At 34.9% G+C, this 72,089-nt stretch overlaps 2 protein-coding genes across 4 annotated transcripts; both read right to left on the reverse strand.

Moving 5' to 3' along the window:
- Positions 1-2,272: 2,272 nt before the first annotated feature.
- On the reverse strand, positions 2,273-7,003 carry LOC132632197 (uncharacterized calcium-binding protein At1g02270). 2 transcript variants are annotated; one of them, XM_060348030.1, is made up of 10 exons: positions 6,486-7,003; positions 6,276-6,380; positions 5,933-6,038; positions 4,924-5,144; positions 4,729-4,805; positions 4,522-4,630; positions 4,275-4,400; positions 3,661-3,771; positions 3,429-3,536; positions 2,273-3,101 (listed from the first exon to the last, which is right to left on the reverse strand). In XM_060348030.1, exons 1-10 carry the CDS (start codon positions 6,630-6,632, stop codon positions 2,871-2,873), a joined length of 1,341 nt encoding a protein of 446 aa, XP_060204013.1. In that variant the 5' UTR covers positions 6,633-7,003; the 3' UTR covers positions 2,273-2,870. The 2 variants fall into 2 exon arrangements, with proteins under 2 accessions (XP_060204013.1, XP_060204014.1); XM_060348031.1 differs by having other exon boundaries at positions 2,273-3,098; positions 6,486-6,998.
- Positions 7,004-42,797: 35,794 nt separating this feature from the next.
- LOC132632198 (WAT1-related protein At5g64700-like) lies at positions 42,798-51,099 on the reverse strand. 2 transcript variants are annotated; one of them, XM_060348034.1, is made up of 9 exons: positions 50,980-51,099; positions 49,399-49,461; positions 48,032-48,285; positions 47,860-47,922; positions 44,758-44,874; positions 44,411-44,636; positions 44,159-44,317; positions 43,582-43,733; positions 42,798-43,343 (listed from the first exon to the last, which is right to left on the reverse strand). In XM_060348034.1, the coding sequence occupies exons 3-9, from the start codon at positions 48,232-48,234 to the stop codon at positions 43,085-43,087; spliced, it is 1,179 nt and encodes a 392-aa protein (XP_060204017.1). In that variant the 5' UTR covers positions 48,235-48,285; positions 49,399-49,461; positions 50,980-51,099; the 3' UTR covers positions 42,798-43,084. The 2 variants fall into 2 exon arrangements, with proteins under 2 accessions (XP_060204017.1, XP_060204016.1); XM_060348033.1 differs by lacking the exons at positions 49,399-49,461; positions 50,980-51,099 and having other exon boundaries at positions 48,032-48,467.
- Positions 51,100-72,089: the final 20,990 nt, after the last annotated feature.

A 72,089-nucleotide genomic window follows, 5' to 3' on the forward strand; every position in this document is an offset into this window, starting at 1 on the left:
CCACAACCATATTTGAAAGGGTCAATAAAAAAGTGTTTTATTAGTCGTCGTTTCAAAAAGCTGTATTTAGAATAAAATTACACGCACTTAAATATATTACCTAAAAGAGGGCGTGAAATCTAGAGACATCCCTCTTAAAGCCCATAGACGCTTGACATAATGCTCGTTACTGGTAAGCCAGAACAGCAGCGCCCTAACTATAACATCCTAACTCGACCAGACCCTCTAGAAATAGCAAATACTTTAAGCTCACATAGGAACCCGATGTGTTCGGGAACAGGATGTCCCGAATATGATGAGTAAGTATAGACGGGAACGACGATCGACATCCACCAGAGGTGTGCCGTCTGTAATAGAATGCTCGATGTCTAAGAGGCGCAAGTGAGTATAAAGGGCAACCATCGACATTCGAGTCTGTCCATGGACCTCACCCTCCTAAGGCACGTAATCAGTGAGCCCAGTCAACTCCTCCCTATACAACGACGGCGGCTGAGGCTCCTCAATGTATAACGGGCGCCTATCTACCTGTAGTTTATACATGACCTCCACATCCTAAAGCGTGATAGTGGCCTCACCAGTGCGGAGATGAAATATGTGGGTCTCTGGTCGCCATCGCTCAACTTTGGCCGTCACAAGAGCCCTATCATGCTGTACCCGACCAGCAGCGACACAATGATAGATACCACCCTGATAAAGTATATCTAAGACGCGAGGATGTGCGGGCCGAGCCTCTAAAGGATTCCACGCATGTTCCATCCTAGAGGGACGGAACAACGTATTAGAATCTATCACCTCATCCCATAATAGTTGCGACCTATGATTAGCCTGTAGATGAAGTACTGATGGATCAAAGGGCCTCGGATGAAGGTTGGGATCCATGGAGGTGTCGTATCTGTATTAATAATTTTTAATTAATCATTAACATGTAATATTAATTATGTAATCCCTTATCAAAAAATTATACTAACTAATCCTTTAACGAAAAATTATATTAATTATTTAAATTTGCGAATTAATAATTAATAATTAAATATTATACTAACTACAATTAACTAACTAATATTATATTAATGATATTTTTAATCCTAAACTAAGGATATTCAATCCTAAACTAAGGATATTCAATCCTAAACTAAGAATTAACTATTTCTAATTAATTATTATACTAACTACAATTAGATAATTAACAAATAAAGATATTATGAGGAGATTAGTATATTTTCTTATAATCAAACAATTAACAAATAATTAACAATTAACTAATCAGATAATTAACAATAAAAAATTTAAAAAAAATTAAAAAAGGGGCTGGGCAGTGCATGGACAACCCCTATTGCGCATAAAAAAATTGCGTAATTGTTTTTTCGAAGTCCGCGACTATTAAATATTAATCATGCTTAGGATAATAATATATTTAACAATGTAATTAGAAATTCATAGTAAACCTAGATTAAAGGTTGTTTTTGAGTTTTTGAAATCGAGTTCTACGGCGCTTTATTATGAAATCCAAGCTTCGAAACTTGTTCCTTGACTTGAATATACCGAGAATATTGACTTTCGAGTTAAAAAATAACACGAAAATGACACTTTTGGAACGTGGGACCTGTGTTAATCGCGTAAATATTAAAAAAAAAAAAGGTGGGGGGACCGATTGGGTGGGGAAGAGACGATCTGCTACTTTATTAAACCCCTATTGCGCACAAAATTAGTGCGCAATAGGATTTAACGGTGACCGTCACTGTTAACTCCAATTGCGCACTAATTTTGTGCGCAAAAGGCACCTTTGTAATTTTTTTTTTAATTATTTGTGGGTTATTTTGGATCAAAATCCCACTTTTGAAATCATTTAAGTTGCGGACTCCTTACAATTGCAGGAATGCAGGTAAAGTTGCGTATATTAGATTCAATGTGATGTGATTCTTCACGTTATTTTCAGTTACAAGGCTTATGCGCTTGAGAAGCACAAGTCATTTGTTTGTGATCTAGAAATAGAAGATCCATAGACTATTTAGTATGTTCGTTTGCTTAAACTCCTGTTCTTTTTATTGACTTCATTTATGCCTAGTGGCATACTAATTGAGATTTAACAGCGTTATTTTCATATCCTTCATGATGGCTATTCTTCTCCAAGAGTTAGAACTTATGTCTACTCAAAACGACTAATGAAACGATGAATTCTCCAGTCCCTAGTTCTTCATTTATTTGTCATGACCAAAATTACATTTCAAAAATGTTATGTGCAGAAAGTAACTTCTTATAGTAAGGAAATGCATCAACAAAAGCAACCGAGGTTACACAACATTTTATTTTGATATTGTTTAACCAACTTCAGTAGTTGTTGCAACTAAATATAATACACAAAACTATTATCAGACTGAATACTGCAGCAGTCAAAACGCTCAGTTGACAACAAAGAGGATCGTCACTGAGCCAGATCTTTCGTAAAACTAACTATTTACATATCCTGCTTCCTCTATATACTTCCAACTCTACCCTAATGTACCAGCATGGAACCGTATAGGTAACAAGAGGAAATGACGATATGAACCCCATTATGGCATTATACTCATAAGCCAGAGTAGGCCTTGATCAACACGGATGGCCACTTTGAAGGAACTGGAATATACAGGCATCAGCCTCCACTTTGCCATATAATCTGAAGGAGAGGGCACATCTGGTACTATAATACTTAGCAAACCTATGTGTGCCTCAAGAAGGTATTACAGTCTTCACCAGAGCTCAGTTGGAACCAAGCGTAAGTTTTTCCAGTTCGAGAACTCAGGCAGCAGTTTGAGAATCCTGTAGTCTGGCTACAACCCTCAAGTCTTTCTTACTTAAAATTCAGTTCAAGGCAATCAACGTTCAAGAATCTATCGGGACAATTGACAGCAAAACATTCTTACAGGTGAAAATACCACGGTAAGCTTCGCGTGATCAGAAAGTGAATAATCTTCAGGCCACGTTCCCTTCTCAGCTTCTGTGGGGAAGAGAACTGCATTCTTGACACTAAAGCCAATTGTTTCCTCGGTAATGTCGTCCCATGACTCATCATTTATTGCATCTCTTTGCTCTGATCGTAAGGGATTCCATACCCGATTCTGCTATTTGATTACAGAAATATGATTCAATTGTAAGTTTTTGAAAGTCATTTGGATCTAGATACATTTTATTCCTACGTGAAGCCAAATTGCTTCTAAATCTAATATGATAGAAAGTTAAGTCAAATGTAGACTGCTTGATGCTAAAACATATACTATAGCTTATAAATAAACAATGATATCAGCCAAAGCACCTTTAAGCTTAAAACAATCTCATTGCAGTTTTACAATAAACCAACTTGTGAATTATGTGAATAGATAGACAGATGAGAAATAACTCAAGCATATAAGAAAGCAGTAGAAAGTCTCTAAAGCACTGAGCATCAATACCTTAAATTCATTGTAATCAAGAACTCCATTTCCATCAATATCTGCTTGCAACCACAAGTCGTTGATCTCCTCAGCACTCAGCCCATAACAATGCCCAATCAAATTAAGCTGTGGGGTCAGGGTACAAATGTTTAGCATCGGTTCACAAGATTGAATAGGAGATAGAAAGAACAGAAATTCATCGTAAGTTCGATCAAAGGTAGAGACGTCTGAGTTGATGACTTGAAAGTACCTGCCGGAGTGCTTCACAAAACCCAGCATATGTAATGTAATCACCATCACTGTCAGCTTTCAGAAAAGCAAATGCATCTTTCTCAGTCAAAGAGGCTCGGCGAAGTTGATACTGAAATTGAAGCAATAGTTAGATACAGTACCCCCTAAACAACAAATGATTTGCAGATCAAACAGAAAATTTCGTTCCTTGACTATATTGAACAAACTCAAACATCTCATACACAAGTTCATGTAGACAATAAGGTGGACCAAGGTCCAGGAACTAATCTATTTATCTTACTTATTGCACTCTTGGCTAAATACAGAATTCAGAGAAAACCACCAGATTCAAAGGCATAATAATATTTCACATAAAATTGGAATTACTAGGGAATAGCAGTTATGCCATCATAGTAAGAGTAAGCAACAACCAACCAAAAAAAATATATATTCTCAAAATTGCCAACTGCCTTGGCAATATCATAGAGAAACAAGTTTTAGAAAAAGGAATCCGTATCAAGTTTCAGCTTCCTATCGTGACTGAAGTGGATCGCTTTGCAAACATGATTTCAACATATAACCAAAGAATGCACAATGGCCAGCTACTAAAGGAAAAGGGAATATTATCTTTACCTTGAACATCCCAAAAATTGCATTTCTCCAACTTGTTTTCAGCAATTTCCTGTAGCTATTTGGATTTAAAAGCCAAATAAAATCCACACCGCAGATGTTTCCGCGGTGATTACGGTGGCTCACCCACTGCATAATAGAAAAGGCATCAGCATCAAAAGAAGTTTAAAGTGACAGCAGGGGGTTTTTTTGGTTTTGGGGGGGGGGGGGGGGGGGTCAAGAGTAGCAAAAACAGTGTAAGGTAAGGGACCTTGTGAGCATCAGCATCAGTGTACTGGTGAGCAGTATCATATGATGATACAAATCCTTGAGATCTGAGGAATTTGTAAATATGGCCCCGTTTGCTCCCATTCCAGTCACTTCAAAATTACAAAGGATACAACTAAAATTAGCAAAATCCACCAGTGACATAGATATCCAAAAGAGTGAACAAAAGAAAAGGTTGTTGAAGAATTACCCGCACAGTATGATTGGCAGGGGGTTAAGCTTATTTTCTTTCTGATACGAGTCCACATATTGCAATATCTTGTATACCTGTGGAAGTGCACCATGATACAGGTGAAAGTTTCAATCAAGTCAAAGGTATCAGAATTATCTGCAGTAGATTTTCGCTCTGCTGCAGAGCAAGATGACCATATAAATATTGATGTACCTGTCGCAGTCGTTCCATAGAGAAACTTGAATCATGAGGAAACAAAAGGTGGGTGTTCACGATCAACATTTCTTGCCGAACATTAGTGGTTCGACATTGTGCGAAAGGTGCAATTAGTTCAACATGCAATAGCTGAGCAACACGGTCTCCAAAATCATTGAAAAGCAACTCTCTGTGGGCTATAACCCTGAAGTAGTCTTTATGAACAGCGGTCAGCAGACCTAAATCAGGTGAAGAAACGAAGCAATTCAACAATGAATCATTATGAATTAAGGAAAAAAACCACCCAACATAGCTAAGACCTATGGCGATAATCTGCCCTTTCCATAGAGGTTAACAGAAATTTATATCAACAAATTAGCAAACTGCATCCCTACCGGAAAGTATTGATTTAGTGAAAAATCAGAGATAGCTGCTATTGCTTTCTCTTAGGTAAACTGACTTGAACTGACACCTTGTTTCCTTTTAGAACACAGCAGACTTTAAGACCTCTTTCAATATTTGAAAATGCATCAACTACATTTTTTCAGGCAGTTCAACAAATTCTGACTTGTTCAATACATTATTGACAAGGACTTAAAACTACAATTTACATCTTTAGGAAAAGCTCTTTCATTTGCTTGCATGATCCGGAAAGGCAACTAAAATGTAGGAGAACGGAGATATTAAAAAAGTTCCAAAAGTTCTTCCGTTTCTTTTAGCTTCTGAAAAACAATTTTTGCTACAACTCAAAAGCGCTTATTTTTTCACTAAAAGCTTGGTCAAACACCTCAATTTTCTAAAATAAGCACTTTTGGCTTTCCAGAAGCTTGGCCAAACAGGCTTGTAATCGTTACAACTTCATTCATTATATGTTATTCCAATAATTCATCATAACCTTTCCTACTCTACCTAATTTGCTTTCTTTTCTATTTCCTTGAATTGGTTAGAGCTTGTATATAAAAGATATCATATATGGACTAACAAAATACGATATAACATAAGGTTAGGAACAAAGAAGAAGGTATACCATCACCGCGATTATTGGTTCGTGCAAGCTTGAAATTAATATATCCAGCATCTCCTAGCCTCTTGTCATACATACCAACAAGCTCTTCATTCCCAACCCAGAATTCCTATAAACCAATTTAACAATCTTTAATATCATAATGAAAGAATGCCTAAAATGCCAATTTGCTAATAAAGAGAGATAACGGTCAAAAACACACCTCAACTGTGTTTTTTCGTGAGTTTCAGGTACGAAAAGAGAATAACTAATAATAGTTGGGTTGTGAAACTCGCAAAAAAGTGATAGTTCTGGTGTGGTGTGTTTTTACCATTAACTCTAAGAAAAAACGATTAAAACTTCTAACCTGAAGACAAATAATTGAAGACCTTTCAACCAATAACCAATCCAATATCCTATTATTCCTGCTCAACCAATTAGACTTATAATCGCTTTCTCTGCAAGTCTGGTCCTAAATTCCCCATAAAACAAACAGGAAAAAAAAAATCAGAAAAATACACATTTACCAAAATAATAATAAAAAAAATACAATATATATAGAGAGAGCAAGAACTACCTCATGATTAAGTCTTTTATAAATGGGTGCTAGAATATTAAAAGTGGTACAAGAAATTGAATTGGGTTCATCAATTGTTGAGGCAATTGCATAACTTCCAATTCTTGATACCCTTCCTTTTGTTGTTCCTCTATTTTTCCTTCCCATAATTCAATAATATGTATTAGAATGTATAAACCAAACAACCCCTTGATTAAACAGCCTGATAAATTCCGGTTAAAAAAACATCCTTTATGAAATTTCCAGGCAAATTACTTTGACAAATAAAGAGAAGATTTTTTATGGAAAACTTTTATGAATGTAGGCACAATGGCTCTAAATGAATGACCCAAGAACGAAATTTGTTAGAGCTAAGAGAGATTTTTTAGAGAGATGAAATATCAATGTAGGCACAATGGGGTATATTATGAATTAATGGAGAGAAGTGGGAAGTTGACAGATATAATTGGTGGTTTTTTATGGGTGCCAGTGAATGTTTCTCCTCCTCTGCTATTTCTCTTTCAGAATATTTTGTTTTTTTATTTTTCTCTGGTTTACTTTCTGAAATAAAATATAATATGCTCCGACCTTTTAATTTGTAGGGTAGTAAATTAAAGGAGATGTCTGATTTGAGTAGAATACTGTTCTTGGGTCCCACTTTGCAAAATACCAAAATCTGCCCGATTGAACCGTTTGCCCTTCCGAATTTTTCGCTTTATTTCAAAATTCGCTTTTGATCATGAACAGTGTTTTAAAAGGCGGGGGCGTAAGGCGGGGCGTTTTACATATGCCTCGACAAGGCGTAAGCCTCGAGGCACGGGGCGTAAGTCCCATGGGTATTTAATTTTTAGTATTTCTTAAAATAATATAATTACAATAAATATTTTTAAATAGGTAAAATTACATAAAAAAATAAAAGAAAACTGTATATATATATATGTGTGTGTGTGCGCGCGCGCGCGCGCGCGCGCTTGATTCTCACAAAAAAATAATCAAAGCAATCCATTATACACCGCTCATAACTTGTAATTATATATAACATAATTTTACAAGTATAAACAATACAATGAAATAAAAGCTATTATGAAATGCAAATCAATTCTAACATTTTAACTTTCAAACACGGAAAAAAACATAGTTTCTTAAAAACACTATTACTATCATACTATTCATTTTATCACTCTATAAGCAAATAATCAATAAAATTTATCAATATTACAATTAAAACATAACTTCTTCATGAACAAAAAATAAAATTATATGATAATTCTGATACATAGGACTTATGACCAATGACAAGTGAAAATGTACAATTCCGCTGTTTTTTTTTTTTTTTAAATTAAGTGATATTCACCCTCACGACGTTCTCAAATAGTAAATATCCAATACTATGACTTGTTATATGAGTTACACCCAATCTTCTATTTCTATAGATGAAAAACTATTAAGTATCATTATTTTGTTAAACAATTATGAGGGTGAATGATTTTAATTAAGGAATTTAAAATATAATTTGTGTAAGAACTGTTAGGCGAGCCCCGGGCATTGGGCGTTAGGCGTGTTTAGGGTGTATGGTTGGACGCTTAGGGCGTAAGCCTCATAGGTACTAAGCCCCGCATGTTAGCCCCACGGCGTTTTGCCACTGCCCTGCCCCGAGGCGAGCCCCGGGGCGAGTCCTGACACTGCCTTTTAAAACAATGATCATGAAAATTAGAAGAATTTGAAAAATATCTAAATTTTTTTTTTACTTTTAGTACATTCAAACAATTAATATTATTTGTAAAAAATTAAAGATAAACACAACTTCAACTCTAAAATTCAAAATAAAGTTAAACGTATTTGGTTTTCATGGTCAAACGCCTACTTAAGAAAAACATGAGAATTAAATCATCAAGAAGAGCATGGGAATTAAATCATCTTGGGTTAATAGCACTTTTGGTCTCTCCATGTTTGACAATTTTTAGTTTTAATTTTGTGATACCTAACTATATACATTTAACCTTCAATTACTTGAATTGTGCATTTCTACCCCTTTGTTTATGAGTATTCACAATTTTTCAATGGTAATATACTTTTAGAAATAATTCGGATACAACATATATATCTCATACGTAAGAGATCAAAAATACATTTTTTTGATTAATTGGAGGTTAGATGTGTTGCGTCACTAACAAAAGGACCAAAAATGTTATTCTCCTTAAATCATTAATTATTAATTATATAAATAAAAGAAAAGTGAACAGAGGCAAAGTGCTCCACCATTATGTATGTTGTTTTCCCATCACCAGTAATATGGAATATATATTGGTGCAATTTGTTTGCTAGTCTTAAATAGATGTAAGTAGGATTCGGTCCATGCACCTGGAGAAGTGTGGACTATCACCACTGATTGTGAAAATGAATTAATGATAAAATTAGCATGTTCTCAGAATATCTCATTGAGCTTTTGTTCTTTGCCGTCTCTTTAAATTTGTTCTTTTCCCTATATTCTGCAATTATAATATTTATGAGATAAAACAAGATGCACTAGTAAGATGCATTCCTCATGACATATGATGAAGGATGTTTACTTAAATTGGTAGTATTTTATTTTGATTTTGATTGCTATTTCCGAAATTCTAAATGTGCCAAGTGAGGCAGCAAATGCTTCGAGGTTTAAGTACATTAGACAACACAATTAGCATATTTTTTTGTTTTTTTCTACCCCTTTTATACATGAGTTCTTGTACTGTTGACTGTTGAGTAATTTTCTTTTACTCGATATCTTTCTTTATAATCTATACACATGCATAAAAATGTATTAATGATCCTTATCTCAATTTTAGTAATAAAGTTCAATAACCTCTAATAATAATTATTTTAGTCAAGTCTAAGAAGTTAAACCCATAGGCCATAACTATGCTCGTGTTGTATTATTGTATATTCACAAAGCTAATTAAGTTGCTCTCTTCAGTCCACTCCACCCTCTTATTATTCAACTGACTAGCTAAACCATAAGGTCGCAGTGGGATGAGAAATAACCTATTATTGTTAATTAGAGATCTTGGGTTCGAACCCTTACAATGAAATTACTTTTAGTTAGACACATTTTACTCTTGAAGTGGAACTTACTGGCATAAATGGGCCTTCAAAATAAATATCAAAAATCGGATGGAATTAAAGAAACAAAAAAAAAACTTCCTACCTAAAATATAGGTGTTTATCTCATACGTTCATATTTCCACTATTTTCCAAGCATCACGCATGCATCATATAACACACGCTCCCACATTTTTTAAGTTGTATTTCATGTGTGTGTATAAAAGTCCAAAATGGAATAAGTAGAATTTTTGTTTTTATCGGAATAAACTATAAAGTGTACCTACTTGTGAGTTTTGCACCATAGCCTCTCCAACATTTTTTTTTTTTTCATCCAAGATAATAAGTATACTGTATACGCAAGCGTGGAAAATAGTCATTAAAGTTAAAGAAATCATGGCACACACAATGCCATGCGTATTTCAAGATATATAATTGTGCAGCTTTTAAGTAATCCATTTGAAATTTAAAGTCAAATAATGCTTAGAAAGATCCATTTGAAACACTTGTAAGTTAATATTGATTTTATGGAATTGGGGTTTAATTCCCAGGCACATAAAATTTTCATTTAATCCCCCTAATTCTGACGTGAATGACAGGCCTTTGACTGAACAAAGGATGAACCTTAAATCTCGATGCATAAAAGTTGATATACGAGAAATCCTCCGACAATCCCTCTTATCATTTGACCTAAACAATAAACTTAAATTTTTGGCATGTAAATTAAATAAAAGCAATTTAGATTTCTAAAATTGTGAAACAACATTTTAGTGATGTTTATTAAGACCTACTTTCACTATATAAAAAAATTACTATGACAACACCTTGATCGAAAAATAGTAGAGACAGTTCACCCGAACAAATCAAATTGAACTATATTAGATTAATTTTACTTTAGATTTATAAAATGAATTCGAATTCGATAGTGTAAAAGAATTAACCACTTGTACAGAAGTTAACTAAACATCTACTTGGGTGTATTTAATTACAACTATTAGAGTATATATATACTAGTATATATAATTAGACATTAGTTACCTATTAACTGCAGTTAGCTGTTAACTGAAGTTGGTAGAAGGATAGTTAAAAGTTAGTTAGTTAATAGAAGAGCTGATCTGTCATTTACAGCTCCAATTAGAGTGAAGGTGGAGGAGTGAAAGTAGAAGAAAGGACGCTTAACGATACGATACAACTAACAACTAATTCTTGCCTTCAGTCTCTTATTTAATTATTATTCTATAATTTATTTTTTAAATGATGTTGGTTGTGAGTAATGTGGGATAATCGGAGGAGCGTTAATCACTAATCATATGTTGGAAGCTGTTAATTTCATCATCTTAATATTATTATTATTATTATTTATAATTATTGTGGTGATGTGGACCTTTGAGACAAACTATTGTACCAATTTACCATACCGTAAAATATCGAAATCGAACTTTAAAATACCGAACTATATCAAATTAATTTGGTACAACAATGATATAGTATTTTTAGAAATCGAAAACCCAAATTACCGTACCGAAATTTCAAATACCGTAGCATGCCACCCTACTTCAGTCCCTATATTGAGGCCAAAATGGATTTGGACTAGTCGACTAGAAGCATCCAGGTCGTTATGTGGGTTAATTCTCTCAACATTCATCTTCTTCAATTGTCTCTAAGAATTGAGCTGAGATGTTAGATCTAGCAGAGCTCTTGCCAAATTAACAGATTGTGTAATCTTCTTTTGGCTAATAATTCTATTGTAATCTTAAAATCCCCACAAAAGACACAAAGAAAGAAAAAGAACTTGGGATAAGATCCAAAAGTACTGTAGCATTCATTAGTGAATAATGAAGAATACGTGGGCCTAACACCAAAATAATTCGTTTTTGCCGAAAGTACTTTGTGATGTTGATGAAAAAAGAATACCGTGTATATTAGGCAGGCAAGTGGTTAAAGCACATCAAAGTCCATTTATTCAAATAAATATTGTTCCGTACGTAACGTCGACGCGGAGAATAATATGCAAGAACAATGGTAGATTGGATTTCATGAGTGAATTAAAAGATACTCTTCGCATTAATTTAGAAATTCGGAAAAATGACTCTTTTATCTACTTTTTTATTAGTTTAAGATACTAACCTTTTCTTCATTGAATAAATTATAAATGCAAGGTTCTTATTTGTATAATCGTGCGAATAGTTTCATATAAAATTTACTTTTAGAGATTGAGATATTTTTAGGATAAATTACACTAAACACTCATATAATATGACTTAGTTACAAATGCATCCCTATATTTTATAATCAAAACGCTTACAGCCCTATACTGTGTAAATTCTACATATATATTTGCTTGAATAAATTTTTGTTTTAGTAATCTGAAACTTCGAATTGTTTAAAATTTTGTCAGAGAGATAGGTGACAAGTATGTAATTCTCTTTATATATCTATATATATTTCAAATAAAGAACAAAATAATTTATAAAGAAAGGAGTTTTGAAAACTTTGTGAGCTAGATACAAAGTTAGAAATGATATTTATACACATTGATGATATAAAAAATATTTATTTAATCATTTATTTATAAGACAATTATAATTCACAATATTATATACCACATAACAATTTTTAAAAAAATATGAAATATTCAGTTATCGCATAGCTAATTCCAATATCATAATAATTATATTATATGACTACGACGTGAACTAAACAGTTTTTTAATCTGTTTAATCTGAAATCTTTTACAAAACAGTGACAAATGACTATATATATCTGTCGATTACTTCTTTCAATAATATGCGCTTTGGTATGATTTATCTTACGTCTAATTAACGCACGAATTAAAATAAAGCTTTGACTCCTACACCTGAAGCCAACTGTTTATGGATGTGAAAATTTCCACTTTATCAAATGTTAGAAAGGGCACCCTCCTTTACAAGCAAAAGACTCACGAGAAATTAGGTAAATCATGTGTGACTCTTTTTTCATTTCATTTGAGACAAGCATACAGAAGCAGTCAGTTCAAAACTAGACTCACGAAATGCCCCTTCCTATACGAATGTCTTATCAGTCAAACAATTTACTTTTTGGACTATAACATCCTTAAATTACTCCTACATATTTTAAAATATACTCTCTCCGTTTCAATTTATATAAATTCATTTGACTGGACACGACATTTAAAAAAGAGATAAAACTTTTGAAACTTGTGGTTCAAAATAAGCCTTAAAAAATTGTGTGACTGTAAATCATTCATAAAGTGAATTTGTTTTCAAATTAGGAAAAAGGTCATTCATTTTGGCACGGACTAAAAAGGAAATAGGTTCAAATAAATTGAAACAGAGGGAGCACTATTCATTCCGTCCTAATTTATATATGATATAGTTTGACTAGGTAGGTAATTTAAGAAAGAAAGAAAGACTTTTGAAACTTGTGATTTAAAACAAGTCATAGATATTTGTGTGGCTGTAAATCATTTCATTAAAGGTAAAAGAAGAAGTTTTAAGTTAAATTATTTATAAATATAGAAATATATTATTTTTATGGGACAGACTAAAAAAAAAAATGTATCATATAAATTGGTACGGAGAGAGTAACTAAGCAAACATAAACAACAGCGGAGGTAGAATTTTGGCAGGGGATCCATAATGTTTTCCTAAAACACGCCTGAAGCTTTTAAAAAAAAATAGAAATTGTGTCCAGAAAGAATTGAATGTATGTCCTCTAAAGGAATTTTAACCCGTTTACCTCTGAGCTAAGCTTTTGACTTGTGTTAAGGAAATTCGACATTTAATATATGCACATAAAATAAAAAATTAACACTATATATATATATATATATATATATATATATATATATATATATATATATATATATATATATATTGTAATTTTTCTGACGAAGGGGTTTGCATAAATCCCCTTGGTTCTACCTAAATACGCTCATGCGTATACTCCTTCCGTTTCAACCTCTCAATTTATGTAATTGTGTTTGATCGGCACAAAGTTTCAGCGAAGAAAAAGACCTTTGAAACTTTTGATAAAAATTAAGCCATATATACATATATATATATATATATATATATATATTTGTGTAAAAATCATCTCATTAGGAATAAAATAAAAATTTAAAGAAATTTTAACAAATATAGAAAGATGTCACCTTTTTAGACTAACTAAAAATGAAAGTGTCACATAAATTGGAACTAAAAAAGTATTATTCTCATGTAGTTTTTAATGCATTTTAAAAAAAATCTTTAAAGAATTATCGAGTTCACGTTAAGAAATGATTGAGTGGTTAACTCTTGTATTTCAATTTCTTTTTTTTTTCACCATAACTAATATGCATTCATCAAAAACAATTCAAATGTACAACACAATAAGAAGCCTCTTTTTCACGATCCAAACGGGGAAGTTTCCAAACCAAGAGACTTCATGTAATAAGGATAACGCCAAGAGACTTCATTTAATACAGATAAGTTAAAGGAATGATGTAGATGTGCATGGACAAAGGAAACTGTTTTTTGGAATAAGGTGTCATTTTGGGTGGACAGGCACATCTACTAGATTTTGGTTTCATCTAATGAAGTTTGAATTACGTTTGCACCGCAATGTACCACTTAAGGAGTGTAATTATTTGATTAAGTTCCTCTTCAATGTTCCTAAAGGAAATTTACATTTATTAAAAAAAAAAAAAAAAAAAAAAAAAAAAAAAAGGATAACGCCAACTTAGCTAATCTATGGCTACAAGTATATAAGCTACATCATCTAGATAAATCCTGAGATTTCAGATACCCTCACACATGGTAATTACATCCGAAGAGAGAGTTATTCTCATATTAAGCATTTGAGTCTTAGTTGATGAGTCTGATAGTATTATTATTTGAAAGAGATTAATTCCGTGATCATTCTCATTCATTGAGTTGGTAAATATACCATAGTTACAATGTCCTATTAGGATACAAACTATACTAACCTAAAATAGAAGATTTACAAAATATTCTTTTACTACATATTTACACTATTTATCATTCCCCTGCAGTCGAAACGGGAGGTTTACGAACGCTGAGACTGTCCCGAAAATCCTCAAATAAGACCTGTGGCAGTCCTTTAGTGAAAATATCAGCCAGCTGATATCGGGACGGAACATGAAGGACACGGACGTGGCCGCGCGCCACCTTTTCACGAAGAAAATGCATATCCATCTCAATGTGCTTGGTGCGCTGATGTTGGACTGGATTTCCTGACAGGTAAATGGCGCTGACATTATCACAATAAATTAAAGTAGCCTTAGGGATCGGACAATGTAGTTCCAAGAGAAGATTACGTATCTAGCATGATTCAGAAACAACATTAGCGACCCCCCTATATTCTGCTTCCGCACTAGAGCGGGAAAGAGTAGGATGGCGCTTAGATGACCGGGATATCAAATTATCTCCCAAAAACACGCAATAACCCAACGTCGAGCGTCTGGTGTCTGGACATCCCCCTCAATCAACATCAGTGTATGAAACCAAATCAGTAACTGACGATGAGCAGAGATGCAAACCATGATCAAGTGTACCCTGAATATACCGAATAATCCGCTTAAGAGCAAGCATATGCGTATCTCGTGGAGCATGCATATGAAGACAAATCTGCTGGACATCATAAGAAATATTCGGTCTGGTGAAGGTAAGATACTGAAGAGCACCTGCAAGGCTCCGGAAATGAGTGGGATCTTCACACAGATCGCCAGAAGAGGCACTGACCTTCGGTTTAGTGTCAACCGAAATGGAAGAAGTGTCACACCCCATTTTAACCCGGGAGTTAAAGTAGAAGTATGGCGTATTGGAGATTCCTATTTTTGTTGTTTTTAAGGAGTCGCCACCTAATTATTTATGGTGAATTAGGACACCTAAAGTTTTTTAAAGTTATGTTTAAAGTTAACTCTGTTTAAGGTCTGCGAAACTTAAGATTCTAGGTAAGGGTTCAACTAGTCTAAAGGGAAGGTATTAGGCACCCTTTAAGACCCATTAACAATGGTTAACCGACCGGACTTACAATTAATTAGGCTAAGTGTGAATATAGGATTATAGAAAAAGGAAAGTAATTTTTGTAAGTATAACTAAAGATATAGATAAATATGTAAGAATGCTATTTTAAAATAGAACTTATAAAAAATAATAATAATTCATATAAGAGAGTACTTTTAATGCTATTTTCAAATACGACTTATAAATGTTGTTAAAGTTTCAAGACGAAAGTATAATAGCGTTGTTTAAGATAATACCTGTAGAAAACATAATAATCTGTCAAAAGGAAAAAATTGCGAAATGTTAAATGAGACTTAAAGATATTGTTGAGGCTTTAAATAAAAAATATGATAATGTTATTCAAAATAAGATTCGTAAAAAAAAGTAAGATGATTTGCTTATGAATAATAGTCTTTAAAGAGATAAATGCGACGAATGCGATTTTTTAAGTAAAAAATGATGTTTATGTGAATATGGTGGTATGGAAAGGCCTAGACTTATGTTCTTAAATATAATAAAAAGTCATGAGTTTCTTTCTATATCTATGTCACGATATTAATTTCTAGTACAAATTATATGCAGGCTAATTAATTCATGTCACTAAATATCTTTTCATAGATCACATATGTCCATTTAAAAATCTAATGATTTAAACATCATAGACAGACTCCAGAGGAAAATATCTCTAATGTTTTTGTGGATTGTCAATCCTAAGTTCTCAAAAGTTTATTAATGTTATAGATACTTAAAGTTTAGAAAATAGACGAGAATGTAATTTATGAAATTAACTACCCATACTAAACTAAAATCCTTAATGTTGCTAAAGTTTATCTTAGTTAACAAGCACAAATGTTGGTCATACAATACATGTTAAATGCACACAAAAAAAAAATAGAGGAATAGATATAACGAGAATGGGCTCAGCCCCGTTTGGACTGTAATCTGTTTACTGTTGGGCTTTGACCCAGAATCTTTTATATATGGCTGCTGAGCGCTGTTCCTGCCCATTGGACTTTGGCCCAGACGTTTGTTTTTCTTATTTTTTTTTGGCTGCAGACAGGCTGGATACGAAGAGATCATGTTGGGCTTTAGCCCAACGCCAAATGTGGAAGAAGACGAGTCCGAGGGACTCGTATGCGATAGTCATGCACAAGAAAAAGAAGAGAAAAGGAATTAGTGCGATGAGATAATTTCCTATGATACACATAAAGCTGCGGACCACATTCAGATGAGATAAGTGAAGAAAGAAACAATACATAGCCAAAGAATGAATTCAACAACAATACTACATTCAAGTATGATGACTAAAGCGGAACCAATATGTAATCATGAAGGATAAAGAAGAAAGTTAGAGAAACTTATGCCGAGCAAATTCAACAAAGTATTACATTTACTATAAACGTCGACAATCTGAAGAAACAAAACAAATTCCAAATACTGAACACAACCTGTTAGAACAGACGTAGGAGATGCCAGAATTACAGGATAGGATCGAATGAGAAATAGATAGGAAAGTAAACATGCGAGGGAAATGTATGCAAACAACTGAACCACTACGATGGACAGGAAAGCTGAATGCGAACAGTAGGCAAAACAAAGATATGTAAACACAGCACGAACAAACAATTTTATTTAGCTAAGAAGCAGTTTTGGCGCCTTAACCTATTCTAATTCAAACAACTAACCAGATAAGTATTGAAATTAACGTAGGTATCAGTGAAGAATCCAAACAGAAGTTGGCGCTGGTCGAAGTTGGTTAAAACTAAACTGTCAATCCGAGAGAAAAGTGAAGACGAAAGAGAAGTGGTAGTACCCCCTTTTTACAAATGCAGTGAACTAAGGAAAATGCATTAACTTCGAATGGAATCGATCCTTTATTCGCACAAACACATAATCTCCTTTACCGAAAGTCATCATGAAGGAACATAACAATCCATTTCTGTCCCTAATTTTAACTAACATTTCAAACAGTCACGAAATAGAGGAGCCGATCCATGATTTGCAAACAGAAGGAATTCGGACGGCTATCATGTTAAACTCATATTCTGAGCTGGTCTATTCAAAATCAGCATATAACCATGGAACCAAAACAAAACTGAAGCAAAAGAAATAAATAAAGGGAAAGGATTGGTACGCTATTATGATCTTCTAGACACTGATATTGCAAATGGCATCGTTCTTATGTTAAACTTAAGTTATGAAACTATGGAAAATCTCCCATATAAAGGTACGTGTTCACAGTGGAAATCAGCCTTGCCGAGGCTCAAGCAATCACTTGAATTATAAAAATTATTGTGTATCAATTAACTATACTAATCCGACACAATTTAAGCATGCTAATTGAGATTCAAACAGGAACAAAACTAGCATATGTCCTGATTCAGATCAGAAGTTTAGAATTAATGTGACATTGTCCAACCTAACGCATGATATGTAAGCTATTATTTATTTCTGAGACAAAACAGAAACTCAACTAAACATGTTTATGAGCTAATCATTAATAACAAGCGTAAACGATATTATGACTATACTATCAATTAAGCATCCTGATATGTTAATCACCATTAATATAAGATTTCAACACAGGCTCAAAAGAATAAGGCTAAACCAATATTTGATCTCAACCAAAATAGATTAAGGTCAAAAAGGGAGCTTGGAGGATGAAATGTTACCCTATTAAACTGCAAAAATCTAAATTAAATTAAGGCATGAACATACAAGCATCATAAAAAGAAAACCAAAATCCTCTAACTGATCCCGAGCATGCGTAATACTACAAGTCATTAAAATGATAATCAGCCAACTGAAATAAACTGGCACGAACACATGATCACTTCTTAAGCTACTAAACTGAAATGAAAACTAAACATCAAAGCGACAACATATACGAACATATCATAGACTTTAGATTCGGAATGGAAAGAACACACTGACCTTTTGCGGGTACAGTGAAGTGGGTGTCGACGTCTCGAATCTACGCTCGAATACGACAAACTCGAACTCGAAAAAGTCTTTCGAATTAAAACTCGACAGGAGGCAGAAAAGTGTGCTTTTGTTTGAAAAAGGAGGAATTCCGTTTGTCTCAGGAATTTCAAGTGTAAATAAAGGTTCAGACCAGATTAAGAAGAAAAGATTTTGTAACAAAATACTCATGTATTCTAAATCTCTGTTTTTTTTTTTTCGATTCCTCCTCAAAACACCAAAAATCCCCCCTTCAAATGGGTAATGGAACTAACATTTATAGTAAAATGTTTAGGGTTTTTTGGATTCGAAACTGGGCGGGACTTTTGATTATCTCGGTCAAACAACTCTGCTCAAATTCGAACGTCAGAGATGCCTTCACGTGGTTTGGTTGCAGGCTTGTGCCCACAACGGATCGATTTTCTCTGTTCTTTTAAGTTTGTTGTGTTTGAAACGAAAAATGGAAGTCCCTTTTTCTGTCAACGACAGAGCCAGCAGATATAGGAACGTTTTTTATATATATATATATCTGGAAATGGCGTGGGGGACAAGGGTGAATGGGAGATGGCAGAGGAGTGTAAGGAATGGCAGGGCGATGTCGGGTGAAGTAGAGAGAGCGTGAGGGTAGTGATGTGGAGATGGCAGAACGAAGGGGAACGTGAGTGCATGTGAGGCGTGAAGACGACACCGACGGAAAGACGAAGGGAAGGAGACGGTAGGTTTTGTGGGAGAGGAGCGGCGGAGGAGATGACAGGAGAAAGAGACGAGAGAGGGAGAGGCGAGAAATGAGGCTGAAGGAGAAAGAGAAAGGGTTTAGGGATTTAGGGTAAGGAGGAAAATAAGGAGTGAAATAAGGAGTGGGCCGGGTCGGACGAATTCTATTGGGCTGGTCCGTTTTGGGCTGGCCTATTAATTTAAATATGGGCTGATATAAATGTGGGTTGGATATAAAAATGTGGTTTGCTTATTTGGGTAGAGAAATAATATTGTATTTATATTTCGGATCATGAATTTGGCTGAAAATGGTTGTTCCTTCCTCCGCTATTTAATTATTTTTGGGCTTCTAATTTAATAACTGGTATAATATATATATTGTGTAAAGATAATAAACATGTAAAAATAAATATTTTGCAAAGTGTTGTCTTGTAATTAATTTAACGATTCGAGCCCAAAAAATGAAACGATAGCGAACCATTTAAAATTTGTGATAAAGTAATGCTCATAAGGTTAAAAATAAAAGTAGTGACATTAATAGTAGTAGCGATAAAATATTGTGAAAATAAAGTATTTAGCTCGTCGATAAATTTAGAAAACCGAGTAAGTTAAATAAGAGAGGGACAAAATTGGGTGTCAACAGATGCCCCTCTTCGACCGGAGATGATGTAAGAATCTTCGAGCGAAGAAGTTGACGTAGTAGCCAATTTTGTTTGGACCGACGAATATGGGTTTGTAAGAAAGTACGGTTTAGGAAAATTGATGGAAAATATTATGGTATGGAAAGAATTATGGTCGAACCTTGTTGGGAGAATGTTATTTATGAATTTTATACTTTTGCAAGGATCGTAGACAGGCGACGAAAACGTTCAAGAATGGAACACGCATTTATAGCCTCCTAATTATAAATGTGGTGCGCAACACACCCGTAAGTATGACTCTACTAGGCACGATATAATTCCTTCAAAGATGCCCCAGTGTTGAGTTATGGAAACGCTGGGGACGCATAAAGGAATATGAGATTGTGAAAAGAGTAGATTTAGTAGAATTTTAGCGGAGGATGTGAAAGAGAAATTAACCTACGTATCACGTGTTCGTGGACATAGGCGGAATTGGGTTCGAGAGTAGATTCGTGACCTTTGCTTGTGAGTTTGGTATTCCTCTTCAGCAAATTTGCCCCAGTTCACTGCGTAAGATAAAGTTCCACGTTGTGTTGCGTCTCTGCAGGTTGTACATTCTGCCAAAACTGAAATTCATGTCAAAATTAGTAATAATGTTGAAAGTGCAAAATTATAAAGAGTGTAAAATGATAATAAATATGAGTGTGGGAATGAAGATGAAGCCGTGTGGCCAATGTTGTCTCTGGTTGTCTGCAGGGACTTGAATGAATGTGTGATGCATATGTCGAGGATGTGATAAGGTCTCTAGTTGCAGTTGAAGATGATAGTGATAAGGCCTCCGGCTGTCTTCCGGGACTCGATGATAAATGATATCTGCGGAATTCAAGGTAAAGTCGTTAAAGTATGTAAAGTGGATGGTAAAGTACAACAATAAAGTAGAGGGTAAAGTAAAAGTGTAGCCGTTTGGCTTATGCGGGTGAGGATGTGTAGCCATATGATGTCTCCGATTGTTGTCGGGACTCGATGATATGATATGATATCTCCAATTGTTGTCGGGACTCGATGATATGATATCTCCAATTGTCTTCGGAGATTTGATGCAGACTCCCGTACAGTCCGGGGTAAAGTTGCAAAGTGATGATGTCTCCGGTTGTCTTCGGAGGCCCAATGATAATTCCTGTAAAGTTCAGGATAAAGTTGTTAAAGTTGGTAAAGTGAATGATAAAGTAGGGAGTAAAGTCAAAGTGTAGCCGTCTGGCTTATGCGTATGAGGCCGTATAGCCATGTAATGTCTCCGGTTGTCTTCGGGGACTTGATGGTATCTCTCCGGTTGTCTTCAGAGATTCGATGATGATTCCCGTAAAGTCCAGGATAAAGTTGTAAAGTGGACGATGTCTCCGGTTGTCTTCGGAGGCTCAATGATAATTCCTGTAAAGTTCAGGGTAAAGTCGTTAAAGTTGGTAAAGTAGATGATAAAGTAGAGAGTAAAGTCAAAGTGTAGCCGTCCGGCTTGTGCGTATGAGGCCGTGTGGCCATGCGATGTCTCCGGTTGTCTTCGGGCACTTGAAGGTATCTCTCCGGTTGTCTTCAGAGATTCGATGATGATTCCCGTAAAGTCCAGGATAAAGTTGTAAAGTGGACGATGTCTCCGGTTGTCTTCGGAGGCTCAATGATAATTCCTGTAAAGTTCAGGGTAAAGTTATTAAAGTTGGTAAAATAAATGATAAAGTAGAGGGTAAAGTCATAGTGTAGCCGTCCAGCTTATGCATGTGAGGCTGTATAGCCGAATGATGTCTCCGGTTGTCTTCGGGGACTTGATGCTACGTCTCCGGTTGTTTTCGGGGACTCAATGATAATTCCTGTAAAGTTCAGAGCAAAATGGTTAAAGCAGGTAAAGAAGGTAATAAAGTATGGAGTAAAGTGATAGCATAGCCGTTTGGCTGATGATTTATGACGGGATGAATTAATGACGCGTAATCCTGATTTGACTCGTCTTTAACCTGCAAAAGATGTATGAAGTCATAAAGTCGTTGTGATAAAATAAAATGAAATTATAGATAAAGTTGGAAATAAAGCCGTTTGGCTTTTAAGGCGAGGCCATAATGAGTCAAACGATGCTTTGGCCCTGATTGATAGGCTTGACTGTTGATCTCGCGGCTTTTAAATTCCTGCACTCAAAGAAAAAATTCTTAGTTTGGGAGGGGGAAGTCGATTCGTGTTGACTCGAAGCTTGACGTTGTTGGTGCTCCATTCGTCTTGTGTCTTGTGATCTCAGTTCAAGCCTCGGTAGGTGAACAGTAGTGAAACAATTGCAAGAAAGTATTTGATTTGAAAGGTAGGTATGTAGGTATATGTATAAGGAGATGCGACTATATGTATATAAGTTGTGAAATATGTAAATGTAAGTGTATGTATAGATATATGTAAATATATGTAAGTTGTAAAATATTCTGCCAACTTCGGACTGTGACGTTTCTAAAGCAATTGGTTTATAATATATCCTGTCTGGTAGCCTTAATCTTGTCAATGTCCCCGTTATTTTTTCTCAAAAAAATATGCCCCAGTTTTGGTTCCGAAGGGTGTACTAAATTTATGTTGCGATGTGACCGAACCTTATATAGGTTGCCTACGTATCCGCCGAGGAATCAGACCAGAACGTAGTTCGTAATGGTGAATGGTCTGAAGTTTTCTAATAAAGGGACCGAACCCGATGTGGATTGCCTACGTATCCCACCAAGGGAATCAGGTCAGCGTAGTTCTGTTATATCTATGGTAAAGGGTTTGTTGGATTTTATCTAGGTGTGACGGGTCCGTATGTTAATAGTGTATGAATCCCGCCGAGGGAATCAGGCTCTGTGTGGTTTTCTTTGTGTAAGGATTTTTTGGATTTCCTGTTATAGCACAACCGAACCCTATGTGGGTTGCCTACGTATTCCCCATGGGAATAAGGTCGGAACGTAGTTCGTACGCGCAAATGGAAAAAAAAAATTCTAACCTAGTATGACCGAGTCCTTATGTGGGCTGCCTACATATCCGCCGAGGAATCAGGTCAAATGTAGTTCGTATACGTAAGAGATTTTTTTTTTTTTTGACTTTGGTTCTAAATTCAACCGAACCCTATGTGGGCTGCCTACGTATCCCACCAAGGGAATCAGGTCAGCGTAGTTCGTATTTATTGTTAAAGGAAAGGTTGCAAACTAATGTCGTCGTTTGATCTCTTTTTGGATTGCTAGCTTTCAGGCTTATGTTATCACCTATCGGCTATTTCAATTCTTTTGAGTGGAATCTTGTCTTGTCCCCTAGTTTGTTTGTCACTCTCTCGGGATGTATGTTGTCTATTCGTACATTTTATGTCACAATCGTAGAGTTGACAGTTTTGATAAATAAAGTAGAAAATAGATGATTAAGGAAAATCAGAAATGCATTCATAGTTTTGCAATTCAAGCTTCCACAAGGTGAAGCAAAACAAACAAAATTTTGAGTACGGTTCAAGCATCAATAAAAGAAAACAAGTTCACTACATGTTCATGCTACCAAGGCTCCTGACGGATCGAGGACGGAGTACAAGTCCAATTCTTCGGAGTCTTTCCTGGTTAGGCGCCCCATATTGTCAGTACCTTGGTATTGCGAGTAGTTGTATTGGATTGTTCCCACGAGAGCGACAAAGTTGTTGATCTGACTCTTTCCGCACTGGACTCCTCTAAATCTTGGCATTTCCGTGAGCAGGCAAAGGATTGTTGACCACATTGGGCTTAGCTTCAGCGACCTGAATTACTCCTTCCTTAATCAGGGCTTCGATTTTGTTTTTAAGCCCATAGCAATCTTCAGTGGCGTGCCCAACAACTCCAGAGTGGTATGCGCAACTTTTGGAACCATCAAACCATTTTGGGATAGGCTCGGGAATTTTTCCTTCAATCGGTTGTATTATGCCTGCTGCTTTCATTCTTTCGAACAATTGAGCCAAGGGTTCAGCGATCTGAGTGTAATTACGGGTGTTTTTGGTGTCAGGGTTTGGACGGGCTCTAGGTATAGTATGTGGTCGATTTTGGTAAGTTGGAGCTTGGTTGGGTTGATACGGGCGTGGGTTTTGATGCGGAGGCGCTCGGGGTTGGTAGTAGTTTGCTTGGGTGTTGTAAACGGGGTAAGGAGGTAGTGGAGCTTGGTAGGGTTCAGGGTAGTGGTAAGGGTAGAAAGTTTGTTGTGGGTGGTTAAAGTATGGAATGGCTTGGCTCGGCTCATGTCCTTGAGCGTTCATGACTGCAGCGACATCTTCCTTCTTCTTTTTAATCCCGTTGATAGAACCAGATTGTATAGCTTTGTTCATTGCTTGTAAAGCAATAAGATCCTGAATTTTCCCCGATTTGATTCCTTCTTCCAAGGCTTCTCCCATTCGAACAACTTCTGTGAATTTTTGTCCCATCATACCTATCATTTTCTCGTAAAATATGCCAGCCTGGCATTCAATGAAGGTAGCAGTCATTTCCCTATCATTCATCGGAGGTTGAACCCTGGCTGCTTCTGACCTCCAACGTAACGCATATTCGCGGAACGTCTCAGTTGACTTCCTGGTTAACTTAGTCATGTAAACTCTATCTGGTGTGATATCGGTGTTAAAACTGAACCTGTCCATAAAGTCTTGCGCCATGTCACTCCAACCACGCCATTTACGGACATCCTGTTGTGTATACCAAGTAAGTGCTTCGCCAGATAAGCTTCTTATGAAGAGCTTCATCCTTATGCTCTGGTCTCTGCCCACTCCAACCAGTTTGTCACAATAAGCCCTTAAGTGTGTATGAGGGTCGCCTGTTCCATTGAATGTATCAAATTTTGGCGGTTTGTAGCCTACGGGTAAATCGACGTCAGGTTGGACACAGAGATCCTCATATTCTACACTCTTAGTTCCTCTAGCAACTTGAAGGTTCCTCATTGCTTCTTTGAGACTGTGGATCTCTTTTAGCAGTATGTTATCTGCCCCTGCCTTTGCATCCCTTTCCATTTCTTCGTATTGATCTACCTCGGGTTGGAACCTGACCGTTACTGGGTTGGTAAAGGTTTGTGTTTCTGTGGCATATACCGGAGGAACACATTGTGCATTTGGGGTAACAAAGTGTGCCCCGTGCATATGCTGGGTTGGATAAGTTTGGACGATGGGGGTGTTTTGGACAAGAGGTGGTGTGTTGTAATTGGTGTTTATAGGTGGTTGATTCGGTGGGTTTAGAGGAGTAGTTGTAGGTGGTGGGTTAGTGTTGGTGGATAAAGGAATGTAAGGAGTATGACCTAGTGATTGATTTGGTGGGTTGACGGGTGGCGGATTAGGAGTAGCATAAGCAGTGTAGATGGGTGGTTGACTTTGTGGAGGAGTATAGTTAGTGTAAGTGGGTGGTTGACTTTGTGGAGAAGTATAGGCGGATGATGGATTTTGTGGATTTGCGGGGGTGATCGGAGGTAAGTTGTTGTTGGTAGGTGCATTGTTTTGGGGAGGAAAATGCTTAGCAACTGGGGATTCGAGTGATGGGAAACGAGGTGGGTCTGGTGCAGTATTTCTAGGTTCAAGAGGTGAATTTTGGAGCGTGATGGATAAATTGGTCAAGTCCTTAACCCGATTTAGTTCTCCACGTAGATTCTCAATTTCTTGAGTCAGGCGTGCGATATGTTCATCCCGTTGAATAGCAGTTCCGTGTTCGGAAGTCTCGGGCGGATCGCTAGCGATCACGATGTTTTCTACACCAGTTGGAACAGATGCGGCCGGATCAGACATAGTAATTTCATTTCCTTGGACAACCCAACTACGTTCAGGTAACGATAACGTCTTTGACCTCGTGATGTAAGGATGGTCGGCCATCGAGTGTCAACACGAATCAACTCTCTGTTTTGGGAATAAGATAAAATAGACATACAGTATAAACGATGTTAATCTCATGAACATATCTAGGTAAAGTCATGGTCACGTAAAGTCGAGTAAGGCATGTAGCAAATAATTTATCAAGTAGAGTCAAACAAGTTGTCAAACAGATGTAAGTGATTATATCAAAAAATAATAACGCGTCCTAACATGCATTTGACCTCTTTGTGCCAGAGGTGGGTCTAACGTTGTTTGAAGGATAAAGTGTGCCATAATATGTCATCCCGTTGCTTTGATTAATTAAACAGATTCTATTTCCCCAAAAAAAAAGTACAAGAGTTGTGTAATATTTATTACATGTCAAATGGATACCACATAAGTGTTTCCTAATAAAATTTCTATGTCTAACTTCTAGCTCCATTTGTGATGCCCTTGATCTTCGTCATTTGTTGTACTTCGATGCAAATGCATACCTGTCATAGAAACGTTAGTCATTCTCTCCTTCCTAAAGTTTAATTAATTAGAGCAAATAGTCAATATTTAGGCACGGTTATCCTTCAAACATGCACATAGAGTATGATTGGTGTCACTCGGGGTCGTGAACCCGCTTGGACGTTTGGATAAAGTCATCTAATGGGCTTAATACACCAAGGGTATTAAACCTCCTAGGATATGAAATGTATGCTCTTAATAAAAGGTGTTGGTTTAGCTCTATCCTAAGTTGACTAGGAGTGGGTTTACTAGACGCAAGGTTCCCGAGCGGACTACTCGAGTGAGAAGGCTACGCGGTCCCCGTTACTCGGGCACTCCGCGCACACGCCAACTCTCCTAAAATTTGGATTCTACGAAAGAAATTTGCGGGTGCGCAAAACACACCTCGCGTGTACGTGTGATAGTGTGAGTTTCCAGAAGTGGAAGAAAATGAACGGAATGACAGTTTATCAAAGCAGTAACATTTAAACAGTTTATATCAAACAAACAATTAATAGCATGTAAAAACAGTTAACGAATAAAGTAATTTCCAATAAGCACACAAAGCCTATTTAAACTAAGTCCGTTATGGTTAGAACCTAGGTTCACATCCCCAGCGGAGTCGCCAAGCTGTCACACCCCATTTTAACCCGGGAGTTAAAGTAGAAGTATGGCGTATTGGAGATTCCTATTTTTGTTGTTTTTAAGGAGTCGCCACCTAATTATTTATGGTGAATTAGGACACCTAAAGTTTTTTAAAGTTATGTTTAAAGTTAACTCTGTTTAAGGTCTGCGAAACTTAAGATTCTAGGTAAGGGTTCAACTAGTCTAAAGGGAAGGTATTAGGCACCCTTTAAGACCCATTAACAATGGTTAACCGACCGGACTTACAATTAATTAGGCTAAGTGTGAATATAGGATTATAGAAAAAGGAAAGTAATTTTTGTAAGTATAACTAAAGATATAGATAAATATGTAAGAATGCTATTTTAAAATAGAACTTATAAAAAATAATAATAATTCATATAAGAGAGTACTTTTAATGCTATTTTCAAATACGACTTATAAATGTTGTTAAAGTTTCAAGACGAAAGTATAATAGCGTTGTTTAAGATAATACCTGTAGAAAACATAATAATCTGTCAAAAGGAAAAAATTGCGAAATGTTAAATGAGACTTAAAGATATTGTTGAGGCTTTAAATAAAAAATATGATAATGTTATTCAAAATAAGATTCGTAAAAAAAAGTAAGATGATTTGCTTATGAATAATAGTCTTTAAAGAGATAAATGCGACGAATGCGATTTTTTAAGTAAAAAATGATGTTTATGTGAATATGGTGGTATGGAAAGGCCTAGACTTATGTTCTTAAATATAATAAAAAGTCATGAGTTTCTTTCTATATCTATGTCACGATATTAATTTCTAGTACAAATTATATGCAGGCTAATTAATTCATGTCACTAAATATCTTTTCATAGATCACATATGTCCATTTAAAAATCTAATGATTTAAACATCATAGACAGACTCCAGAGGAAAATATCTCTAATGTTTTTGTGGATTGTCAATCCTAAGTTCTCAAAAGTTTATTAATGTTATAGATACTTAAAGTTTAGAAAATAGACGAGAATGTAATTTATGAAATTAACTACCCATACTAAACTAAAATCCTTAATGTTGCTAAAGTTTATCTTAGTTAACAAGCACAAATGTTGGTCATACAATACATGTTAAATGCACACAAAAAAAAAATAGAGGAATAGATATAACGAGAATGGGCTCAGCCCCGTTTGGACTGTAATCTGTTTACTGTTGGGCTTTGACCCAGAATCTTTTATATATGGCTGCTGAGCGCTGTTCCTGCCCATTGGACTTTGGCCCAGACGTTTGTTTTTCTTATTTTTTTTTTGGCTGCAGACAGGCTGGATACGAAGAGATCATGTTGGGCTTTAGCCCAACGCCAAATGTGGAAGAAGACGAGTCCGAGGGACTCGTATGCGATAGTCATGCACAAGAAAAAGAAGAGAAAAGGAATTAGTGCGATGAGATAATTTCCTATGATACACATAAAGCTGCGGACCACATTCAGATGAGATAAGTGAAGAAAGAAACAATACATAGCCAAAGAATGAATTCAACAACAATACTACATTCAAGTATGATGACTAAAGCGGAACCAATATGTAATCATGAAGGATAAAGAAGAAAGTTAGAGAAACTTATGCCGAGCAAATTCAACAAAGTATTACATTTACTATAAACGTCGACAATCTGAAGAAACAAAACAAATTCCAAATACTGAACACAACCTGTTAGAACAGACGTAGGAGATGCCAGAATTACAGGATAGGATCGAATGAGAAATAGATAGGAAAGTAAACATGCGAGGGAAATGTATGCAAACAACTGAACCACTACGATGGACAGGAAAGCTGAATGCGAACAGTAGGCAAAACAAAGATATGTAAACACAGCACGAACAAACAATTTTATTTAGCTAAGAAGCAGTTTTGGCGCCTTAACCTATTCTAATTCAAACAACTAACCAGATAAGTATTGAAATTAACGTAGGTATCAGTGAAGAATCCAAACAGAAGTTGGCGCTGGTCGAAGTTGGTTAAAACTAAACTGTCAATCCGAGAGAAAAGTGAAGACGAAAGAGAAGTGGTAGTACCCCCTTTTTACAAATGCAGTGAACTAAGGAAAATGCATTAACTTCGAATGGAATCGATCCTTTATTCGCACAAACACATAATCTCCTTTACCGAAAGTCATCATGAAGGAACATAACAATCCATTTCTGTCCCTAATTTTAACTAACATTTCAAACAGTCACGAAATAGAGGAGCCGATCCATGATTTGCAAACAGAAGGAATTCGGACGGCTATCATGTTAAACTCATATTCTGAGCTGGTCTATTCAAAATCAGCATATAACCATGGAACCAAAACAAAACTGAAGCAAAAGAAATAAATAAAGGGAAAGGATTGGTACGCTATTATGATCTTCTAGACACTGATATTGCAAATGGCATCGTTCTTATGTTAAACTTAAGTTATGAAACTATGGAAAATCTCCCATATAAAGGTACGTGTTCACAGTGGAAATCAGCCTTGCCGAGGCTCAAGCAATCACTTGAATTATAAAAATTATTGTGTATCAATTAACTATACTAATCCGACACAATTTAAGCATGCTAATTGAGATTCAAACAGGAACAAAACTAGCATATGTCCTGATTCAGATCAGAAGTTTAGAATTAATGTGACATTGTCCAACCTAACGCATGATATGTAAGCTATTATTTATTTCTGAGACAAAACAGAAACTCAACTAAACATGTTTATGAGCTAATCATTAATAACAAGCGTAAACGATATTATGACTATACTATCAATTAAGCATCCTGATATGTTAATCACCATTAATATAAGATTTCAACACAGGCTCAAAAGAATAAGGCTAAACCAATATTTGATCTCAACCAAAATAGATTAAGGTCAAAAAGGGAGCTTGGAGGATGAAATGTTACCCTATTAAACTGCAAAAATCTAAATTAAATTAAGGCATGAACATACAAGCATCATAAAAAGAAAACCAAAATCCTCTAACTGATCCCGAGCATGCGTAATACTACAAGTCATTAAAATGATAATCAGCCAACTGAAATAAACTGGCACGAACACATGATCACTTCTTAAGCTACTAAACTGAAATGAAAACTAAACATCAAAGCGACAACATATACGAACATATCATAGACTTTAGATTCGGAATGGAAAGAACACACTGACCTTTTGCGGGTACAGTGAAGTGGGTGTCGACGTCTCGAATCTACGCTCGAATACGACGAACTCGAACTCGAAAAAGTCTTTCGAATTAAAACTCGACAGGAGGCAGAAAAGTGTGCTTTTGTTTGAAAAAGGAGGAATTCCGTTTGTCTCAGGAATTTCAAGTGTAAATAAAGGTTCAGACCAGATTAAGAAGAAAAGATTTTGTAACAAAATACTCATGTATTCTAAATCTCTGTTTTTTTTTTTTCGATTCCTCCTCAAAACACCAAAAATCCCCCCTTCAAATGGGTAATGGAACTAACATTTATAGTAAAATGTTTAGGGTTTTTTGGATTCGAAACTGGGCGGGACTTTTGATTATCTCGGTCAAACAACTCTGCTCAAATTCGAACGTCAGAGATGCCTTCACGTGGTTTGGTTGCAGGCTTGTGCCCACAACGGATCGATTTTCTCTGTTCTTTTAAGTTTGTTGTGTTTGAAACGAAAAATGGAAGTCCCTTTTTCTGTCAACGACAGAGCCAGCAGATATAGGAACGTTTTTTATATATATATATATATCTGGAAATGGCGTGGGGGACAAGGGTGAATGGGAGATGGCAGAGGAGTGTAAGGAATGGCAGGGCGATGTCGGGTGAAGTAGAGAGAGCGTGAGGGTAGTGATGTGGAGATGGCAGAACGAAGGGGAACGTGAGTGCATGTGAGGCGTGAAGACGACACCGACGGAAAGACGAAGGGAAGGAGACGGTAGGTTTTGTGGGAGAGGAGCGGCGGAGGAGATGACAGGAGAAAGAGACGAGAGAGGGAGAGGCGAGAAATGAGGCTGAAGGAGAAAGAGAAAGGGTTTAGGGATTTAGGGTAAGGAGGAAAATAAGGAGTGAAATAAGGAGTGGGCCGGGTCGGACGAATTCTATTGGGCTGGTCCGTTTTGGGCTGGCCTATTAATTTAAATATGGGCTGATATAAATGTGGGTTGGATATAAAAATGTGGTTTGCTTATTTGGGTAGAGAAATAATATTGTATTTATATTTCGGATCATGAATTTGGCTGAAAATGGTTGTTCCTTCCTCCGCTATTTAATTATTTTTGGGCTTCTAATTTAATAACTGGTATAATATATATATTGTGTAAAGATAATAAACATGTAAAAATAAATATTTTGCAAAGTGTTGTCTTGTAATTAATTTAACGATTCGAGCCCAAAAAATGAAACGATAGCGAACCATTTAAAATTTGTGATAAAGTAATGCTCATAAGGTTAAAAATAAAAGTAGTGACATTAATAGTAGTAGCGATAAAATATTGTGAAAATAAAGTATTTAGCTCGTCGATAAATTTAGAAAACCGAGTAAGTTAAATAAGAGAGGGACAAAATTGGGTGTCAACAAGAAGGCTTACACGAGGACATTCCTGCACGTTCAATAATGTCCGCCGCATAACTTCGTTGTGATAGAAACATACCCCCCTTGTGACGGGTCACCGCAATGCCAAGAAAATAGTTCAAAGGACCTAAGTCCTTCATAGCAAATTCTGAGCCAAGAAGGTCCATAATAGAACAGCGGAGAGCATCTGACGAAGCAGTAAGAATAATATCATCCATATATAGTAAAATGTAAGCCAAGTGGTGGCCTTTGCGATAGATGAACAAGGAGTGGTTAGACCTGCTATTAGCAAAACCAATGGAAGAAACAAAGTCAGCAAATCTTTTATACCAAGCTCTCGGTGCTTGTTTAAGCCCATATAAGGACTTGCGCAACAAACACACATAATCGGGACGAGATGGGTCTCTAAAACCCATAGGCTGATGCATATAAACCGTCTCCTTGAGCTCGCCATGAAGAAATGCATTTTTGACATCCAACTGATGAATGGGTCAATGCTTAGATAGAGCTAGGCTTAAGACAATGCGGATCGTTGCTGGCTTTACGACCGGGCTGAAAGTCTCACCACAATCAATGCCAACCTGTTGTGTTTTGCCATCACCTACAAGACGGACTTTATGCCTCTCAAAATCACCATTAGACTTTTCTTTATGAGTGAAAATCCACATAGACCGAATAACATTCACATTAGGTGGACGGGGTACCAAATCCCACGTCTTATTTTTAATAAGAGCATCATATTCATCATCCATGGCCAATTTCCAATTCGGGTCACGTAGCGCATCCAACGGTTTACGAGGTATGGGGGACTTGGTAACTGTCGCATGTAGATTAAATGGGTGCTTGGGTTTGAAAATCCCGCGCTGACTACGAGTGACCATGTGAGTGCGGGTATTGGGCTGGACAGGTGTAGAAATGGTCGAATTTGGCGGGCTGGTGGCAAGCTGGTGGGGGAGAAGGGCGGACTGGTCCTGCGTAGAGGACGATGGAGGCTGCTGCCCAGGTTGGGAGGGGTCGTCGTGGTGCTGTGTCGCGGGCAGCGACGGAGTGGGATAGGGCAGCGATGGAGGGCTGGCGGCTATATGATGGATCAAGTAAGGAGAGAGGCCATCATCAAACAAGTCATAAGTGGTGGGAGCCGGAGTATGGAATTTGGAAAACGGGAATTGAGTCTCATCAAATAAAACGTGACGACAGATAATGATTTTATTTGAAGATATATCAAAACATTTGTAGCCACGATGGTTTGGTGGATATCCCAAAAAAACACATGGAGTTGACCGAGGGTGCAACTTGTGAATAGTAGTAGACGGAAAAAAGGGATAACATAAACACCCAAAGACTCGGAGATGAGAATAAGATGGTTTTCGTTGGTAAAGGACCTCTAAAGGTGATTTGTGACCCAATAGCTTACTTGGTAAAATATTAAGGAGATACGTCGCCATTTGCAATGCATGATGCCAAAAAGACGGAGGAATGGAAGCATGAGCAAGAAGAGTCCGGATGACATTATTTAGTGAACGAATTTTTCTTTCTGCTTTCCCATTTTGAGAGGATGTATGAGGACACGAAAGACGGAAAGACATCCCATTGGACGCACAAAACTTTCCGAATTGGCTATTAGTATATTCCCTCCCATTATCACATTGGACATTCTTGATAGGACGTTCAAATTGAGTAAGAATATGGGTCTTAAAATCCATGAATTTTGAGTAAACATCAGATTTTCTAGCCAAAGGGAAAGTCCACAAATAGTTGGTAAAATCATCCAAAAACAGAACATAATAACGATGGCCCATAGAACTCAAAATTGGAGAAGTCCATAAATCACTATGAATAATGTCAAATGGAAACAAAGTTTCGGAAATAGAACTAGCAAATGGCAACTTAACATGTTTACCAAGAACACAAGAATGACAAATACTAGATGAACTAGAACTATTACATTCAATGCTTTTATTACGCCTAAGAAAATCCAAAATAGAAGCTCCCGGGTGGCCCAAACGATCATGCCAACGGGTAGAAGACAAGGCAGCAAAAGTCGACGGTGAATTGGTGGAATATTTGAAGGTGGACAATGGATAGAGAGCACCCCTACTATTACATCTCATGAGAGCCATCCCCGTCCGGAAATCCTTCACAGAAAACCCATAAGGATCAAATTCAACACTCACATAGTTATCAGTAGTAAATTTACGAACCGATATCAAATTCTTTATGAGTTTTGGCGCATGAAGGACATTGTTTAACAATAAAGGAGGGTTCGGGGGAGGCAATTTAGCATGACCACGACCTCGAATTGGAATTGAATTACCATTACCAACAACAATGCCAGTATTACGATTGCTAAAATTAAAATAAGACGAGAGAGTACCTTTTGTGGATGTCATATGGGACGTGGCGCCGGTATCCATATACCAATTCGAATCGGGTTGGTTCAACATCATCGTGTGCATGGCCGATTCAATATCCGTCAGAGTCCATTGCGTCGGGGGGCCCGCGGCTGCATATGGCTGCTGCTGTGGTCACGAGCCCAAACTACCAGGCTGGGCCAGCGACCTCGGGCCAGACGAAGAAGATGGCGGCTGCCACTGCTGCTGTGGCCGAGCCCACTGCGTGGTAGGATACGGGCAAGGGGGAGCCCACTGAGGCATCCAACCCCACTGCCACGGTGAGGAGGGTTGTTGCCACTGCTGCTGGTCACCTGAGGGGCGTCCTCCACGGCGTCGGCTGCCACTGCCGCCGCCCGAACCACGGCCACCGCCGTTATTATTCCCGCCGCTAGAGCCGCGGTTTTTGTTGTTATTTTTGCCCCGATGTTGGTGAGAACGACCAGAATTTTCCATATGAGAAGAGTCATCAAAATCACGTTTGGAATTAGCCACCATAGCCGCGGGCGAGTCATCGTGCATTTCAGCCAACGCCTTTTCCTCAAGGCACAAACTTGATCGAGCTTCGGAGAATGGTGGAAGAGGCTTACTTTGGCGGATGTAGGTACCCAAATTCTTGTATGCCTCTGGGAGTCCAGCCACCAGTTGGAGAACGAGGCGGTTGTCGATCACCGGAGCCCCAACACTCTTAAGTTGATCGGCCAAGGTCTTGAGACGTTGGCAATACGCCGAAGCGTTTGGAAAATCCCGCATCTTGACATGAGAGAAATCATGTTCCAAAGCAACGGCACAGGAGTTTTTGTTGTCTTGAAAAAGATTACGGAGGCGATCCCAGGCCTCCTTTGCCGATAGGTCTTCTTCGATGATTGTATGCAATAAGTCCGTGGAGATGGTTGCATATACCCATTGAAGTACCGTGGCATCCAAAGTGGACCACAACTCCTTTTCGTCGTCGGTGGTAGGATCCTTCTCCTTTCCGGTTGGCAGAATGTGGGAAAGGACACGGTGAGACCGGGCATGAAGTTTGAATAATTCGGCCCAAGCCGAATAATGATCCGTTTCCATCTCAAGAATGATTGGGATGTGATTCTTGATGTTGGAGACAGCCAAAGCATGATGGAACTTGGTGTCTGCCATTGATGGAAGGTAAGAAAAATGGACGGAAATCGAAGAAGACGTCAGAAAAGTGGGTATAGGACGTCGGAGAATTAGGGCAGCGGAAGAGAAGGAAAAGAAACCCTAGTATCTGATACCATGTAAAGATATGGATCATGGGCCTAACTCAACCTCAAAAGCTAGCTTATGAGGGGAGGATTGCCCAAGTCCATATAAGGAGACCACCCATCTCATTAACCACCGATGAGGGACTTTTTTTCATTCTTCAACACCCCACCTCACGCCCAGGGCTGGACATCTGCAGCGTGGGCAATTTAATTTGGGGGCCTAACATCGGGTGAGATGGGTCCTGCTTTGATACCATGAAAGAGATTAATTCCGTGATCATTCTCATTGATTGAGTTGGTAAATATACCATAGTTACAATGTCCTATTAGGATACAAACTATACTAACCTAAAATAGAAGATTTACAAAATATTCTTTTACTACATATTTACACTATTTATCATTATTTTCTTCCATCCTTAATTGCTCCACTGTAAATGGATTGCTTTCCGAATCACAACGCTTCAACTATCATGACTTTTCCAATAAAAGAAATTGGACTACTATGGGCATGAAGTATCATTAGCCTTCGAGGCTACCATTCATTACTCATTTGTCAAGTAGTTTGAACCAATATCTGCATCAATATAAAGTAACACATTTTTTGGAGAAGCAATTAGTGAAGCAGGGGTTAGTTCGCTCCTAGTCACATAATCTTGTATTTCAATGTCTCTCACATAAATAAAAAATCGAGTGTACCGGTCCACCACATTTATGTTTGCGGCGATAATATGACACAATATGGCCTTTTTTGTGTGGTTTAACTTTGTCTCAATTTGGAATCACGACTCTTTCATGTTTTAATTCTTTTGTTGATTAGCTTTAAAGGTTGCTCATTAGTCAATGCTTTCGGTTAAATGTCGGTTTCTGCCGTACTTGAAGGAGATTAGCTATATTTGTTGGGGTTCCCACTCTTTGCCCACTGTTTTCGCGATCCATTTGGTAAATATCTGTTGACCTTTACACGCCTAACCACGCAAATTAAGTCAGGGCGTGTTCGGAGGATATTTCTAGAGAATATATTTCAATTTTTTGGGTTGATCAAATTTTTTTGAAAAATATTTTTTCTAAGAAAATAAATTTCTTAAAAATAACTAGAATGACATTCGTGAAAATAAAGAAACAAGTTTCACAAATGACATTGCATATTGATTATGTCTTTTTCATCCTTCAACACACCTCATCTTTATCCAACTCCAGTAACCCTCACCACCTCACACCAGTACCCTCCCACCAACATCTTCCATGGTATTTGTGTAGATCTTATACAAACACTTTTAGGATAATTTTTTTTTTTGGTGAAGACTTTTAGGATAATATTTTTTTTACCGTCGAACAGAAAAAATATTTAAATTTATTTTCCAAAAGAACCTATTCCATGGAAAACATTCTCATTCATATCGAACACATCCTTAGTTCTACTATAAATCTCAGCGGCAGGTGAAAGGAAGTTATGTTCTGCTAAATGCTAATGTCCATTTATTAGTTATCCTTTTATTAGTATCCTAAGGATAAATTGGCCATTGGAGGCATTTGGTCCATGTATTTGGATTCTGTGTTGAAGCATTTTGTGGATACAATTAAGATCGCTATTTGCCACATGAAAAGAGAATCAATTGCCTATAGAATCAGAGTTGTAGTTTCATGGTTGTAATTTGTAATTAATTTCGAGTTCAAATCTGACCTTTGGTCACTTTTTCATTTCCGTCAGTCAAGGGCTCCACACACTCGAAACATTTAAAACATTGTAAAAGAGAAAAAGTACAATTGCCTTTGAGTTTTTTTTTTTTTAAGTTAGAATTAAAATTTTATCTATGACCTCATGCACATTTTGATAAATAATGCTTTGGAGTTGTGTCGTTATAAATTAATTCCTTGGATTACGTAATTGTAATGACGGAATCAGAATTTTCACTAAGAGAGTTCAAATTATGAAAAAGTAAACACATAAAAAAGTCAAAAGGGGTTCAACATCTACTATACTTATAAAAATAATAATTAAAACATGTATAAGCAGTGTAAGTGCTTATGTTAGGGCGGAGCCAAGTTGCGGTCAGGGGGTTTGCATTATTCCAAAAAAAAAATTAAATAAACTTTTTCTTATTTCTTTTTCCAAGTAAAGCTACAAATTTATGTTTTCTCCCCGAACCAAAAAACTTACTTCTTTTATCATTCAGAATTATTTGATTTTTTCTCGGTAGATTGGTCAAATACCTTCAACTCTCCTACCTAAATTCTTTGTGTTGATTTTTTTTTAATTTTCTTTTTTAAGTCTCTCCAGAAACATCCGGGTTATATTTCACTTTCTTCATGACATTAGAATACTAAAAAGAATTTAAATGGATCTCTGTATCTCGTAAAAAGAAGGTGTCCCAGAGATACCATGATTTAACTGTTTTAGGCCAAAAAGGAAATCTATGGTGTAGGAGGCTGCGGGTAAAACCAGATAAATAAATAACGAGAACAGAATAAACTGTCCCAGAAGCAGTACAAAGGTTAAATAAAGAAAAATGTGAACATATGTAGATTCTGTCGGTTGATTGTAATGATTGTTTCCATGACTATTATTCTGCTGGAAAAACAACTGACTTTAAGGGTGTGTTCGGCACGGAGGAAAATATTTTTCAAGGAAAATGTTATCCTAGAAAATAAGTGAATTTTCATTTATTTTTTCATGTTCGTTTGGGTAGTGGAAAATAAGTGAATTTCTTACTTATTTTTTTATGTTCGTTTGGTTGATAGAAAACGTTTTCCGGAAAATACTCATCCAAGCTTCACCAACTTCAATCCAACCCCATACCCCCAACCCCACCCACTCACATACGCCCCCACGCCCCTTCAAAAAAAAAATTCTTTTGATTTTTTTATTTTTTTTGTTTTTTACACCCCCACCCCAACCCTCACCAACTCCAACCTAACCCCATACCCCCATCCCTACCTACACCCCATTCCCACCCACCCATCCCTACGCCCCCACCCCCTCTAATTTTTTTCTTTTTTTGTTTTTTGCACCCCCAACCCCAACCACTCCAGTAATACACCACCCCCTCCCCCCGCACCCTACCCCCCACCCACCCCTCCCATAACATTTTTTTTGAAGTTTTTAATTATTTTTTTTCTGAATTTTCTACACGACCACATCCCCCATCACCCCCCTCCCCCTCCCCAACACCAACATTTTTTTGAAGTTTTTTATTGTCTTTTGCGGGTTTCTACACCCCTACCCCAAAAACAATCTTTTCACCACACACTCCGATGCCCCCCCCCCCCCCCAGTCCCCCCAAAATACCACATCACCCCTTCCAAAAGTTTTAATTTTTAACCACGTAAACATTTATTTTTTTATAATTGTCAACTTTTTTTCAATTTTTCTTTGGAGGGGGGGGGGGGGGTGGGGTGCAAAAAACCAAAAAAAAAAAGGTCAAAACTTTTTTTTCAAAAAATTTTTTTTTTTGGGGGGGGGGGGGGGGTGTTGGTGCGAGGTGGGTGGGGGTTGGGGTGCAAAATACCAAAAAAAATGTCAAAACTTTTTTTTTAAAATATTAATTTTTTTTGCTCGGGGGGGGGGGGGGGGTGAGGGGTAGGGTGCGGGGTGGGGTGGAAAAACAAGTTTTTGTTGGGAGGGGGGTGCAAAAAACCAAAAAAAATATCAAAACTTTCTTTTCAAAAATATTAATTTTTATTTTCGGGGGAGGGGGGTAGGAGTGCGGGGTGGGGTGGAGTGCAAAAAAAAAGGTCAAAGCTTTTTTTTTCAAAAAAAAATAATTTTTTTGTTGGGGGGGGGGGGGGTAGGGTGAGGGGTTTGGGTGGGGGGTGCAAAAAATAAAAAATAATGTCAAAACTGTTTTTTCAAAAAAAAAAAATTTTTGGGCAGGGTGGTGGGTGGGCGTGGGGTGGGTGGGGGTTGGGAATGGTTAGGGTGGGGTGGGTGGGGGGTTGGGAGTGGTTGGGTGGTGGTAGGTTGGTTGGTGGAATGAACTTGTGAATTTGTTTTCCCTACTTTTATTAGGGAAGTCATTTTCCTCAATTTTGAGGAAAATGTTTTCCAAAATTTTTGACCAAACGAACATGAGAAAATTGAAAAACATTCCAGAAAATGTTTTCCTCCATACCGAACACACCCTAAGTAGACTTAATTTCTTTTTCATTTAATTTAATGCTGTTAAATTCTTTTCATTTTATTTTCAAAAAAAAAAAAACAAAGGGAGACTTCTTTTTGTGCGTCGGTGAGCTAAGCCGGAACGTTTCAGCGACAGTTGGATTGGACGGCCAAGAATCCAGGACTCCTACACCAATTATATCTCAAAAAGCTAACCAACCTATGTCAAATAAATTGGATACCAGACCCCGTGCTATATTTATAATTTTATTTTTATGCAATTATAAAAAGAATTGATATATTCTATAACATTATTTGAATGTCACGTATGTAAAGATAGAAATTTTGGGAGCACGGGTTCAATAATTTGTGCTTTGATGTTATTTCTTTGTTTCAGTTTATATGACTTTATTTAAGAAAAAGGGTAATAGATACTTTTTAAACTACACGTTAATCAAATTTGAATCAGAATTTCAAAACTTATTGATTTTTTAACTACTTCTAAATACGAAAACGTCATTTGAACTACCATTCCCCTAGGCTAAAACGTGAAACTTTTTATACATATGGTGATTATGTATATTGTGTCATATAACATGGGCATAGATGCGGTATAAGATTTCTATCCTTTTTTTTTCACTTAACCTATCATAAGTATGTACTAATAAATTATTTTAGCTATTATGGTGCTCTGTATATAATTAGAAAATTGAGACATTGAAAAATGCCTTTTGAGAATGTAACACATATCTTAGTTTCTTTTTAGGATATTAAACAGTATTGCAATAAACATCCGAGTAATTTATTTTATTAGTTGTAACAATATTCAATTAATTTGATTATAGAATTACAGTTGGTGAGGTAAGATATCACCCATGGAACTACAAAATGTAATTAATTGTAATAGTAACTTTTAAAAAATGAAGCTCGATAATAATATATTCAGAACTACTTTTGAAAAATTAATCACCATTATTGACTTAACGGGGGATACATTGAGAATTATATGGATATTGTTTGATTTTTTAATATGGGGCCCACATTTTTTTGATATTGCTTATTTAAAATATGGGGTCCACGTTTTTTTTTTCCAGTTGTAACAATATTCAATTAATTTGATTATAGAATTACAGTTGGTGAGGTAAGATATCACCCATGGAACTGCAAAATGTAATCAGTTGCAATAGTAACTTTTAAAAAATGAAGCTTGATAATAATATACTCAGAACTACTTTTGAAAAATTAATCACCATTATTGACTTAATGGGAGATACTTTGAGAATTACATGGATATTGCTTGATTTTTTAATATGGGTTCCACATTTTTTTTTGATATTGCTTATTTTTTAATATGAGATCCATATTTTTTTTATACTGCTTAATTTTTTTCAAAGATGAGGCCCACATTTTAAAAAATAAATAAATTTATAACATGAGTTGGAGGTGGACGACAAAACCACCTCCAACCCATGCTTATATATAGTAAAAAAATAACGAGTTTTCTCCTTTAAATATTCGAAATGGAGCTACAAATACAAGTACTCTTTCATTTTTAATCAAACGTCGGTGGAAAAACCTGATGAATACGAAGTCATCTTTATTAGAGATTGTGTTAACTGTTAATATAAAATTTAGGCATAAATTCATATTTAATCAGTCTCAATGCGAATTCGGACAACAAGTGAAAACCAAAAAAGTAAAGAACAACATAATTCAATAGCTCATAAATTATGGAGAGGTAGATTGTTGAATGTGCAAACATAATCCTTTATTGGAAGTTGATAATAAATTAGATATAAAATGTAATGGTATTAACAACTGTGTAAGATATTTTGGAAAAATGGTACGAATTTGTACCAAAATAAACAATATCACATGATATTAGAAATATTTTTGGGCTAACTTAGATTGATGTGAGCATATTAGGACTGACAGTATCACGAACGAAGCTATACGAGGCAAGGGGGGAATAGCCTCTGTGATGAACAAGATGCAGAAACAAGGCTAAGATGGTACGGGCATGTAAAGAGGATGAGCACGTAAACCCAGTAACGAGATGCAAGAGGATGGCAGTAACATGTTTGAGGAAAGGCAGTAGACCAAGGAAAAATAAGGTAGAGGTGATCAGATAGCCGACAAGGTATATCTTCAGCTCACTAAAGACATTACCTTAGATAGGAGAATATGGAGGTCGAGAATTAGGGTAGACAGTTAGTGGTAAAGCACAAGGTACATCTTCGGCTCACCAAAGACATTACCTTAGATAGGATAATATGGAGGTCGAGAATTAGGGTAGATAGTTAGTGGTAAAGCAGAGTGCTAGCCTAGAGCACCTATCTATTTCCTTAGTAGTGTTATTATTGTTATGCTAGTATTATCTTATTTTTTTATTTTATTGCTATTGATGTTTCTTTTACTTTGGTTGTTGTTTCTTGCACTTTGGTTATCTCAACTATTTTATTGTCAGTAGGTTTATTTCCACAATATTCTCATCATAGCATTTCAAACCTGTTCAGGAAAATGATTTTTTTGAGCCGAAGGTCTATCGATAATAACCCCTCTACCCTCCAAGGATAGGAGTGAGATCTGCGTACATCTACCCTCCAAGGATAGGAGTAAAATCTGCGTACATCTCATCCTTCACACACTCCACTTATAAAATTTTACTGGATATGTTATTGTTCTTGTTGTTGTTCATAGGTGTAAAAGATAATAATCCTGTGTGAAAAGATCTCATATGTTTAACTATTTTTTTTTTAATTACATGAAGCCGGGGGTGGGGGGTGGGGGAGGGGGTAATTGGGAAGGAAATTACAACGTGCTGATTCAAACCCTCACCAATAAGATAAAAGTTCAGATAACCAATAAACTGAGCTATTGAATCTCCACTTTGTTTAACTGTTTGAGTATTTAAGGCGAGAGTTAACTAAAAAAAACAAATCGCAGCATTAGGATGTAGGCGCACCGACAAATAAATATCTCTGAACTCGTTTTATGGGTCCAATCCAAGACAACTAGATATTAGCGGTACCAAACTTGAAATATCTATAAGTAAATAAAAAAGATGCCTAGTTTGTCATAATTCATACCGTGTCGCTGAATCATCTTAGTAAGGTTAAGATCAATGTTAGATAAGATTGACATCACTAGAAGAAGGATCATCAAGGAAATCCATTTGGCATCAGCTAAACTCCCTTTTGACTTTGGTTTCCCCCATTTTTTTAAGCAGATCAGATGCCAAATTGTCTCTTCTTGTCGCCTAAAGACTAAAGTGGCATAAAAAATCATGCCTCTAATTAATTTGTCAAAAGTAGTTTAATGACTACGTCAAGCAACAACAATCTCCCACTTTAAAAAGTCCTTTCTATGAAATAGATTTAACGAAATATTAACAGAGATAAAGACTGATTCTTCAATGTTCTTATGAATTCTTCTACTATTGACCGTAAAGGAATTCCACTTTGTTGAGTATTACTTCTAAAATCTTTCTCTATATTTGGTTAGTCCTCTCAAATGACAATAAGACCTCAACAATTACTCACCATGATAAACCACTTATTAAGAGGAAAATAGTTAAGAAATTTCGCTTTTCTCAGTATGTGATTACATTATATTATTATCATTTAACTAATTAATCAATCAGTGTCTTAATAATGTCGTCATTTGACAAAGTTAAGTTCATTAGAACAAAATTAAGTAGAAGAATTTTGACAGGGTACATAGTAGGACGCAAGTCCGAATCAAGTCGACTCTCCAGATTTAATAGCTTTTAATTTCTTCTTTAATTTAGTGCTACTATATATATAAACACCTGAGAGTTGAGAGGCTCTTCAAGTATCAAAGGGACAAGGAGTCAACTAAGTCGTTTGTGTCTTTACCAAAACTGGTCCTATCTTTAGAAGAAATTACAGCATCACCATCACCAAATGTTTAATTGTTTTTTTAGTGCTATCTGTTCTATTCCGTTAATACTAAGTTTTTCTTGCTGCACATATTGTTACCATTGTGGCCTTGCAACCTAGGAAACAAAATTCGACCATCATAGACACTCCTTTTTTTCTTGTGTTTGAATGGGTGGAATAGCAACTTCTATTGCTGTTGATTGAAATTTAGCACTTTCGCGTGCTAAAATTGGCAATTCCATGTTACTCGTAGGGCTAGGATGGACCGTTACTTCATTTTCAGGTGGTGGTGCTTCAGTATCCCCTGCATTTGACGATCCAATTTGTGTGAGCTCCTTGCTTTTTGCCCGCAGGAACGAGTACAATCCCACTATGATCAGAAACATGCCAAGCAAGCTGCAACAATAAAGTTAAATTTATTTTTGGTACAACAGAGAACACTTAAAAGTACTAAAATCTTTAAGCTACACTGCTTAATTCTGCCTAGAGCAATAAAGTTAATGAAAGTGGCTAACTAAACATAACAAGATAGCTAGTACTAGTTTTTGCATTTTATAAATTCGAGTCTGTCATCGTAAATTTTGACTAGCAAAGTACTACTTCAAATAACTTGGAAGAAAAATCGTATTTTTACCTTCCGATACTGGTCTCTTGACCAAGGAAGACAGCTTCTGCTATAGCTACAAAAATCAAAGAAAGAGGATTGAACATAGAGGGGTAAGTTGGTCCTCTTCTTTCAACTGCCCATGATATGAGGCAGAATGTTGCTGCCGTTGCCAATGCTCCCTGCATTTATGTTCAAGCACTATTAGTATAAATTTCTCTCCCAATTAAAGGAAATCAAAGGCAGATTCAGGATTAAAACTTTATGAGTTTGAGTTCGGAATTCTACCACAATCAAGTTGATTCATTAGGTTTCAAAATCTATTATTTATACTTATTTAGCATATTTTTAACACATACAGTTTCTGAGAAAGTTACTGTTGTTCAGATGAACCCGTAACTTACACACTAAATCCACTCCGTTTCAAACTGGTACTAATATTATCTCCTTAGATCAATCACCGCAACTGCTTCGATGTTAGTTAATTCAATTCCAAGCTGACTCACTAACTGATTCAAATTTTGCGAAACATGATCGATGGAACAGACCTCGGTGATATGCCTGTGGGAAGTATGTTAGGCCAGGGCAAATAATTAAGTATTCTTACCGAGTAAAAGATAGTAATTAGCTGCAAATTGAGTCCCAGCTTCCAAGAGGCCTTTCTTCTATCTATGCATACTCCAACAATCGCACTTTGGATAGTTGCAATCATGCATATAATAAATGTTGCAGAATATTTGTACGGGAATACTTTGGACACCTTGGCCTGTCACACAATTAAGAAGGGTATAATATCATAAATTACTCGATCTTATACCTCGATTTTGAACTACATAACCTTGGTTAATTATAGGTTTACCTGTATAAGGAACCAAAAACCGTAGGACATACAGCTACACATCAAAAATATAGTCCCACGAAGCATATTTGCATGATCCTTGGAACTATTTTGATGCTTGTTGTGATGACTGACATAGAAAACTTTCCCTTTATAAAGAGTAATCGTCAATGCTCCAGCCAAGCATAACATTGCACCTAAAATTTTAACTTTACCAGCCTTCGTCTTCAATCTTAGCTTTTCCACACTACAACATTTGTATACAACCCGGAATGGAAACAATTAAAGACACGAGTGACCTCGATCAATATGAATTTCATGTCCAAATCTGAATGTTATAGATGAGGAAACTTCAATTAGTTTCATACCGTAACACAGTTGAGAGGATAAAGGTCACTATTGGAATTAGATTGAGGAAGTTAGTTGCATATGTCGCAGTTGTGTCTTTGAGGCCATAATAGAAAAGTCCCATTGCCATGATGATCCTGTTACATGTAACAAAACTTTTAAAAAGCTATGCAAAATGCCAGTACCAAATTAAATATAACCACACAAACACTTGCAGATTGTAAGTTGTGAAATACATAATTAAGCATCACATGTAGTGTTTCAGTAATATATGGCAGCAATGAAATACAGAGGAGGAATACTGACCAAGAAAATATTTTTGGAGTCTGTTAGAAAATGTTCTTGGGCCTGGTCCATTCAAAAGGGCTGCTAATTAGTTCCTTGGCCCATTAATTAATCCTCCACCTTACACTCTATGACTAAGCCTACACCATTATGGAGATTGAAAAGTACACCTCTGTCCATCATAATAGAAACAAGTAAGGTTTTGACTAGCAGATTTTTAGGCTGCGGACAAAGGGTGTTTGTCCGTATCATGAGTATTCCCAGGACCGATAACTCAAGTCATGGTTGCTATCGAGCGCTAATGCAAAGATAAACCCGTAACTCTTCTAACTAGTTTTATTTAATGATCTACGTCAGAGTCATATTTATAACTTGGTTACATTTTTATGTACCACAAAGATCTTGTGGATAACAATAGCTTGCGAACTTTCAGGGGTTGGTAACTAGGTTAGTTGTTATAGTATTTGAAGAGATGAACCTCACCAAGATTCCCTATTAGAATTTGATACTAATAATGCCATGTGACATGCTTATTTAATTTCTGACATACAAGTTCGCATAAAAATTTCATTTCCCCTTCTCTAAGTGTAAAAATACTGCAGATAATGTTGAAGCCGAGTAAAAGTTAATAAGGAGGTCGTTTAATACCAATTTCAGTTCCCCTTACTCTTTTTTCCTTTTTCTTTTTGGAGGACTAATGCCAATCATGTTAAAGAAGGGAAGCAAATCGTGATTACTACTTCCACCGTTCCATTTATGTGATATATTTTTTTTTTAGTCTGTCTAAAAAAAAGTTATACTTATATAGAAGAAATATTTATTACTACTACTTGTCTAAGACATTTTTCTTTCTTTGAGAAAAAAAAAAAAAACTTTCTTGAACTTCATGCTCACTAAAATACCATCACATAACTTGACACAGAGGGACTACCACTTATCCAGAGGCAACAAGAAGGCTTTGCTCGTTCAATTTCATACTTGAAAAGATGCTTACCTGAATCCCAACCTAATTGTAAAGAGGGTGATCAATACCAAAAAATCCTTAAGGTTACTGGCCACAAATCATTGCCATAAATGGTGGCAACCAAATATATCTACTAGTATGTTTTTCAAATCCTGCGCGAGGTAGTTTTTTTTACCAAATATGCTCGTTACATCACCATAGCTTTTCATGGAAATTAAGTAGGAAATGAATTGGGTGTTATTTGAAAGAAAACAAAAATACTCTATGAAGTTAAATTGAAGAATAGATTTGGAAGACGTAGTTGTGCTTAGATATGCACTTCACTTGAAAATGTAGAAGTTTTGTGAGGAAAAAAGTTGTTTTACTTGAAAAACTGGTTACTTGAAAATCTGAATTTCAAGTTAGAGTGAAAATTGACTACAATGTAATAACCAAACAGTTATTTGAAAAAAAAAAAAAAAAAAAATGAAAAGAATCCCCCCAAAAAAAAAAAAAAAATTATATCCAAACAGGCCCTTAACATGGAGTATCGATCATTACAATTAGTTTGATTGATTATTGTTATAAACTCACACACGTGGTCGGATTCCAAATTAAATGCTGTTTATTGCTTAGTGGTATAAACATTCTGATTGATTATTGACATAAAATCACCAAATCGTACACATAAAGACAAGTCTGTATGAGGAGCTAGCTAGTAGGACACGCTTGTTATGTATTACCAGCATGATGCACTAGTAAGTGCTAATCCATGGCCCAGAGAATCTAATACAAGCCTAAATGATCCTCATTTTAGCAAACACAGCTAATAAAGGACGTCATTGCATTGACAGATACCAAGATATGGATTTTGAGTATACATTAACATTGGTAAGTCAAAATTAGTAGTCCATATGGTAATCGACAAAGTAAAGAGTGAAAGTGAAAGTCTCCTAATATGAATGTCAATTGCTAAACAGTAAAAGAAATGATGTAAACTAGAAAAAAACGTATAGGTGGTCGACTTCATGACATTGATACATATTTAATTCCAAATATTAACCCAAAAAATCTTGTTGAGTTTATATGAATTAAACATGAACGTGCCTAGAATTAATCACATATATATAACTTAATGCATGGTCCATAAATACATCGGGTGCAAATAGACAAATCATCATAACACATATACCTCCAATTTATTGGACAGTCTTTTTTTTTAATCAGTTTTTTTGTTTAATACTAATTTGACGTTGAGCTTATTGGAACGGGGGTGTATTATTTATTGATACAGGTCTACATGTGGATGCTAGACGTGCAAGTAATGGTGGTGCGGCAAGACTGCCAAAACTCTTGCTATAAGAATGGCTCTTGAACTTGCCATTAGGAATGATAGGAAGAAGGAGAATATTTTGTCATGTGCAAAGAATTTACAATTTTAGAAGCCTAAACAAACTAGCTTATAACTTAGCTAAATTTTCTATTACTTTGTTGAAAGAAGTATTTTGAGAGCACTTTTTCCCAAGTTGGACTGTATGTAATTGTATCTACTTTTGTTGGATAAAAAAAACACCACAAAAGAATGGGCTTATGTATAGTTGAGGATTATGAGCATTGTCGAAAATGATGCGCAATTTCAGTTTCATAGAACTGTTGAAGCACTAGTTATCACTTTGTGGTTATCTCAATTCTCACTCTATCACAATATAAAGTACTACCAAAAAAGAAAAAGAAGACATTTGTCATGAATTATGAAAGGTGGCAAAGTGAACGGCGTATGTGTCGTCATGAAATGGCTCAAGTTCCCGTACGCGGTTGTTAAAACCTTTTTAGTTCTTAGAATCAATAAAAATACCATACTCTATTGTCCTACTAACAAACAAACAAGACTTACCCGGTTAACGCGATCATGAACAACCAGAAAAATATCGACCATGTTACTTTCTTCAAGCTCTCTCTATCAGAACAGATACATTAAAAAAAACAAAGCATTAACTATAGTGAACATCATTAATATTGAAAGAAAAAAAAAGAAGAAGAAGGAAGATAAAGATAAAGATAAGTACCTTTCCCAAATTAAAGCAAAAGGAGCTATGCAGAGAGTTGCAACAACGTGACGGTAACTCATGAGTGCGAAAACAAAGGTCCCATGACTTAATATCACTTTTGAAAGAAGTTGTAATCCAGTTGCTATCACTTGAACTGTTAACATTCCTATCAATACATTTGATCTCTTCATCTTTTTCTTTATCTCCTCCATGATCTTCATATCCTTCTCTAACTAATTTCTCTCTCAATTATTTTTTCTTGTAGACAAAATCTGCGTGTATATATATACAGAGAAAGAGAGAAAGTATTCACAATCTTTGGTGTGTTCTCTTTTCTTTCTCCTCATGTTTTTAAGGGAAGAGTTAATGATAACGAAGTGAAGAAACTATAAAACAGTAAAGGAGAGTGATCTCCTGGTTCCCAGCAACCACTTGAGTTAATGCTGAGTTTGCTTCTTTGTGTGAGAATCCATATTACATACGACTTTCAACTTGAATACACACGTGTATAAATGAAAACTGTTAGGGAAATCTCGGGATATGGCTCCTATTTTACATGCACTTTATTCGTGTCCACGTGCGGTGCAAGGCAAAATTATCCAATTTTACTCCATCTCGAATTACTTGTCATGATTTTTAATATCTTAGAAGATAATTGTTATTTTGACTAAAGTACCCCTAATTAAAATAATACCTAATAGTTAATATAATTTTTTGACTACATAAAAATTTAGTGGTGTAAATTCGAATAAATTAGGAAAAAAAAATTAATTCCTTCGTCTATTGGCACTTATTTTCAACCAAAATGAAAAAGCTAAGTTGATACGTATTTTAAACAGGTAGGATTAATAGTTATCTTAAATTATATTTTTTTTTCTATTCTACCCTAGTAATTGTTCTTGAATACTATAAACACACTGATTATATAGAGATGACATATAAATAGAATAAATATTTAATAAAGAGAGATTATATTTTAAAACATAAAAATGTGTAAAATTCAGAAATCTTTTCTAATTAATTTTTTGTTAAGGGAACTTAAAAGGGAAACACCACAATTAGTTTCAGAAAAGGGGGTGGGGGTGGGGGTGGGGTGGGGGTGCAGTATTATAATACGTTTGCCATTTAAATTAATATTAATAATATTCACTCGTTCATTTTAACTGTTGCTTTATACCTTCAACATTAAAAAAGTTGATCAATTTTTTTTTTTAAAAAAATCTAATAAACAAGAATAACTTAGTATATTTATTGATTTTCTTAAGAGGTATGAAAAAAGCTAATCGACAATTGAAATTGGACGAAGAGAATAATATGTAATAATAACACTTAACACTTCCATAAAAGAGGCATTAGCTGTACCACAAAAATAAGAGAGTCCTTACCGTTCTCTACTTTTACCTGCACTGTATCCAGTTTGTGCTCTCAGCCAGTTCTTTTGTACGTATCTTCAAATCCAGATAGACAGCAATTAAAGATGTGAAACAGAATTCTGGTACAAGTTATACTCACTAATGAAACAATTCTAAACACTTAAGCAAAACTATTGTCTCAACTGTGTAGGGTCAATAAATTTTATGTAATCACGACGTAAAAATCAGCCGTTTATAAACTATTTAACATGTTTGACCAAACTATTAAAATTCGCAAAAAGTGTATTTCTTGAAAAAGTATTTTCTTTTTTGCACTGATTAATTTGAAAAATATTTTTATTAAGTCTAGTTTGGCGATAAAAATTATTCAATTTTTTCAACTTTTTTCCCTTTATTTGAAAATCAGTGTTTGGTCATGAAAATTCCAAACTTAACATTAAGTTGTATTTCAAATTTGAAAAAAACAGCTTCTCAAAAAAATTATTTTGTTCGGCTTTTGAAAAACTACTTCTACTACTATCTAAAAGCACTATATTTTTTTCCTAAAAATTTGGCCAAACACTCAGATTTATAAATAAACGCTTTTAAAAAAAATTAAACACTTTTAGCTTCGCTAAAATTTGACCAAACAGGCTGTTAATATTTGCAATAAACATAAATTAAATACACGGTAAAAATAGTACTAATTAATCAACTTTTACAGGTTGGAATTTATAATAAATTATTTATGTTATGAAGTGAAAGTTGTCGATGTTTATAAGTCCTTTGTTTAATCAAGTGACGCTTGTCAGTCAACAATAAACTGTGTACTCGCATATTACAAATCGGAGACGTAAGCTTCATCGGCAGAACTTGGTTTTGTTTCTATTTTTAGTCAAGTTGTTGATCACATCATTTGCACCGAAAATATCTCTTTCATTTGCTTTCTGAATAATTTGAACAGTTTGATCAGCTCATAAAATTAGTTTAATTTGATCACAATTTGGCGAAGTAAAAGTGAAAGTTAGGGTGGGAGGAAAATGTTCTCTAATTTTTCATGTTTCGTTGGTTAATTTTTGAAAATTATTTTTTGTAGGAAACAATTGAGGAAATGATGTTCCTAAATCTAGAAATAAAGAAAAACAAGTTCGTAAGTGACATTTGAGACATTTCACATTAATTGTCTCCTCCGCACCCTCTAACATAACCAGCCTTGCTCTCATAATATTTACCAAGATTATTTATAAATACTTTTGAGACAATATTTTGTGTTTACTTAAAAAACACAATAAAAAAAAGGTTTAAAAATCACTTATTTTCAAATTACCATTATGAATCGTAAGAATAACAACTTCAACTTATAAAGAAATCCTAATTACAGAAACTACAAAGAAAAAAGAACTTCTGAAGTAACATTTTAGATTAAAATAATTAAAAGCCACAAATGAACAACTAATTCTTCCGAGAAAATCATATGATATGGAAAATATAAAATGAGGAAAGCAAGAGTATAACTTTAAGGAGTTATATGCTACTAATAAAGCACTTACCCAATATAAAAAAAATAACAAAAGGCAATATGCAGGAGAAAACAGAAATAGAAAAAACATTTACCTTCAATAGCAATTTGATCAACCCAAAGTTTCAATCGCACACACTAGGTGATCTTCCTTAGCATCGTGAACAAGAATATTGATGGCAAAAATTCAAGTACTTTGGCATACGCAATGAAATTGCCTATTAGCTTAATTCTTTCTGTTATAGACATGCATTAGTAATAAATTACTCCATATCTACTTATAAACACCACAAAGAGCCTCAATTTATGCCCTAATAAATGATAGATTATCTACTAATTCGTCTAACTGGACCAGCTCTTATTAAGTTTTGCCCTAATGTCAAAGCCATGTGTAGATATCCTTCTTTTTAAAATTTCTTTTTATAGCGACAGTGTTCGACCCAACTTGCGTGTATTGTGATTTGGTTTAGGTTTTTAATTATCCTTTGTTTTGGTTTTGTTCCAATATTTGAAAAATCGACTTATAAATTGATTTGGGTTTCTTTTAAAGAAAAATCGAACCATAATCACCCCAAACTATTATTGTTTTATTAATTAGGTATCTGCTACCTCCACCACCATATTTGTAACATGTAACGACTCGAAAAATTGAACGAAATCACCTAATATCTTTTAGTCTATCTCAATTCCAACCTTTATCTTGAAGGTCGTTAATGCCTATTCATTGATCAGGAATCAGGAGGCTATAAACTTAGGTTTTTTTTTTTTTTTTTAATATCTTTTTGTATGTGTGTTCTAGCACGTGTTTTGTGTGTTCTAGCGAATGTTCATAACGAAAGTTCTTTATTGTTTGTGTTAGGCCTTTGGTTCATCAGGTAGCTAATATATAAGAAGAACTCGCCAATTTGCGGTGATTATAAAATAGAATTTGTTTTTAAATGAATAATAATGAAAGATTGTTATGTGTGATTAATAATGTTGACATATAAGAATTTTTTGTCATTCATGTAAGCAATTTCATTTTTTATATCATCAGGTCTTGACATAAAATATCTTTCCGATTAACAGAACATTTCGTTACTGACACTTGAAAAAGCAGCTTTCAAGGTCTCGTTACTTTAGTGAATCACATGAGCCCTGATAACTTTTCTACCACATGGAGCTAGGCCGATGAGCTATTACATGCACTTTCTTCAAGATGGTTGCTTTCAAGCTCAACTCCTGATGTTATCGCTCTATCACTTCCTTTTTTTTTTCTTTTTAATAATTAAATTATTAATGTTTAGGGACCTTAGAGTACGATCTGGGTTGTTTCCTGCTCAATTTTGGATTTTAGCATCCAAAAAATCTAGCTTTACAAATGACTCGGGCCTGTACTTGAAGTCTCTCTGGAGCTCATAAGGCAAAATGAGGCCACCCTAACCTAGAGGTGTCAACCGGTTCCAACCGGAACCGGACCGGGAACCGGTTAGGAAACCGGCCGGTTCCGGTTCCAAAACCGGAACCGGACCGGGAACCGGTTAGGAAACCGACAGGTTCCGGTTCCAAAACCGGAACCGCCTAACCGGTTCCGGTTAACCGGTTTTAAAGTCCAAACCGGAACCGGTCCGGTTTGGACTTGTTTAAATATTTTTTATTTTATTTTTTGTATTATATATATATATATATATATATATATATATATATATATATATATATATATATATATATTAGTATTTATTTGTATATTGTAGGTATATTTACATAGTTATACAACTTTATAATTAAAGTTTAAATATTTACTGACTAACAGCCTAACAGTAAGTCAGCAATACAGAATATATATACTATATATACAATATATACTTAATATATATACTATATATATGTATAACTTAATATATATACTATATATATGTATAACTTAATATATATACCATATATATGTATAACTTAATATATATACTATATATATGTATATATATGTACTATATACTATATATAGGTATAGCTTAATATATATATATATATAGGTATAACTTAATATATATACTATATATACATATCTACTATATATACAATATATACTTAATATATATACTATATATACTTAATATATATACTATATATATGTATAACTTAATATATATACTATATATATGTATAACTTAATATATATACCATATATATGTATAACTTAATATATATACTAAATATATGCATACCTTAATATATATACTATATATATGTATATATATGTACTATATACTATATATAGGTATAGCTTAATATATATATATATATATATATATAGGTATAACTTAATATATATATACTATATATACAATATATACTTAATATATAGTATGTATGTACTATATACTATATATACTTACTTATATACTATATACACTTACTTATATACTATATATACTATATATATAGTATGTATGTACTATATACTATATATTTACTTATATACTATATACACTTACTTATATACTATATATACTTGTATACTATATAGACTTACTTATATACTATATATACTATATATATAGTATGTATGTACTATATACTATATATACTTACTTATATACTATATACACTTACTTATATACTATATATAATATATACTTGTATACTATATATACTTACTTATATACTATATATATTATACTTGTATATATGTATATATACTTATATTCCTAACTTAATAAAAGTAAAAATATGAACACAAGTAAATAGAAGAAAGCTCAATGAGCCATATATTTTATTCATTCTTGGATAACATTTATTTGCAAGTTGTATTTTTTTTAACTTGCAAATAATACATGAGTTATACAAAAATAGTAGAATAATAAAATCACCAATTTTGAACCATTTCGTTAATTTCCCCCACATCATATTCGGTCATGGAAATATCTTCAAAGTCTTCGATTTAGTCCGGTCCACTAGCTATCAAATCTTCAATTTCTTTCTCTTCGCCTTGCTCTGCTTCTGAGTTTTGGTTGCGTCGCTCCGATCTAATCCAATCTCGAATGCACACTAGTACTTGCAAGCTAAAGCCGGATAATGAATGTCTATGGTCTCCAATTTGTTGTCTTCCTTGGCTAAATGCGCTCTCCGAAGCCACGGTTGATACTTGAACCGTAAGGATATCTCGAGCCATTCTTGAAAGTACCGGATAGCTTGCCTTGTACTTCTTCCACCATGCTAAGACGTCCAAGTCATCCTTGATATCCACATTTGGCTGCATCAAATAAAAGTTAAATTCATCAAAGTTTGCAGTAGAAGAAGAAGTTGGCTGTGAATGTAAAACTTTTAAACCCGACAAGCCCTTTTTGCTACTCTGAGAAGTAGTAGGGCGTGGAGCAACGGGTGTAGCACGTTCTTCCAAACTAGAATAATGAGTAAAAAAATTTCTAAACTCATCATCAATAGCGAGATTGGCTTCAGCTAAAGATGGTTGAACTCCCTCTTCAATTTCTAAAAATGTATAAATTTGACTAACCAAATTTTTAGTATAAGACACTTTTAAACAAGGATTTAAAAGGGAACCCAATATAAATAAAGTTGGGATGGGAAAAAAATACTTCTTAAATTTGATTATCATTTCAAAAATAGCCACTTGATAATCGGGTTTATATTTATACTCTTGTAAAACTCTAGCTATTTCCGCTAAGTAGGCTAAAATTCCGGTTACCGTGGGATAGAATTGTCTAGAAAAAGCAAGAGTTGCATTATAAAAATTTTCTAAGAGTTCAATACATTCTTTAACATCTTCCAATGCCTAAAAGTTAACCAATCCTCACTATCAATATTATATTTGTTGTGAACTTGTTGTATGGGAATCCTATACTCATATGCTTGTTGTAGCATAATGTAAGTGTAGTTCCACCTAGTCTCAATTTCTACTTGAATTTTCCTAGGTCTAAGGTTATTTTCCACACAAGCATTCTTAAAATCTCTAATTCTTCCCCTATTAGCATTACAAAAAAGAAACGCAACAGCATTTCTAACTTTTTGAACAGAATCATCAAAATGCATAAGACCATCTTTAACAATTAAATTTAAAATGTGACAACTACATCTTACATGAAAAATATTTCTTAGATGAGGGTTTATTTCTCTTTTTAAAAGACCAATTGCCTTTGTATTATTAGAAGCATTATCTAAAGCAATACAAAGTGTTTTTCTATAAATGTTAAAAAATCTCATTATAGTAGACATTGAATCGGCTAAAAATTTTCCATCGTGACGACCTTTTCCTTCGTCGTATAAGAAAGCTATAATTCTTTTTTGCATAACCCAGTTGTCATCAACCCAATGACATGTAATAGCAAAAAAATCTAAATGGTTAATACTAAGACCCAAATCAGCGGTAAGACAAACACTACAATTTAAAGAATTAAATACATGGCGCAAATAAAATCTATATTTTTTAAACAAATCTATAACATCGGCTCTACAAGTACTTCTAGGAATACCCTCAAATAACGGGTTATAACAACGTTGAATGTAAGTAACAAACCCCAAACCCGAGGGAAAGGAAAATGGTAAACAATCATAAGCTACCATTTTAGCTATTTCTACGCGTTCTTTTTTCTTGTCATACTTAAAATTTCTACCGGTTCGTGGGTCTATCGACATTTGAATCCCCCCCACATTTGAACCCGTATGCTCTCCCCAAACATCCATATGTTTGGTTCTCATATGAGCATTTAGTGTACCCGTTCCACCATCCTTACCAGTTCCTTGCTTAAAACTAAATACTTGTCCACATAGGGTACATGTAACTGATTGGTTTTCCCTATCCTTAGTCATAAATTTCCAAACTTTAGCTGTTGGCTTACGAGTTCTAGGCGGTTTGTCTTGTGTATGTGATTGTGCAGGACCTGTATCTCCTATGGGATTTTCGGGGGGTTGTGTTTCATCATCATCATCATCATCATCATCATCATCTAAGTCTTCATTAAAAGTGTCGGTAAAATGTTGTTGCATTGCCTCATGACCTAAAAGTGGATTATTTCCACCAACATCAATACCTAAATTAGGTGTTTCTTCCACAAATGTTTCCTCATTAAACGCACCCCTAACAGTACGACTACTACTACCGGCACCACGTCTTAATCTCTTTGACATTATTAAATAGAAATAATTTAAATCACAATCAAATAAATCACAAGAAAATAAATTACAACAAATTAAATTGCTAGAATTAAATTGCGTAAATTAAATTGCTAGAATTAAATTGCGTAAATTAAATTTCGAAAAATAAATTGCTAGAATTAAATTGCGAAAATTAAAGATAAAGTTGGAACGAAGGTACCAAATTGCCTGATTAATTTCCAACAAAGCGAAGGCGGCTAGAATTGCAAATCCACCAAAGCTACTTCAGATTGTTGCAAAATCACCAACTCCACCAACAATATTATAATTGCAAAATTAATAATTGAAAGTTGAAACTATAATAAGACTTTGTGGCTAATTATTGCAAAGTAACTATAATTGAGAGATTGAGATTTGAGAGAAAGATGAAGAAGAGTGAATTGAAATGAAAATGAAGAAGGGTTTATATAGGGGTGGGGGAGGGGTTAAAGTGTGAAAAAAAAAAAATTGGGGGCCAAAAAATAAGAAAATGACCGTTTGGCAACGACCATTTTTGCAAATGGACCGTTGCCAACGGTCCATTACCGAGGCCCAACGTCTATTTCGTTTTTTTTTTTTTTTAATTTTAACCGGTTCCGGTTAAAAACAATTGGAACCGGACCGGTAAATTAATATCCGGTTAACCGGCTTAACCGGTTCCGATTTCGGTTCCGGTTTAACCGGACCGGTTACCGGTTAAAACCGGTTGACACCTTTACCCTAACCCATAGAGTGTTGTACCTTGGATCTTTTCCTTTTGATTTACCAGTCACATCATATTGAAGGGTTTGTTAGGTAGAAATTACTTACTTTTAAGATATTTTGTCTTTGAATACTTTAATTTTTGTATTGCTATTATAACTATCTTACTCTATTTATATCCGATACAACGTTCGAACATTATTTAATATGGACTACAAAATGTTGCATACATTTACACATGAATTATTTTTCTTACACCACCACAAAAAAACAAATAAAAAAAATGCATTACTCGGAAAGAGAAATACTGATGGACATCTTTGATCGTGTATTCCGTTAAGATAACCGACAAAACCTATCAGAAAACCAATAAAGCTTTTTCTTTAGTTTTCTTTTAAATATCATTCCGTCGGTTATTTTTGCGCAAAAATTATTTTAAAATTCTCTGTAAGAAAACAAACAGATGTTCGTTGGTTAATTTCCTCACTATCGTGAATAATTTGTGTCAGACCTCTGTCCATTAGTTTTTTGTCTGGCGCTATGTCAATTTTTATTGGTCAACCAAAAAATAAAATTGTCTTGTGGTCACTTTTAAATATTAATCAAAGTCTTATGGTCACTTTTAAATATTTATCAAAGTCTTATGGTCAACAAAAAAAATTGTCCGATAATCGTATACAAACACCAAAGAATTCACAAACAGGTAACTATAATTAATTTTAAACTTTTAAATATTAATCAAAGTCTTAAATATTGGAGTACAATTTTTAGAAAATGAAATTATTTATCTAACAGAATAATTAAATATTTCCAGGGCATATTACTTGTGGTTTCGAAAGTAGCTGCTTTGATAGAGCTTAACCTTTGTTAGCTTTTGGCAGCCCTCAACTAGTATGTGGGGACAATAACTGCAATTTTTTTTTATAAAATAATACAAATTGAGAGTGAAATAAGAGAATTAGGAAGGAAGCTTGAAGAGAGATTTTATTGCCATAATTTTGATGGTGTACATGATAGGAGAAAATACTCTTCATTTATAGGGGAAAACTTCTTGGTCCCCAAGTAACTAGTTATATCATAACTAGATTAGTTTCATGGTAACTATGTTGGTTCTTAGTTACATTGGCTCTAACCAAAACTTGCTCTCCAAGTACTTGAATGATACATGGACATTCACTATTAAATATTATTTACAACACTCCCCCTTGAATGTTCATTAATAGATATTGTGTCTCGTTAAAACCTTACTAGGAAAAACCCTATGGGAAAAAGTTTTAGTGAAGGAAAAAGAGTACACATATCTAGTAATACACTTTGATAGCTGCCTCATTAAAAACCTTGCCAGGAAAACCCAATGAGACAAAATCTTAGCTAAGAAAAAAAGAATACAACGCGTATTTCACTCCCCCTGATGAAAACATCACTTTATTTCTCGGAGACGGTGCATCCCAATCTTGTGTACCATTTTCTTAATGTTGAGGTCGATCATGCCTTAGTTAATAAATCTGCTGACTTGTCACTTGAATGTCTTGAATATAATTTCACCGCTCTTTTGATGATTATGTGTGAAAATAGTTTTCGACGAGATATATTTCTCGTGTTTCACCTTCAATGTATCATTCTTTCAGTTGAATTATGTTCAAGCAACATTGTCTTCATATAATGTAGTGGAACTTCATTCTTCAAGGAGAATCCTTTGCATTTTTGAAGAGTTAGCAATAATTGACTGCCTCCTTCGCATTTATGAAAAGTTAGCAATAACTGACTCCCTTATAGAATGAATGCTATGACAACACCCATATATGCACGCATATAATTTGTTTGAGCTCGAATTTTATAGAGATCATATAAATGCCCTGCATTTCATAAACAACAAACTTTTGATAATATTGGTTAGAATTAATAAATTTATATCACTATTTGGTTCATTATGATGTCTCCACCGGTAGAAGTAAGGTTATATCTTGCTTGCATATCAATAAAAGCATTATCTCATAGATAATAATAGCAGGATACATTAGTGCATCAATTGCACTAAGAGATGGTACTTTCTGACCGTTTTCGTGAGATCCAAAATTGATCTTTCTTTATGTTAAGCGATTTTACTGCCATTGGGGTACTCAATGGAATCACTTTAAGACCTTTTAAATCCTTTAAGAATTTTCATATAAACTTCACTGTCTAGCTAGACATGAAAATATTTCATTATACGCATTCAAGTCTTTTTTCATCCACTGCCATACTAGATGATACCTCATTGCATCCACCACAGGAGAACACATCTCCATACAATAATGTCAGGACTTTTGTGAAAAATCTTTATATCACATGGCATGAGCCGTACTTTATATCTTGTGGATTTATTTTTCATCTCACTTTTCGCTCAAAAGTTTCTTTATACCCCACTGACATTATATCTTCAAATGTTTGGACTATAGATCCAAAATATTTCATATTTACCACGTGAAACTAAATATACTTGAATTGCGTATTTTCATTTGGCCAATCATCTATCTGTCCACATTTCTTGACAGATTTGAATTCAAGATCCTCGTCACCATTTAAATGTTGAGCGCTACATTTTATCAAAGATACTGTCGACGGTCATTTGAGATCGATTCCAATGAGACATAACTTATCGAGATCTCTTCATATTTTCATCATTTTCAGGTACCTGAACCTTTCTCAAGATTTCATGAAGTGTTATGTCGTGGTGCTCTTTTAAAGCACTTGCCTCATTATTATGACCATTTTGATCATTTGCTCCTCTCCTTCTTCAAGGAGATTTACCTTTGGAAACGATTGGTCTATCACGCTTCAGGCGTGCCATAGAATCTATCCTTCGAGGACTTTAATTCTAGTAGGAGCATTTGCAGCTGGAATATGATTTTCGCTTTGGTCAGCAAATGCGTCTGGCAGTTAACTTGAATTATATTTTAAACGAGGATCATACTAGTGATAATTCATTATACGTAATTTATTTATTTTCAACTGCTTATCATCTCTCCCCCTAACGTTAGGAAATCTAACATTTACCCCTAACCTTATTTGGGGACCCATCTTTGTGCGTTATGGTGGAGAAATTGAATTATATACCGACATTCACATTTTTAGATGGGAATTATTTGGTTCCTGATCTTAAACCAATTGTGATAGGGGAACCTTGTTGGCTTGATGCATATAAGCTGCTACATATTAAACAACACATCTCATACCAAAACTCTGTTTGGGAGATTTGTTCTCACAACCAATCGTTTAGAAGACTAATTGGAGGCATGTATTTTCTGCTAAACCAACTTGGATATAAACCAACATTATCAACATAATTTCATAGTTTGGAACCATGCTCTTAATTTAACAATTTGAGCAAACAACCTTCGAAAAACCAAACTGCAAGTTGATACCAAATGCACATGTGACCATAAAATAGATGCATCTATTAAAATCATATAATAGTAAAATGGTCCACATGGTAGGTGAACGGGCCCATATTCACCTTTTTTATGTTCCAAAATTGAGGGATTCAATCCCAACTTTAGCTGGTATAATGTTCAATTTATCATGAGAACAAGTAGCACAAGAGAATTCTTGAAGAATCTTTTATTTCTTCAATATATAATCACGTGAATTCTCAATTATTTTTGCATCACATTAGGACCGGAATGGCCAACCGGTCATGCCAACTGATATTTATTTCAATAAACTTCTAGTTTACCATCGCATGTGATGTGATTCCATTATCATGCTCATATTTGTGTAGTACAAACGGGAGGGAAGCAGGGTAACATTTCACATTTATATTTCTTACCTGCTGTCACACCCCATTTTAACCCGGGTTAAATTAGAAGTACGACATATTGGAGATTCCTGTTTTTGTTTATGTTTTAAGGAGTCGCCACCTAATTATTTATGGTGAATTAGGACACCTAAAGTTCATTAAAGTTATGTTTAAAGTTAACTCTGTTTAAGATCTGCGAAACTTAAGATTCTAGGTAAGGGTTCAATTAGTCTAAAGGGAAGGTATTAGGCATCCTTTAAGACTCATTAACAATGGTTAACCGACCGAACTTATAATTAATTAGACTAAGTGTAAATATAGTATTATAGAAAAAAGAAAGTAGCCTTGTAAGTACGCTTAAAGTTATAGATAGATATGTAAGAATGCTACTTAAAATAGAACTTGTAGAAAATAATGATTTGTATAAAAGGGTACTTTTAATACTATTTTGAAATACTTATAAATGTTGTTAAGGTTTTGAGACGAAAGTAATAATAGAGTTGTTTAAAATAATACTTGTAGAAAATAGCAATTGCATAAAAGAGTTTAGTTAAAAATAAACTAAAAGAAAGCGGGACATGTAATGTTTATATGTGGAGGAAATGACTAAAATTTAAAAGAGTTATTTAATAAAGTTTTAAAAGTTATTCTAGATAAATATGTATTTCAATGAGTATTTCTAAGTGTTGAAAAAGAACTAAAAGCGAAAGGGTTGTTCATTGAATTAGTTTGCCTTTTGTTCCTTAGAGTAAGCTAACATTAGTGTAAGATTTGCGATGTTTTAAGTTTCTAAAATAGTAAGCATAGATTATTATTCCCTAAGCCAAAAGATGTAATCATGCTATTTTGAAAATCAATTACTCAAATAAATGTTATAGATACTATATAAGTAGTTTAGAACATAAATAGAAGTGAATGTAATTTTGTGGAATTAACTAACCATAACTAAACTAGAACCCTTAATGTTACTAAAGTTTATTTTAATTAACAAGCATAAATGTTAGTCATACAATACATGTTAAATGCACACAGAAAATGGAAAATAGAGGGATAGATATAGTATAAATGGGCTCGGCCCATTTGGATTGCTGTGATCCATTTGCAGCTGGGCTTCGGCCCAGTAACAATTTTTATTTGTTGCTGCTGTTGTCACGCCTATTGGACTTCGGCCCAGATTTTATTTCCCTTGTTTGGCTGCGAATTAGCTGCTACTATATGGGGGCTGACTCGAGGAATGTTACGTTGGGCCTTTAGCCCAACACCGGATGCGGAAGATGACGAGTCCTTTGGACTCGTGTGCGATGGTCATGCATAAAATGGAAGGAAAAGGATTAGTAAAACGAAGATATATCAGAAAATAATACCCAATATACAGGGGATATACACTAGAATATATAAACATTACACACATGTGTGTACCCTATGCATAGATTTATTCATAGTAGCTTCACCAGACAACGCAGCATTCTACCCATAAACCCACCACCATAATGACAGATGATGGATTTTAAGATTAGAAAACAAAGGAATGCATCTATTTAGTATGGACTGTAAATTAAAGTGGGCAAATATGAGTTCATGATTCTTCTGTTTTTAGAAATTTTGACCAAAGCATGCTAACTGAATGGCAAAACCAAACAAATAACACACAAACAGAGCTTTCTATTTTGGACACTGAACCTCAAAACATGATTTAGCTTCAGCTATTAGATCAAAACTGAACTAAAATGCATTCTGGAAACTACAATTTTGGAAGCAGTGGCTTAACATTTAATTGAAAACTAAAAAAAATGATGTAATGATTACACTTTTAGCTTCTTATTTGAGAACAAAGAATGGCAAACAACTAACTTCCTACTCCTTTCCTTTTATCCATTCTGCGTAGTATAAGATTCTAAATCAAGTAGTTGGCTAAACTTTTGAAGAGTAAATGGGCACTACACAAGAAGGACAGAAAATCCATAATCAAACACATCAACATCCTATACAAAATGCAGATTTTTGAGATAGTCTTTCTCATGGAAAACAGAACTGGAACCAGGGAGAAAAATGGGGGAGGGGAAGTGACAACATTCTTTATAGCATGCCAGGGACTAGATAAGTCCATCAGGAATAAATTACTGTTTACTATTTTTAGCAGGAAATATCTAAAAGGAGTTTGTGGATTAGCTCACTGGTCATAAAAAAAACAGAGAAGGAGACTAAACTATTTCATGTTCAAGCTACTGGAAAAACTTACTTTTTTTTTTTATTTTTTGAAAACAAAGGAATTTAACATTTTTTGTGATAGAAACGGTGAAAGGACTTGAACACAATTAGGATGACAAAAGGATGTCCAGTTCAAAAAAGTACAAAACACAGTTTGTTTGAAAAAGCAAAAATGTTAAGCTTTAAGAAATAACAACTTGAAACTGGCAAACCGAGATTAGCTGTTATGAACCAACTTTTCAAGTGAAGATGCCTTGAAAGGAATTTTCAGACCACCTTGTTAGCCGAAGGAGAAAAAACTGAGAAGTGAACCAACTCATTTCATGCTCAGCTTATTAAAATACAATTCTTGTAAGAGGTTTGGATATGAGGTTTATAAAATATGGACTAAACTAACTGAAACTGTCAATAACTCTTGTTAAAGCCTAAGACAGATCCTAGTAATTCAGGCCAAACAAGACTTATACTGACTGCTTCAGCATTACTAAACCAGGATGAAAAAAATGAACAAAACCTTACAATGATCAGGGGAAAACTGATACTGAATCAAGCAGGCGAGTCTAGAGCATTTTAACGTATTGAAGTATAAACAAACAAGAGAAATGGATTCATGCTTTACATACCTGTTGCACCAATAGCTAAAACTAACTAAAAGCAACCCAGTCATGCTAAGCTGTTATTAGATCGTCAACAAGCCAATCAGAATTATAATTCGAACACACAAAAAAAAAAAAAACATGAAAACGTGAATGAGCGTTCATGTTCATTGCTAAGGCAGATTTTAAAAAAAAAAGGAGCAGGAATCTTTTACAAGATTTTGTCCTATAATATTATAAGTTCAAATGAATATTATCTTAATCCTGTAAGTAAACCACAGTTAGATAAATGGCAAATTGTCCTCGAACATTATAATCCAATCACTTTGTAGAAGATGCAACAGACCAAGAACTAAATAAAAATGACCACTGATGGACATATCCTAACCAGCAGATAATAATCTTATTTGGACTCGAACAAATAACAATCGAGCCAAATATGCTCATTTGACCAACATCTCATGTGAATTAGCATTTTTACCACCTGCTTAACTAATCGATAAATACATCGTAAACAGACGTGCTAATCCACTGATAATAACAACAGGAAAAACATCTTATTTCTACAAACTTAACTGAAATATAAACAAAACAGCAACATAACCAAAACAGAAAAACAAATAAAATAACTAAAAGAGGGAAAGTTACCTTTGTTGGGTGCAGTGAAGTGGGGGCGTCAAATCTCGAATCTACACTCGAACGCGACGAATTCGAACTCAAAAATAGTCTTTCGAATCAAAAATTTCGATAGAACCGATTACTCTTTTTCAAAGAGAAGTTTGGTTTGATTTCTGTTAATAATCTTAAAATGTAAGTAGAAAATGACTCGATACAAAATGGGATTTGAACGGATTCAAAATCTAAAGTAACCGGAAGCCCCCCCTCTGCCGAGAACTTGAGATGATATTTATAGGTGTCAAAAACAGCTAGGGTTTGCCTCGTTTTCTGGGCAGGATTTGAACTTGAATTCTATTATTTCAAAACCCTTTTCAAGGTCAGTCCAAATCATGACAGAAAACTGAATCTCTGTCCCCATCTTTGAACGTTAGGGACTATCCACGTGATTTATAGCAGATTTGTCCGCGAAATAGGCCGATTTTCTCTGGGCTTTAAGGATTTGTTGTGTTTGTAGCCAAGACTGGAAAGACAAGACTGTATAAAGTAAAAGGGAGTTGTATGAGATGATGGGCAGCGTGGGGAACAAAGGTGAGTGGAAATGGCAGAGGCCTGCGAGAGGAGTATGGGAGAGAGGAGGAGTGTCGGGTGATGTGGGGGGAACGTGAGGAGAGAGAGAACAGAGGCGTGGGGGACAGCGGGGAGTGGAGGCGTGGTGGAGAGGAACGTGAGGAGCAGGTGAAGAGAAGGGAGAAAAGAAAGAGGGAGATAGAAGAAGGGGGAGCGGCGGAAGAGGTTGAAGAAGGTAGGGTTAGAGTATGTTTTGGTAGTGATGAAGAAAACGAAAATGGGCTGGGTCGGTTTAGTGAAATGTGGGCTGGATGAATTGGAATGATAGTGGGCTCAATTGATCCGAAAATTTAGGGGTAATGGGCTGGTCGCTTGAATTAAATGTGGGATGATACAATGTGGGTTGGTTATTAAAATGTGGGTTGTTTATTTAGGTAGGGAAATAATATTGTATTGGTATTTTGGGCCATTAATTTGGCTGAAAATTATTGATCCTTCCTCCGCTATTTAATTATTCTTGGGCTTCTAATTTAATAACTGGTAAAGATGATAAATAATTAATATGTAAAAAAAAATATTTTGCAAAGTGTTGTCTTGTAATTAATTTAACGAGTCCAAACCCGAAAACGAAACGATGACGAACATTTAAAATTTATGATAAAGTAATGCTCGTAAAAAAAGTAGCGAAAATAATAGTAGTGAAAATAAAGTATTTAGTTCGTCAGTAAATTTAGTAGCCCGAGTAAATAAAATAAAAGAGGGACAAAATTGGGTGTCAACACCTGCTATATGACTTCAGTAATATAAATATATCAAATCTTTCCATCAGTTATAGTCTCAATGTGAATGGCCACTTTGGCGAATACCTTTGAAACTCAATAAGTTTCTTTGAGACATACGACAGTATAATGCTTTCTTGATAATCACTTTCATTCCTCCAAAGTAGTAATAAATTGGCTCTTCCAGAGCTCCCAATTAATTCTGTACTACCACATATTTCATAACACCATCCGTATGGTGAACATATCCTTTAAAGGATAAAATTATATCATTTTTGTCATTATCAAAATTGTTATAGGCAATGCTTATTTCTTGCTTTAACCTTTTCCCTTCAATAATCATTATCGAAAAGATAATCAAGGACTACTTATACCTTAATAACAATTTCTCTCAAACCTCCCCTAGAGGTGAGTTGTGGTATTAGCATAACCACATATCAGCATATTTTTATCCATATCTTTTATCACATCTTGCCATAGTCACTTTCAAGAATGGGCCATCATTGACAATACTTATCACAAGTCACATTCTTTTCAAGGAATGGACTATAATTTTATATATGTGCTTCATAAATTTGATATAAACTCATTGTCATGTCTTAATGTTTATCATATTTATATGATTCACCTCAACATCACTTTGAAAGGTCAAGTGCGCCTCCACTTTGTATTCCTTTCTTTTGATGGAGGATTTATATAATTTATCAAATTAGGTCACACAACAATCGCGTGCTCACTACATTTCGTACGACATTGAGGCGAATATTACCTTCACCTTGTGAAGGATCATTTTGAGAACCCATAGTGTTCTTCCTTTTATAATTATCACAATGATGCCAATTCCGTTGTCAGGTCCACGTTCATTCATATGGACATAATAATTATTTTGTCATCTTTCAGACTTATCATGTGCTGCTACCAAATTCACTTCAGGGAATGGAGCATATCAAACCGGACGGGCTTCACAACTTTTATTAACAATTCATTTTTGCCTTAGTCATCATTATACCATTAATATCGTGCATTGGGACTTAAACCCAATGTCTTATCCATATAAAGGCTTTTTAAGCCATAATGTGATGGACTTGAGCCCAACTTCTTATATTATCATCATAGTGCACCGGGACTCAAACCCGGTGTCTTACCCTCTTGATGCAATGAAGCTTGAATCCACTGTCTTATCCTAAACAAATAAGCATAATAAGACAAAGTGCATCGAGATTCACTCTCGAGTCTTTTAAAATAATACCACTTTATAATTTTACGCATAACAATAATTAAGTTTTACCAAGACATGAAATATATCAATTCTTGTGGTCGAACATTTCCTGTAACCTGTATTACAGTTCAAAGTGGACCATAAAATCATGTTATAATATCTCTCGATTTTTTCATATTTCTCTTGGGGAGCAATTTTTGAGGCATGATATAAATAATATTTCTCTTATACATTTCTTAAATAATAATCACTGTGAACCTTATGTAAAAGAATGCCAATTCAGGCTTTATTTATTTAAAACAAGAATCTCTATTTCATGGTCAGTCATAAGCATAATCAAATTTAATATACTTATAATAACCAGACTTGAGAAATATAATCACTTTTTAGTACTCTACTGTAAACTCTCATTCTTAATAGATCTTTTGATGAAAGATATTCAAATTAACGATGGTGCAGGGTAGATTTCATGCTCTGAAAAAAAAAGGGTAATTAAAATAGCATCACCCATACAAATTAAGAAGTTTTGTGCATTATGCCATAGTCTATCAAATGCTTCTATATGCTCTTATTGTTCGCTGCCACAACATTTTTATCATCCGAATGAGATTTTGAATATTATCAAATGACCCTGGCGGCCAAAAAGGTATAGGAGGCCAAAGCCATGAAAGTTAAAAGAGCACCTGCCATGTAATCTTGCTTTTGGATACAAGGAGATGACTTAAGCAATTCGTGTTGATAACGTGTTATAAAATAATACAAATTTAGAGTGAAACAAGAGAATTAGGAAGGAAGCTTGAAGAGAGATTTTGTTGCCATAATTTTGATGGTGTATATGATAGGAGAAAATACTCTCCATTTATAGGGAAAAAACTTCTTGGTCCCCAAGTAACTAGTTAGATCATAACTAGATTAGTTTCATGGTAACTATGTTGGTTTTTAGTTACATTGGCTCTAATCAAAACTTGCTCTCCAAGTACTTGAATGATACATGGACATTCACTATTAAATATTATTTACAACAAAAATATCTTAAAGTATGTAAATGTATTAGGCTTAATAGGAGACGTATAGCAATATTTGACCAAATAATAAAAGAAAAAAGGTGCTTAGTTATTACTCTCTTCTGTACAAAATAAGTGAATTTTTAGCACTTTTCTTTTGCGAAAAAAAATGAATTTTTTAAAGGTTATTAATTTTTTTTTTCAAAGTTAGCCTTCTTATAAATGGGTTTTTTGAAATCTCAATACTGATTATTTCTACTTTTAAGAAAAGTTTGGGGAAAGCAAAATGGTAATATTGATATATCATCCTTTAATTAGTATAATTAATTAACTTACTTAAGGGTATCTAACAGAATAATTAAATATTTTCAGGGCACATTACTTGTGGTTTCGGAATTAGCTGTTTTGATAGAGATTGAACTTAGTTAGCTTTTGAGACCTTGGAGAGATGCCCTCAACAAATATATAGCGCAATAACTGCAAATTAAACATATCTAAAAGCATGTAAATGTATTAGGCTTAATAGGAGACTTATAGCAAAAATTTGACCAAATAATAAAGAAAAAAATGCTTAAGAATTACTCTCTTTAGTCCAAAATAATTAAATTTTCAGGGTGTGAAAAAATCTTTCAGAAAGTTAATTAATTATACTAATTAAAGGATAATTTAACAATATTAACGTTTGTTTTCCTCAGACTTTTCTTTAAGTAAAAATAGTCAACATTGAGATTTCAAAAAATCCATTAAAGAGAAGGTTAACTTCAAAAAAAATTAATTAATAAACTTTAAAAAATTCATTTTTTTTTTACCAAGAAAAATTACTAAAAATTCCCTTATTTTGAATCGGATGAAGCATGAGTACTTGAAAAGAGTTCACATATCAAGCTAATAAAGCATGAAATTTATGATGCGTTGGCAGAAGAATGACCACATGAGTGCGCCTTTTTTTGTTTTAATTTTTTTTAAACCTTCAGCCATATTAGCATGTTTTTCAGTTAAATTACATTTAAAAAATTGATTCACTTTTTTATTTTATTTTTATATTCTAGAAAGACCTCAAATCAGTACACATTTTCACCGTACGTATGTTGGGTGTGGCTGGAAGGGGAAGGTTAAAAGGAGAGTAAATATTTATTCGCATAGGGTGTTTCACTAAATTAACTCAATTTTTATGGATAAGTAATTTAATGTAATAAAAATATGTATTAATTAATCATGATTAATTTATAGAAATATAGGTATAAAAGCACATCTTTCATCTATTCATTTGGTATAAGCATCCGAAACATACAAATTTTTCCTAGGAAAGGAGTAGGATGTTTGACATGTGATTTTAATACTTTGAATTTTTCGTAAACGCCCGTCTCACTAGACTTTCTATTTATTTTTCGAAAAAGTTAATTTTCTCAAAATTAATCTAGAGATAATTAAGCATGCTGGAAAATGGGCAATTTGCAGGATTGTCCTTCGCTGGGGGTGGTCTTTAATTTTTGCCTCTCAAATTGGTGGTCCTTAATTTTTGCCTGTTTGCTCTTCGCTAAAAATCTCTTGATTTCGGGTTCGAAACCCCGCTCAGTCAAAAATATTAAAAAAATTCGCAAGGTAGAGTATGGATTGGCAAGACAGAGTTTTGCGAATTTTGCAAAATTCTGCCTTGCGAAAATTCCTTCTTTTTTTTTACTGAGCTGGGGTTCGAACCCAGAACCTCGAGGTATTAGGCGAAGGGCTAAAATTAAAGACCACCAATTTGAAGGGCAAAAGTTAAAGACCACCCCAAATGAAGGCAATCCGCCCAAAAAAAAAAAGTTTGGAAAAACGTTAGTTTGTATTTATTAACTTCACTTAAGAAGTAATTTTATCAGTGAAAAAATAATTTGTATGATCAATCTACGTAGGTAATATAATATCATAGAGAAATGTTCGACTCCACGTGTCTAATGAGCAGTCTTTTGTTGTTAATATTATTATTACTCCTATTACTATACTCCTACAAGTTTAGAGGAGTCCGCAATTTAAATGACCCAAAAAGTGGAGTTTGAGATCAAAATAATTCATTAAGAAAAAAAAAAGTAACCAAACTATCCTTTGCGCACTAAATTAGTGCGCAATAGGACCAAACTGAGCTTTTACAGTTAAGTCCTATTGCGCATTAATTTAGTGAACAATAGAGGTTAACAAAACCCTACCAGTTTCATTTTTCTAAGTTACTCTTCTTCACCTCCTTCATTTTCACTCTTTCAACATACTTTAGCCCCCTCAAATCATGTCTCAAAGCCCTGAAACGTCAAACTTTGCTATAGAACTCGATGTTTGTGAATGTGGTCATTATTGTAAGCTAAGAACATCAAAGACCCATGATAATCCGGGGCATCGTTTTTAGCATTGTAAAGTGCCCGAAGTAAGTGTTTTTACAATTTTTTAGGTTTTTTTTTCCACATTATCTACATATTTTACTTTAAAAACTGATTTTCTTGTAATGTTTATAGGATATGGGCGGTTGGAACATTTTCGTTGGGAAGATAGCATTCCCGTGGATAAAACGGTGGCGACGAAGTTTAAAAAGCCTCATGTTGATAGAAATACCTCGACCTCACGTATCACTAGAGATCCCGTGAAGTTTGACTTGCAGTTTAAGCTTATGAAAGCTCAAGAAAAAATTGACCATTTGGAGGTCTTGCTAAAAGAATGCAAAGAAAAACAAAAAAATTTCTAGGCTAACCTTAGAGACACTCAACACGAGAAAAATGCTTTGAAAGGAAAACTGAAATTTTGGAAGATTATTTCTGCTATGTCGTTGTTGTTTATTAAGTTTAATATTTCTATGTATTATGTTTTTCTATGTATTGACTATTTAGTTTGTTATTTTTATGTACTTTGTTTTTACTAGTTGCACGTTTTCATTTATTATGTAATCCGTACCTTTTATGTACTAATTTATTTTGTGTTTTTTTTTTGTGTGTGTTTTTTTTAAAAAAAATTGTGAATTGTTTGAACTTTTTATGTATTATTAACTATAAGAAGATTATATATGTTAATAACATACTATAACAATCAAAGCAAATTAAAAGCATACTAAAAATATTCAAATTGATGACTTCATCATAAATTAAAAATACAAATTAACCGCACGAGTCCGAAACTTAAATGACCCAAAATCTAAGAGAGTGAACCAAAATAACCCCTAATCATCATCAGAATAGAAGTCCTCAATATCGTCCTTAGAACAATATCTTAAGACATATCTTTTTTCTGTAGATGTTAATTCTCTACTTGTTGATGATGCTTGTTCTTCGTCCAACTTTAGCATGCAAAATCTACAATGTCTTGCTAGCATTCTATTGTTTTTTTTTCTAATCCTTTGTACGACAAGCTCACAAGTTTCTGGACCTACTTGAGCCATGGTTATTGAGTACCTTGTTGGGATTTGTGCGTCGAGATTTTTCAAGTCACGAACAAGACGTTCTGATTCGACATGCCGATATGCCCATTCTCGGCGTAACCCGCAATAATATGCTCTTGGATCTGAATATGTCACGCCCCAAAACCCATTCTAGACGTGACCGACATTCGACGTCATGAACAACATTGCAAGAACCTAAAAGATACAATAATAACACTTGAACCCGCCAGGTTCAATAATCACCTCCAGCAATTTATAAAATAAATTCAAACGAATCATGAGATATAAATTAAATTAGCGGAAGTCTTTAATAGTATAAAACTAAATCAAACGTATCACGTGCCCAAGAGTTAAACAACTCGACAACTACCCACAATCTGACAATTGTCTATAGAGCTTCTAAGATAATAAAGGGTGTCTAAAAATATCGGGACGCAGCTTGGAACTAAAATACGAAAAGTAAAGATAGAACGGTGCCCCACGAACAATCATGGGCTCACCGAATAATCTCGAAAGCAGCAAGTTCTCTTAAGTTGCAGGCATATCACGAACCTGCTCCCCAATGATACCTAACATACTATTAAAAACAACAATGGTATGCCTGAGTACTGGATACTCAATCAGTGTCTAAGGGGCAATGGTTAACAAAAACAAGATATGATGAATGAAATCAATAAAATGATAGCAATGAAAATCACAGTTCAAACCCAGGAATAAAATAAGTCAGCAACATTAAAGAATCATCAAAGAATCCAACAACAAAGGACATATTAACTTAACTCCTTACCATTTACCAGGCCAAGTATTTCACTTACGAATTCACTATCACTGCAAGCTACTCATAAGCAACAGGATACGAAACAAGCCACTCACAGGCTAATCAAAGTACGAAACAAGCCACTCACAGGCTAATCAAAGTACGAAACAAGCCACTCACAGGCAAATCAATCAATCGATACTCCGGGTTAGGAAACCACGGAGGCTGATCGTCCTCTGGACTAGCACAATAATAGATACTCCAATGTAGGCTAATTGTCTTCTGGACTAGCACATCAACAAATGCACCGAGCGACATACCTCCGAGGTCAATCATCCTCTGGATCGACACAACAATAGATACTCCGAGCTAGGAAGCAACAGAGGTCAATCGTCCTCTGGACTGACACCGCAATACTCGTATCGATACGTTAAGAACCATAATGAC

Source organism: Lycium barbarum, chromosome 3 (genome assembly GCF_019175385.1).
Source record: "Lycium barbarum isolate Lr01 chromosome 3, ASM1917538v2, whole genome shotgun sequence".
Taxonomy (NCBI): Eukaryota; Viridiplantae; Streptophyta; class Magnoliopsida; order Solanales; family Solanaceae; genus Lycium; species Lycium barbarum.

Bases quoted from the DNA above. Each gene is read 5' to 3' on its own strand.
- LOC132632198 (XM_060348034.1), bottom strand. From the start codon at position 48,234: ATGAAGATCATGGAGGAGATAAAGAAAAAGATGAAGAGATCAAATGTA. The intron at 44,637-44,757 runs GTATGAAACTAA...CAAATGTTGTAG, and splicing joins ATCCTCTCAACTGTGTTACG to TGTGGAAAAGCTAAGATTGA. The intron at 44,318-44,410 runs GTAAACCTATAA...ATTGTGTGACAG, and splicing joins GTTTTTGGTTCCTTATACAG to GCCAAGGTGTCCAAAGTATT.
- LOC132632197 (XM_060348030.1), bottom strand. From the start codon at position 6,632: ATGGGAAGGAAAAATAGAGGAACAACAAAAGGAAGGGTATCAAGAATT. The intron at 6,039-6,275 runs GTTAGAAGTTTT...ATTGGTTTATAG, and splicing joins CTTCAATTATTTGTCTTCAG to GAATTCTGGGTTGGGAATGA. The intron at 3,537-3,660 runs GTACTTTCAAGT...CTGACCCCACAG, and splicing joins TTTGTGAAGCACTCCGGCAG to CTTAATTTGATTGGGCATTG.